The 71,555-nt window shown below is 40.5% G+C and overlaps 3 protein-coding genes and 1 long non-coding RNA gene across 8 annotated transcripts in view; 3 read left to right on the forward strand and 1 right to left on the reverse strand.

Annotated features, from left to right (window-relative positions):
• The first annotated feature begins 1,679 nt into the window (after positions 1–1,679).
• On the forward strand, positions 1,680–54,925 carry LOC106097652 (scavenger receptor cysteine-rich type 1 protein M130). 3 transcript variants are annotated; one of them, XM_025908763.1, is made up of 18 exons: positions 1,924–2,066; positions 2,147–2,425; positions 12,571–12,608; positions 12,723–12,823; positions 14,097–14,123; positions 14,221–14,520; positions 24,156–24,461; positions 24,541–24,831; positions 26,857–27,162; positions 27,241–27,531; positions 31,639–31,944; positions 35,734–36,021; positions 37,344–37,649; positions 37,728–38,018; positions 46,482–46,787; positions 46,866–47,150; positions 53,825–54,151; positions 54,635–54,925. In XM_025908763.1, the coding sequence occupies exons 4-18, from the start codon at positions 12,772–12,774 to the stop codon at positions 54,637–54,639; spliced, it is 3,687 nt and encodes a 1,228-aa protein (XP_025764548.1). In that variant the 5' UTR covers positions 1,924–2,066; positions 2,147–2,425; positions 12,571–12,608; positions 12,723–12,771; the 3' UTR covers positions 54,640–54,925. The 3 variants fall into 3 exon arrangements, with proteins under 3 accessions (XP_025764550.1, XP_025764548.1, XP_025764549.1); XM_025908764.1 differs by lacking the exons at positions 1,924–2,066; positions 2,147–2,425; positions 12,571–12,608 and having other exon boundaries at positions 12,637–12,823; XM_025908765.1 differs by lacking the exons at positions 2,147–2,425; positions 12,571–12,608; positions 12,723–12,823; ... (3 more) ...; positions 53,825–54,151; positions 54,635–54,925 and adding an exon at positions 40,108–40,455 and having other exon boundaries at positions 1,680–2,066.
• On the forward strand, positions 40,538–45,122 carry LOC109202885 (CD5 antigen-like). Its single transcript, XM_025908769.1, has 4 exons — positions 40,538–40,756; positions 40,925–40,957; positions 41,042–41,222; positions 45,090–45,122. The coding sequence occupies exons 1-4, from the start codon at positions 40,717–40,719 to the stop codon at positions 45,100–45,102; spliced, it is 267 nt and encodes an 88-aa protein (XP_025764554.1). The 5' UTR covers positions 40,538–40,716; the 3' UTR covers positions 45,103–45,122.
• LOC112847334 (uncharacterized) lies at positions 45,319–46,474 on the reverse strand. Its single transcript, XR_003220826.1, has 2 exons — positions 46,278–46,474; positions 45,319–45,496 (listed from the first exon to the last, which is right to left on the reverse strand). It is a non-coding gene; the product is annotated as an uncharacterized LOC112847334 (long non-coding RNA).
• Positions 54,926–66,553: 11,628 nt separating the features above from the next.
• Positions 66,554–71,555, forward strand: part of LOC100699521 (uncharacterized) — an 8,325-nt gene continuing 3,323 nt past the window's right edge. Inside the window, exons 1-3 of one of the 3 annotated variants that reach the window (XM_019361426.2) lie at positions 66,554–66,630; positions 67,021–67,088; positions 69,708–71,195. In XM_019361426.2, the coding sequence (XP_019216971.1) occupies positions 67,078–67,088; positions 69,708–71,195 (1,499 nt within the window). In that variant the 5' untranslated portion in view covers positions 66,554–66,630; positions 67,021–67,077. The remainder of the gene's footprint in view (positions 66,631–67,020; positions 67,089–69,707; positions 71,196–71,555) is intronic. The other 2 variants (XM_019361427.2, XM_005470592.4) reach the window with 2 other exon arrangements.

A 71,555-nucleotide genomic window follows, 5' to 3' on the forward strand; every position in this document is an offset into this window, starting at 1 on the left:
GGGGCCCCACAGGGAACGGTTCTGGCTCCGTTCCTCTTCACCATCTACACTGCAGACTTCTCCCACAACTCCACCCAGTGCTTCCTGCAGAAGTTCTCTGATGACTCTGCAATAGTCGGCCTCATCACTGATGGGGACGACATGGAGTACAGAGGACTGACTCGGGACTTTGTGGACTGGTGCCAGCTGAACTACCTCCAGATCAATGCCAGTAAAACCAAGGAGCTGGTGGTAGACTTCCGCAGGCACAAACATCCTCCACTGCAACCACTGAACATCCAAGGTATGGACATTGAGGCTGTGGACAGCTACAGGTACCTTGGTGTTCATCTGAACAACAAACCTGGACTGGACTCATAATTCAGACGCCCTCTACAGGAAAGGGCAGAGCAGGCTGTACCTGCTGCGGAGACTCAGGTCGTTTGGAGTGGAGGGCCCACTCCTGAAGACCTTCTATGACTCTGTGGTGGCCTCAGCCATCTTTTACGGTGTGGTCTGCTGGGGTGGCAGCATCTCTGCTGGGGACAGGAAGAGACTGAACAGGCTGATCTGCAGGGCCAGCTCTGTTCTAGGATGCCCTCTGGACCCAGTGGAGGTGGTGAGTGACAGGAGAATGGCGGCTAAGCTGTCATCCCTGTTAGACAACATCTCCCACCCCATGCATGAGACTCTGACAGCACTGAGCAGCTCCTTCAGTGGGAGACTGCGGCACCCACGGTGCGGGACGGAGAGATTTCGCAGGTCTTTCCTCCCCACTGCTGTCAGACTCCACAACAAAGACTTTAACTGATCAAACACACACATCCACACATGTGCAATAACACTAAGTGCAATAATCTTCCTGGCATCATTGTATTTTTTACTCAGTTGTATATAGCATTTGTATTCTATTTTTATCTTATTGTATATTTTATTCTATTTTATTCTACTGTATATAGTATTTTATTTTATTCTATTCTGTACAGTTGTGTACTGTATTTATTCTTATTTTAGTTTATTCTAATTTTTGCTTCATAACTTTTGCACTGTCCACTTCCTGCTGTGACAAAACAAATTTCCCACATGTGGGACTAATAAAGGTTATCTTATCTTATCTTATATTCCAGATTCCTCTTGACAGTATATATCTGTTCTGTTTGCTATTTATTCCTGATTTCTTTACTATTCATATTCATTCATATATTTTTTTTTAATCCTGCACAGTTGGCATGGAGCACTCATAATTTAGTTGTACATTAACAATAAAGGGCTATTCTTCTGTTCTATTCTTCTACACAGACAGCCTAAAATGTTTGTTGACTGATTCAGATCACAATGAATGGCATTTTCGATGCTGCTTAGTCCAGCATCAGCTTCCCAGATTTTATATGACATTTGTAAGAGAGCTGGAATGAGCCTATCTATCCACAGTCATTCAGTCATTACCTCATCATAATTTCATAATTTACACACACACCCAAACTACAATTTGTTTTTTTACTAGTCAGAGTATGTTTGGCCTACACATGGTATTTAAAAAATAAGATGTTTTCGTCAGCCGCCTTGATTTTGTCTTTCTTGATGCTGTTATCTACCTGACTAAACCCAGCCTGGTCCAAGTCTGTGCAGCACAACAAAACAGTTTCCAGTTTGTTTTAGACAGGCAGTGTGTCAGACCCCTCCTCCCGAGTTTGAATCAGTGAATAGTTGTTTGCTGCCATCTTTTTCTTGTGTGTCTGCTGTCTCTGATCTCTCTGTTTGATCTTCTCTGATGTCTCCAGACTCTGTCAGGCTGCTGAATGGTTCCAGTCTGTGTTCAGGCAGACTGGAGGTGAAGTCTAACCAGAGCTGGTCCTCAGTGTGTGAAGCTGACTTTGACCAGCAGGATGCAGAGGTGGTCTGTAGGGAGCTCGGCTGTGGGCCTCCTTCGGTCCTCCAGGGGGCGCTCTATGGAGAAGTGGAGGCTCCAGTGTGGAGCAAAGAGTTCCAGTGTGGAGGCCATGAGTCTGCTCTCCTGGACTGTAGAAGCTCAGGCTCAGCTCGAAACAGCTGCTCACCTGGCAAAGCTGTTGGACTCACCTGCTCAGGTAGAAGAGGAGCTGCAGCTTTGATGTGGCTCAAACTCACTTTATTTTTTTTTACTGATGACTCTCTGCTTTCTGTTCAGAGCCTGATTATTTCAGGTTAGTGGGAGGAGCCAATCGCTGTTCAGGTATTCTGGAGTTTAAGCTGGGAGTCTGGAGACCGCTCATTGTTAAAAGCTTGGCACCAAATGAAGCCAGACTTTTCTGTCAATATCTGGACTGTGGGTCTGTTGTTTCTTTAAAAAACAAACATCAACTTGGATATGTGTGGGAGATGAGTTTTGACTGTATTAATTCTGGATCCCCGAGGGACTGTGCAGTATCACATATATATTCACATGCACTGGATCTAAAATGCTCAGGTAAGAGAGCTAAGAGGAAGTTCTCAGCTACAGAACAGTTACTTTAAATAAAACATGAGAAGATGTTTACTACATAATTTAAAAAAAGTTAGAACAATGTGAAAACAGAATGCAATAATTTGCAAAATGTATTAATTAATATTTTAATCATCAGAGAATATAGAAAACGATCCAAATGTTCAAACTAAGAAAATGTAGCATTTTAAGATTTTTAGCCATGTCCCTTTAGCCGAATTAGCAATAAAAACTCTATGACATATAAAAGACATATGACATAAAGACAATTCTACAAAAAGTATCAAAAATAAAATTACTCTCCAGCAAAATTTTAATATGGGTCAATATTACTACCACAAATGTTTAATTTTGAGCTTGTTTCAGATGATTTATATCTCTCATCAAAGAGCAGAGCTTTGTCCATAGAGTACATGTGCAAAGAACCAGCGGCAAGTAGCAAGCCTCTAAGCTCGGCCTGCCATATACAGATTTCATTGGCTCTTTTGTCAAGGTCTGCAGAGACAATAGTGAATTGTGGCTACAAAATGGCAGCAATGTAGAGGATGGATGCAAGCAGGAATGAGAGAGACTTGTAATAAAATGCTGTCTGAAATGAAAAGAGAGATCGCTTTACTTTTTACATACATTTTAAATGATGATTTTAAATTTCATTAAACAAGCACTGCTTGCCTTACTTGCCGTGATTCAATATGGCTGTTCCACCAGCTGTTTCGTTTTAATACCTCTTATATTTCCAACCTTGTGTTAACCCTGTTCCAGCTTTTTTAAATTCAATTCAATTTTACTGAATTTTATTTTATTTTATTGAATCACAAAAATAGTTGCCTCAAGGCAAAGAAAACAGAGAAAACCCCAAGAATCATATGGACCCCTATGAGCAAGTGCTTTGTCAACAGTAGGAAGGAAAACTCCCTTTTAACAGGAAGAAACCTCCAACAGAACCAGGCTCAGGGAGGGACAGCTATCAAGACAGACATTTTTTTTAAATTTAACCTTTGTTTACACAGGTAGTCCCATTGAGGCTCAGTGTCTCATTTAGATGAGAGACCTCTTCCAGACAAATATTAAAATTACAACAATAAAAGAAACAATAAAATTGCTACATTTGTCTAATGTACACAGTCATATCAAAGACAAGAACAAGTTCCCAGTGATGATTTCAAAAAACATTTGAACGTTTTTGAAGTCTGCAAGTGAAATCAATTCAGAGAGCTTTAAATCCTTCTATCTATCAATGTATTCCATGAAGACAGGGCCGAAAAGGAGAATGCCTTCGCCCCAAGTTCTGTACAAACTGATGGAATGATGAATGAAATGACGTCCTAAGACTGCAGTCTATGACTAAACTGGTTGCATAACATGTACTCTGATAAATAAGAGGGCAGTAAACCACAAATGGATTTACAGATAAAGTGATACCAATGAACCATCCTGCATAAGACCAATGAGGACCAGTCAACCAGAGAATATAGAGTACAGTGGTGTGTTAAAGGTTTACAGCCAGTTATAAACCTTAATGCCACATGACAGAGAGAATCCAACAGATGAAGAGAGTGAGCAGCGGCATTCATGTAAATTATGTCACCGTAGTCCAGGAGGGGTAACAAAAAGTGGCAGCAACAAGCCTTTTCCTTGTGGTGAAAGAGAAACATGATCTGTTTCTGAAAAAGATCCCAACTAGGTTTCTTTAATTGGTGGTCAGAAAGTAAAGATTGTCATCAATCACAATACCTAGGTATTTGTATGAGGCCATAGTTTCAATAGAAAGGCTGCATCTAGATTTTGTCCCACACTGATGACATGAATAGTAAATAATGTAAGCTCCAGGACGAAACCCTGCGGGACTCCATTAGTGATATTTAAAAAACTGGAAGAGAGACCACTGAACTGCATGGATTGCTTACGGTCTGTTGGAACTATACTAAATAATGTTATAATAAATACAGTTTAAAGAGGTAAGGGTGTTGGTTGCATTGAAGTATAAACAGAAATACGATTTATAAATAAGGTGTAATGTCCATGAGTGTTGGCAGTGCAGTTATCCTCCAATCAGGGTGGAGGTAGGGCATGTTTGACAGCCTGTGGGTAAAAACTTCTGTTGAGTCTGTTTGTCTTCGACCTGATGGACCTGTAGCGTTTACCAGAGGGAAGGGGGGAAAAAAGTGAGTGTCCAGGGTGCGAGGGGTCTTTAATGATGATGCTGGCTTTCTGCTGAAGTCTGCCAGTATCGATGTCTCTGAGGGGAGTTAGTGAAGTGCCGATTGCCCGCTCTGCTGCCCTCACCACCCGCTGCAGTTTTCTCTTGTCCTCCGCAGTGCAGCAGTTGAACCAGAGTGTGCAGCAGTAAGTCAGAAGGCTCTCAATGGTGGAGCGGTAGAAGTTTACTAGCAGTCTTTGGGGTAATTGGGCCTGACGTAGTTTCCTGAGGAAGTACAGCCTTTGTTGTGCGTTCCCTAACTGGTGGGAGATGTTTGTGGACCAGGTAAGGTCGGCCGAGATGTGGACTCCGAGGAACTTAAAGCTTTCTACCCTTTCTACCTCCTCCCCATCAATGTAGAGGGTAGAGTGCTCAGATCGCTTTGTTCTTCTGAAGTCGATTACCATCTCCTTGGTCTTGGCTGTGTTCAGATGCAGGTTGTTGTCATCACACCATTGCTTCAGATGCTGAACCTCCTCTCTGTAGGCTGAATCATCGTTGTTGTCGATCAGTCCTATGACAGTGGTGTCATCAGCAAATTTTATAATGGTGTTACTGGTGTGGATTGGTGAACAGTCATGGGTGAAAAGTGAGTATAAGAGGGGACTGAGGACACACCCCTGTGGGACACCCACATTCAGAATGAGGGTGGAGGAGGTGTGCTCTCCCATTCTTACGTTCTGGGGTCTGTTGCTCAGGAAGTCCAGTATCCAGCTGCACAGTGAGCTGCTGAGTCCTAAGTTGCTTAGTTTATTAACCAGTTTGTGGGGTTGAACTGTATTGAAGGCAGAGCTGAAGTCCACAAATAGCATTCTCACATAGGTGTTACTACAGTCCAGGTAGACTTGTAGTCAAGACCGCCTAATCCGAGACCAAGACAAGACCAAGACCAGAGGGTATCAAGACCAAGACAAAGACCAAGACCAGAGGGTATCGAGACCAAGACAAGACCAAGACCAAGACCAAGTTGAGACGAGACCAAGACCGATACCGAGTCGAGACGAGACCAAGACCAAAACCAAGACCGAGACAAAAAAAGTCTTTAAACTGCAGCCAGATGCTGCTTCGTTTACAGGTGTCAGGCATATTTATGTGTTTTTGCTTTCGCACAGCCCTCCTCACCGCTGTCTACTGTCTCACTCACTTGCTGAGAGGACAGACGCACGCTCCACTTGACTGTCGCGTCTCTCACCCTCTCTGTTTTTCACATAATGATATTATCCTATATCCTCGCATGTGATTGGCAACAATATGGAGGGATTGGAGCATAACTGAGCCACTGTGTGAGAGCTGAGCAGCGAAAGGAAATTAAGTGAGGGTAGAAATGACTGAAAGATTATTAGGCTCTGTTTTGAGTTTTGTTCAAAAAAGAATGACTTCATATAGGAAAAAAAATAAATATCACATATGCAGGACACCTTAAACTAGTTTTTAATTAAGCAGCAAGGCAGAACAAAGTCGGGCTGTATCAAGACACAGGGACTAAACCCCAATTCAACCAGACCCAGAACTGATCTGGAATTAAAACAGGACTACAACAGTTCAAAATCAGGACTACTTAGGACTTAACCAAGACGGAACCAGAATCAGAACTAGATGATAGTAGCACTGAAAATCATCATAGACCTGCACTACACTTATTTTTTTAATTCTACCAAAGTACACTATTTAGATTCTGAAAAGTTTATATAATTATTTAGCCTTGTTGTGCAAACAAGCCTGCATAACTTAATAAATATAGAATTTGAAAAGTAACAAATGGTATCTAAAAAGAAACAGGTACTAGATACATGTTCTGATGAGTTTTGGTAAACAACCATTTGACTAACATGTGTGTCTCACCTGCTCTTGTTCCATCTCTGTTCTGTCCTCATTCTCCATCTCCCTCTCTGTTCCTCTCTCTCCCTCTCTGTTCCTCTCTCTCCCTCTTTGTGCTGACAATCAAGCCAAACACCAACATCATCAAATATACAGTTGAAACCAGATATTTACATACTCTTCAGATAAAAACACAAACACTTTTTTAATTGTAACATCAAATCAGACTAAATGTTTATTTTTTTAGATTGATAAATATAAAAAACATATTTGTTAACTTTAAGAGTAAAGAGAAAAACTATATGTATTTCTTAATTGCAAATGGCACCAAATTGTATTCAAAATTGAGCCACACTTATGTAGCTCCACAATTCTGTTCCTGGTGTTTTGGTTGACATCTCTTGATTTTCACATGTCACAGAAACAGGCTCTGTGTTTTGCCTTATATGCTTCCACAGCTGTGCCACCAATTTACTCACATGGACTCTACTAACCTATCAGAAGCTTCTTAAGCTCAGAATGGAATCGTCTGGAGTTTTTCTTATTAATTAACAATAAACTTAGTGTATATGTAGGCTACTCCTAAATTTGATGAAAGGGATAAAAATAGACAGCTCTGTCTCTCTTTATTCTGTCATTAAACTAATTCAAAAGATTAGTTTATTTATCTAAAACAAAAGTTTACTCTAAATTAATGTTTAACAGTAAAAAATAGTTTTTATGTTTTCTACCTAAAGTGTATGTAAATATCTTGTTTCATCTGTGAATATACTGCTGTGTATTGAAATTCCTCTTGTTTTGCATAGATATACTGAACAACATACAAAGCATAATATATAAAATAACATCTACCTGAGTTTTTTCTTTGAAAGAAGCTCCTTATGTCCATTGTTGTGTTCATCAGTACACAATTGAAACCGATTTAGAGAGTTTGTTTAGCCGTGGAGGGTAACAACTGAAAATATGAAATGTAAGCTAAGACTCTCTAAAAAATCAGCATTGTTGTTCGGCTTTTTATTTATCCATTTGTTGATTCACTCGAAGAGCAAGTAACGCAACCAACTGATCAGTTTGATATCAATCTTTTGTGATACACCGTCATATTTACATTATTAGTTCAGTACGAATGATTTGCTTTGGTACCTGGTCAAACTTAAGCTCTCCTCTATCTGCAGCAAACTCGCAGGCAGCAGCTTCTCCCCCCTCGCTCACATGCGTGCTGTGCTCAGTCGCCAGTGCCTGAGCTCGGATCATACCAAAATTAGGGGGAATTTACGACGGTGCCCCATGCTTCTGAAAAAATGACCCGGGCTTAAGCCCAGTAAGCCACCCCCCCGCTCCGCTAATGGTTGACTCCAAATCTCCCGAACACTATGTCGATTTGAGAACGGAAGACCGAAACAGCGAGACCAAGACCGAGACAAGACAAAAGTCCGTCGAGACCAAGACCACGTAAAAGTGGTCTCGAGACCGGTCTCGAGACCAAGACCGGTCTCGAGACATCCAACTCTAAGTCCAGGTGTGTGAGGGCTGTGTGAAGAGCTGTTATTATGGCATCCTCTGTCGACCTGTTTGCCCTGTATGCAAACTGGTGTGGATCGAGGTTTGCAGGGATGGCAGCTTTAATGTGTGACATGATGAGCTGTTCGAAACATTTGGCAATTATGGGTGTTAAAGCAACTGGACGATAGTCATTCAAGCAGCTCACTGTGTTCTTCTTGGGCACTGGAACGATGGTGGCTGACTTAAGGCAGGATGGTACTACAGACTGTAGCAGTGAGAGGTTGAAGATGGTGGTGAAAACCTCTGCTAGTTGGTCTGCACATGCTTTAAGCACTCTACCGGCTACACCGTCAGGACCAGCTGCTTTCCTCGCGTTGACTCTGCGCAGTGTGGCTCTGACCTGGTGCTGCTCCAGCTGTATGGGAGCGTCGTCCCTCTCTGTAATGGCAGGATGGGTGATGGTGTCCCTGTTTTCTTGGTCAAAGCGGGCGAAGAAATGGTTTAGGGTGTCAGGTAAGGTGATGTCTGGGGAGTTGGTTTGTGTGCAACTGTCTTTGTAGCCAGTGAGTGTCTTGATCCCCTGCCACATGTTTCTGGAGTTCTTTGTGTTAAAGTGTTCCTCGATGCGCTGTTTGTATTTGCGCTTGGCTTCTTTTATGCCTTTAACCAGAGATTGGCGTGCCTCTTTGTAGACTTGTTGGTCTCCTGATTTGAAGGCGCTGTCACGTGCTCTTAGTAGGGCTCTCACCTCACTGTTGAGCCATGGCTTCTGGTTCGGGAACACTTTAACAGTCTTTGTTGTTGTTACGCTCTCAGTACAGAAGCTGATGTATGAGAGTACGGCAGATGTGTGGCCCTCCAAGTCTGATCCTTCTGCAAATACACTCCAATTCTTGTTATCAAAACAGTCTTGTAGGGCCGTGGTGGCTTCCGCGGTCCACACTCTTACTGATTTTTCAGATGGTTTTTGTCATTGAATTAGAGGTTTATAAGCAGGGATCAGGGACAGAGAGAGATGATCAGAGAGTCCGAGATGAGGCAGGGGATTGTAAGCATCTGGGATGTTGGTGTAGACCTGGTCTAGTGTGTTGTTTTCCCTCGTCGGAAAGCTCACGTTTTTAAAGAATCCAGGCAGGACAGATTTCAGGTTTGCGTGGTTAAAATCTCCTGCCACGATCACAGCGCAGTCCGGGTGCGTTGTTAGCTGTTTATTAATGGAGCGCTGGAGTAGCTCCATGGCTGACTTAGCATTAGCTTGCGGCGGCACATAAACTGCTATTATTGTGATCGCTGTGAGCTCTCTTGGCAAGTAGAAGGGTCTGCACTGAACCATCATGTATTCTATGTCTGGGCAGCAGTGAACGACTTTAACTGTGTTGTTGGTGCACCAGTTATTGTTTACAAACACTAGCAGACCTCCCCCGCGTTTCTTACCGGACTCTTTGTTCCTGTCCGCTCTGAACGTAGCGTGGCCCGCTAGCTCAATCGCAGTGTCTGGGATAAAAGAGTCCAGCCAAGTCTCTGTGATGATCATAACACAGTAATCCAGACAGCGTGAGGTGATCCGCAGTCGTAGCTCATCCATCTTGTTATTTAGTGACCGTGAGTTAGTGAGGAAGAGGCTCGGAATAGCCGGTCCGTGTGGGTTAGCACGTAGCCTAGCCTTCAGCCCTGCTCTCTTCCCTCTCTTCTGTTTCCTGTGCCTCCGTCGCATTATGTCTGTGAAGGTTCTCACTCATCCAGGTCATCGTAGTCAAAGGAGTTTGCAAAGAAAAGCGTCTGGACTTCTTTAAGTTGCTTGAAGACGTTTCACCTCTCATCCGAGAAGCTTCTTCAGTTCTAAGGTCAAATGGCCGAGAGTCACAGATTTAAACCCAGTGGGAGTATCCCCCCAAGGAGGGACAAAGGACCCCCTGGTGATCCTCTAATCACATGCGCCAAGGTGTGAAAACCGGGTGTGGGACCTAATCAGCCAGGGTTTCGGGTGAGCTCATTGTGAAACCTGGCCCCACCTTGTCATGTGAATTCCTGAGGTCAGATGGCCCAGGATGTGAGTGGGCGTTAAGTCGTCTGGGGAGGGAACTCAAAACTGGATTATAGATGGCAGAAAGTTGGTGTCGTAAACCACCGCCTCTGTTCAAAGATGGTCGCTCACAGTGGACATAGATGGCTTCTTTCACTCCTCTTTCAAACCATCTGTCCTCTCTGTCCAGAATGTGAACATTGGCATCCTCGAAAGAGTGACCTTTATCCTTAAGATGCAGATGGACTGCTGAGTCTTGTCCTGTGGAGGTGACTCTTCTATGTTGTGCCATGCGCTTGTCAAGTGGCTGTTTGGTCTCTCCAATGTAGAGGTCTGGGCATTCCTCGCTGCACTGTACCGCATACACCACGTTGTTCAGTCTGTGTTTTGGAGTTTTGTCTTTCGGGTGAACCAGTTTCTGTCTGAGTGTGTTGCTGGGTCTGAAGTACACTGGGATGTCATGCTTGGAGAAAACTCTTCTGAGTTTCTCTGATACACCGGCTACATAGGGGATGACAATGTTGTTGCGTCTGTCTTTCTTATCCTCCCTCGCTGGTGTCTGATCTTCTTTTCTGTGCCTCTTTGCTGACTTTATGAACGCCCAGTTAGGATAACCACATGTTTTCAGTGCTTCCTTTACGTGTGTGTGTTCCTTCTTTTTCCCTTCAGACTTAGAGGGAACATGTTCTGCCCGGTGGTGTAGGGTCCTAATTACTCCAAGTTTGTGTTCCAGAGGGTGATGGGAGTCAAAGAGGAGGTACTGGTCCGTGGGCTTCCGGTAAACTTCAATGTTGAGGTTGCCATTCTCTTCAATGTGCACGTCGCCTACGCCACTTCAGCGGTGGTATGGTGAAATTAGAGTCGGTGACCCTCCGGATCTCAGGGGGAATTGAGTCCCAGTCATTGTCAGCAAAGGTGTGTAGGTTTTTGTGGTTTAGAACCGCAAGCAGTTCAGTTTTACTGTACTGCATATGTGCTCCTGCATATCGGAGTAAAAGTGAAACAAGAATACACAAAATAAAAAGAAAACCGCTAAGTTGAGGAGAGCGCCGGGCCGCTGCGACTGCTCGCGCCGCCATCTTTGTAGAAACAAAGAGGACAAAACTCAGGAAACAGAGGATGACCTCCAAAGAGCATCATCTCATATCCAAATGAATTTCTGCACTAATGCTCAGCCAATGATTACACACTTTTCCTGTTCTGTATCAAGTTTTCTTTGATGTGCATGAAAATAATTTGCTCTGCTTTTTGTAATGAGCCAATTAAATGGAACAACTTATCATTATCATCTAATAAAGTTCATACAGACAGATCATTTGTTTGGAGGAATGTTTGTGCCTGCAAGTGATTGTATCAAAAACACGGCTGCAATTCGCCTTGAGATATTTATCAATGAATATGATTGGATGAAATATTTACTAAAAATTTACTAACACCAGCTTTTAACAAAATTGTTTTAAATTTTAAACTCTATTTTTTCAAATATTGTATTGATTAATTTATCATAATTTCAATGAAACAATACTAATTTTATTTAAGATCAAAGATTTCTAACAGGACGTATCCCCTTAATGACGTCCATTTCCAAATGATAACTACAACATATCTTACTGCAGATGTCTGAGCGTAGCAGTAACAGAAAAATGACTGGGTGTTTCAGCTGGTTGTGTTTGTCAACAATGTGAACTTAAATTGTAAAAAATGACCTAAAGAGCTCTGTGGAGTTTTGTTGATGTCTCTAATATATAATATAATGTAATGTGATGTAATTTAATATAATATTTACATAAAGGTAACTTACTGTGAACAAAAGGAAAAAACTGATCACGATATTCCTTCAATTAAAAGAGTGATTAATTCAATCCCCCCCCCCCCATCCTCTTTTTTATTCTCTTGCCTGGCTTGCCTTAGACATGATAGTAGTGTACCAGATATAGGGTAATAATGGAAGTAGCACAAATAGAAATGAATAAATAACCAGCTATAAGGGGAGGAACCTATAGAGATTCTATGTAGCTGTTCTTGTTTGGCAGCACCACACGTTCAGATCACAATTCTGATTGCAAAAGCTGCCTGACAGGACAGGATCTAGGATCTTCATACACACCACTTGAAAGCCACCAGGTTCCGTATTTCAAGTCTCAGGTGTTTAGTTTCTTTTTACTTGTTTTTAGTTTCCTCCCTGCTTAGGTTTTGTTAGTTTAGTAATTGTATTCCTGCATCTGAGTCCACACTCTTTTCACTCCATACATCTGCCATAGATGACGTGACAATCCAATGCTTTTTGAATAACCAGGACAAAAAATGAGCTGGATGACAAGATCCATGTAAAAAAAAATAAAAAAATAAAAATGGATTATCTCAAATTGATTATTTTTGTCTTTACATCACACTTTTTAAGCAAACGGGCCAGGGGGCATGATGGGAGTCTGAGTGTGGATAACCATGCTGAAAGGTCAAAGGATCACTTTACACAGAAAGAAAAAAACACATTGAAGTTCAGTTCATTTATCTTAAGAACAAAGTGCAGGTTAATATTTACTGTAGGAAAACAGTCAGTATTTAACCTCGTTCTTCTTGTACTAGGTTACATGACCATAAATGGGAATGTCAGAGGACTTGCGGTAAGTCTGCTGAACACAGCCGGGAATATGAATGGGTTCAAATGAGGTGAACAGATCTGAGGATGAAATGACAAAATTAGACACAGTGGACTCAAGTCCTGCCTCTCCCTACAGATAAATACTGAGTACAGCACAGAAGAACATCAGAGACGTCTGTGTAGACATGGATCATCATCATCATCATCTGCTGTTGCTGCTGCTGCTGTGGAGCTCAGGTATAACTCTACTTTAAAAATTCCCTGTTAGTACTCACTGAGTTGACTGGACCATTAAACAACCTGATCACACACACACACACACACACACACACACACACACACGACATGACATGACATGACATGACACACATAACATGCTGGGGTATCAGCTGGAGTATCCAGAGGACCCTGCAGGCTCACAGAGCTGGTGGCAGACAGCAGCTATGAGCACACTGCCCTCTTGCTTTGTGGTCACCATCTAAAGCACGTTGATGAAGAAGACTGAGTTGAGTTGGTGATACCAGGCGGCAGAAAAAAGAAAAGTGTGCTGACCTAATGAAAGTGGTGCAGAGCTGAAGGAGCCTTTGTCTCTGCTTGTTTGAACTGAGCAGTCAAAGGATAAAAGTCACTACTTGTCACCTTGCTGATACGTATGTGGGTCTTCTGATTCTGCACTGAATGATTAAACATAAACTCGACTACGTCGATGCTGGGAATGAGGATTTTCTCGGATTAATGGTTGATTCTAACATGTACATGAAGTTTTGCTCTGAGAGAATAACGACTGACTCCAGTGACTGACATTATGTGTTGCCTGGATTTTAAATACAACATGATATTAACTGCTTCTGATACTACACATTGACCTTGACTATAACTCTGTCGAGATAACTCTCTCGTGTGCTTTGTAGTTGATGATTGATTCTGCAGGGTTACCACAGATTTATTGAAAAGTTTTGACTTTGTACTCTCTTCATGAAGACTGCTCTCTGCTTCCAAAGACTTCACTAAAAACTGTGTAACTGTTAAGCAGTCTTACACACTCACATGTTGTACAAGGTAAAAATGTATGACACTTTTAAGCATGTAACTTTTTTTATTGAAGGATTTGGACACAACTTGCTGAATAATTGGTGCGTAAAATTAACGTCAGATATAATTAAAAGTAAGAATATCAGGATTATATAACAACAGAAGGAGAAGTTGTCTCTGTCGGCCTCTGTGCTGAAGGCAGACATACTGGACATGCTTCTTGCTTTCTTTGTTTTTGTTGAACCTGCATGTTTGTGGATGTTCAATAAATGTGGCAAAGAACATTTTTTCTTCTGTTTTTTTCAAAAATCATTAATTGTGGTGTCTTCATTTGTACAATGAGCTGTGTTTTCAGATTCTCAATTCACATGCACACTGACAAAACATAAAGTTTACTGGCATGTTGGTTCTGTCCTCGACTGATCTCCACTCAGAATTGCTCTTTGTGCTCATGAGTTTTCGCTCATGTCCTTCTCAGGAGCCCAGGCTGAAGAGAAGTCAACAGGTAAGAAGAGGAAAAAAAGAGATTTAAAGAATTGCTGGAGCAGAATCTACCAAGTTTGATTTGAATATTTTCAGAAATAAATTCCTTTTCTATTCAGAGTCTGATGATGTCAGGCTCGTGGGAGGAGCCAGTCGCTGTGCAGGAATACTGGAGCTGAAACATCTGGGAGAGTGGAGACCAGTGAAGAGCAATTCATGGACCCGGAAGGAAGCAGCTGTTGTCTGCGAACATCTGGACTGTGGCTTTCCTGTTTCTGTAGGAAGAAGAGAGGATGCCTCGAGTAGCCCAACAACGTGGTGGATCAGTCGGGACTGTCTTCTTTCTCGATCTCTTCTGGGGCAATGTGCAGTGTCTTGGGAACTGTCTTCTACCAGCGTCTTTGACATAACCTGTTCAGGTAAACCCAGGTTTGCTATCATCTTTTCATAATATGTGACAACTAGTCTGTGTATTTATGGAGAAAATCAGGGACATTTCCATTGTCGCAGTAAGGCTGTCCCTCTGTAGTAGGAATCCTTTTGTTTTCTTTCTGAGATTATGAGGAGAAAAACAAGATTTTTGAAAAGTGTGTTGAAGTGTAAATATGCAATATAGACAAACTGTGATGTTGAAAAAAAACTTCATGCTGCATTTAAACTCACAACCTTCACCACACAAGACTGAGGGGAGTGAGTGGTAACTCTGCCACTAATCCACAGCTGAGAGAGAGGCATTGCTCCCCATTCAAAATTATTGGGTTTCTACTATTAGAAAAAGTGTACTATTTCACCAAAGATACAAAATTAACAGTCTGTCTACATCAAACAGTGTGAGACTAGTTAGTCGGTGAAAAGAAGTAAAACGGTCAATGACAATAACATATTCTGGGATTGCTGCTTTCAAAAATTCCCCTATCTTCCACCATCTTGAAGTGATATTATGTGTTTATATCCATCATGAGATAAAATTAGGCTTTGGATCTAATGAATTTGAAAGACCACTAAACACCATTAACCTTCTACAATGACATCATGAGTTCCCATAGCTGTGGTAAGGATTTCAGAGGTTTAGGAAGAGTGTATGTAGATCCCCTCTGTAAAAGATTTCTTAACTCCACAGTGCCATCATTGCACCTGTTGAGTCCCAGATACCACAATGAACTTTACTCACACTTTCCAGACATGAGAAGTTTAATAACTAGTTTAATAACATTGTAATCTACTATGGGATTGTACAGCACACGGATAGTGGATAGCAGATAGTGTCTCAACAAATCAGAGAATGTCCCCCTCCTTTGACCCCCACCAGTTTGCTTACAGAGCATGGAGGATGCCATCACCATCATCCTTCACAGAGCACTGAGCCAAGAAGAGCTATGTGAGGATGGACTACAGCTAAGTGTTCACCACCATAAACCCAGACATCCTCACCACCAAACTGGACCCCCTTCAGATCCCCCTGCCACCTGATCCTTGATCCTTCTTAATCCCACCGGCCCCCACCTCTCCCCCCAATTGGATCCCCACACTGGATCCCCACAGGGCTGCGTTCTCAGTCCCTTACTGTAAGCCCTCTACACCTATGACTGTACACCAACCCACCCACCCAACATTATACACAGGGGTGCACATAAGTGGTCTGCAGGTGCGCATTTGCTGTCAAAATAAAAGAGACGCACCAGATAAGAAGTTGCAACGTGCGTTTGCATACATAAGATTTTCTGGAGGAGGACAGACATTTGTTTTGAACTCTTAAAGATGTTGAAGAAGCAAGCTCCTTTAAGCAATTACTTTGGTGTTCTTCCACCTCCAAAGAAATGTCAGAAGGAGTCCGAACGGGAAAAGAAGCGCGTATTCTCGGAAAAGTGGTTGCAGGAGGTGAGCTGGCTTCAAACAAATGATGAACGCACAGAGATGTGGTGCAGAATATGCCATGAAAATTCCACTCTAGCGGACAAAAACAGTGCCTTTTATATGTACGCAAACGCGCGTTGCAACTTCTTATCTGGTGCGCATCTTTTATTTTGACAGCGAATGCGGACCTGCGGACCACTTATGTGCACGCCTGTTTATAGACCAGTATGCCGATGACACCACTGTGGTCGGGCTAATTTCTGATGGGGATGTGACAGTGTACAGGGTGGAGGTAGAGAACTTGTCCCACTGGTGCTCAGAAAATAACCTGAACATCCTTAAAAACAAAAGAACTCATAATGAGTCATAGACAGTGTCACGGCCGAGGCCGACAGACAGAAGGACTCAGAAGCAGGACTCACACGAGAAAGTGTGATGAACAAGATTTTATTTAGAAGACATGAAATTGCAAAAACAACTAGACAGTGGACCAAGGTCTACTAGATCTGTGAGGCTAAAAACTAGTGAAACTATGACTAGGGAAAAACACAACGTCACTGAATATGTGAGAAACTAAATCTTCATCAGGAGTGCTTTAACTCAGGGGCATGGAAAAAAGGCATGGGCTTCAGGGAATGCACCCAGGAGTCTCAGTACATGTTTGCAGGCGGAGAACTGGCAGGGAGGAGGTAGGTGGTCCGAGTAAGGCTGCTGGGTTTCAGGAGCAAGGAATCTGTGAAGAGCAATGACTGTAGCAGGAGGGCAGGCAGCTGAGTAAAGCTGACAGGTGCAGAAATGAACAGAGCTGCCAAATATGAACCCGCGAAAGTATGAAGGTGAGTTTTGCTGGAGATGAAGCGTGGAAGTCAACCGATAGGCTGTAGAAAAGAGCACAGGGCAAGTTTCTTTCTATGCAGGGGCGGATCTAGAGAAATTTTCTTAGGGTGGCATGAGGGTGGCAAAGAAATCAAATGGGGTGGCAAAATCAAAGCCTTTTTTCCCCCCAAACACATATGCAGGTGGTTACATGTGGTTTAAACAATTTAAATGCAGTCAGTATACACGTTTTTCATATAAATATAGTCTATAACTTAATTATTGTCTGTAGCCCACATAATTACACACTTTAGTTACATAAAACATGTGAGTTTTGATCTTATGTACTGTATAGCCTGTATAATAAATAAATATGTAGCACAATAAGTCTAAAATCCAGAAAGCTACACAACATGGGGCAGTTCATTTACAAACACAAGTCTAACTTAAGTTTCACACTGTTTTTTATTAGAAAACAATCACATTGTTACAGCTTAAATTACACAAAATGTCAGAAATCTGCACTGTCATGAACAAAAATTTAAACCTAATTTTTCATGATTTGTTGGATTAACCCACTGAGGTCTGAAATACAACCGGCCATTTTTGACTCCTTTTGAGTTTATGTTTGTATTTCACCCTCAAATTGTTTCATTTTATTTTTTCCCCCTTGCCTTGTTTGGTATCATTATTTTCAGCTCAACTGAATTTAGTTTTTTTCACTGACATACTGCATTAGTATTACTGATCTGAAATCACACAAAGAACTTAAAATCTTAGTAGTATTTTTTACTGTAAAAAACCCACAGACATGTTGAGCAAATATAAATTGCACATTTTGTAAACATATACAACTATTTATCTAAAAATGCAGCCAATATACCTGCCGTTCTTTCATTTTGTACAACCATTTAAAAATATTACTAAAACTAAAATGAGAGAACAATCAGGTGTCGCAATAAGATGCCCCACAAATGATGTGTGCCAGTAAAAAAAAAAAAAAAAGTTTGTTCACCAAAAGACAGAGGAGAACAGCACAGGGACAAACCTGCAGGCCTGACAACAGGAGGTGTATCACTCCGCTGGCTTTCTACTTAGTGACAGTGTTTACGTTGCAAATGTGCCTTTGTGACATTCATTAGTGCCCTCACTGACACACAAAACAAAACAACGACTACACAACAGAACAACTACACAAGACAACACAACACTAACTATACACTCCACACTAAACGTCACAAATCTCCCACAACTAAACTTTCTCTCCCTCTCTCTCACTCGCTCGCTCTGTCTCGCTGCCGTTACCGTCACTCCCAAAACTCTCCCCTCTTCCTAAACAACCAAATCCCACGTGTTGACTTTTTTAAAAATTGGTCGACATGGTGCATTTTTCCACCGATAGGAAAGAGGTGGCTTTTTTCTCTTTCTTTACTGTTTTCGCGCTGTCCTTAGAAAACGCTTAAAACCCACACACACAAAAACATGACGACAGTATTTAGAAAAAAGCGTGGCTTATATATATTATCATAACTCTGGATTTACTGGCCTGTAATTAAAATGTAAAAACTTTGAAGTCCGAAATTTCAATGTGGGCTGAAACAGAGACTCAGCGTGGCTGCAGCTTGTTGCTATGTCAGCTTAAAATAGTCATGTGATTCGGAGGTGCAGCGTGTCCGTGGACCACAGAGGGTTAACAACACTCACCTTCCTTCCATTTCCAGAGTGTAACATCCAACCACCTGTGTAAAAAGCAAAATTCCCATAGTGCTGTTCAAAATGTGCTCTGACACAATCATAAGCATCGCTTGCTACTGAAAACAAGAAAAAAGCCGGTCCTGCTATGGGCTGAACCATTTGTTAACGGTTGAGGGGGGGAACACTCTGAAATATATTCAGTTTTAGCATTTATATTCACTGTTGACTGTAACTACGCTCAAACTGTTAATGCTATCTTATTTTAATAAACAACACTGTCATATGCAAGACTGGGGTGGCAAGGGATCATTTTAGGGTGGCACTTGCCACCCCATGCCACCCTTCTAGATCCGCCCCTGTTTCTATGAGATTTTCACTTTGAACAAAAGCTATGACGGCCGGCACTAACTGTGGCGAAGAGTAACACTTGGCAAACAGTAATGATGCGCACCGGTTCTTAAACACTGGCAGCTCAATTGGCAGCAGGTGTGAAGGCAGGTAGGGTACACCCTGGAAAGATTCCCAGTTCAATTCAACTTTATTTATACAGCGCCAAATCACAACAACAATCGTCTCAAGGTGCTTTATATTTTAAGGAAGACCCTACAATAATATTAATAATAATAATTAATAATGACTAACAGGGCCGTGCAGAGACGTTTTTAGGGGCGGGTGCTCAAAGTTAAAAAGGGGCACATTGAACCAGGCTGAATAACAACAACACACATTCATCAAGAATCTAATATGGGATCGCATCATACTATATCACTGTTGTCAGGCAAAGCAAACGTAGCCTATGTTTTACCTGATACGTACAATGTTGCTGTTGAGGGGTTGCTGCTGCTCCTGCTGCTGATGGTGCTGGAGGGCAGGGCTGTGTTGATCTGAGACTGTAGACATTAAAAAGTCCACAGGAGAGATGGTAGCTGATTAAACAAGTGTCATGAGATAATAACAAAATGCAAAGATTGGTGACAGTGCTTGGAACCATAAGGCAACAAAAAACTGAGAAATAAACTAGACCCTGCCTGTGAATCACTCTTTGCCTCTCTTCCTCCTTCCATCCCCTCATCTCATCTATCACTCTCCACTTGCTGTCCATCTGAGAACAAGGCACAACTTGCTATTGCAATAAACTATTATTTAATTATCCACACTTAACAACTCTTACACTTAATCTATAATAAAATGATGACAGAAAAATGTTATAGAAGCAAAACATTTCAATTGTGCTTATTATTATTTTTATACTGGAATACCTCTCCAACAACTGGTACATGTGTTAATGTTACCTGTGCTCTTTGTAATCCAGCTGCTGAGGGATCCACTGCCTTTAGTAGCCTCACACAGCTCCTACTGTTTCCTCCTCATGTCCTTACCAGCCATGTCTGGACAATGTTATATTATGAGTAATAATTCAAAAATCCATATACATAAAACACACACATGCACACACACAGTGACATTGTAGACCTGTGTATATACTGTGGGCACAAGTTTCCATCATGGTGCTGATCCAGAATCCTTCCCTTATTATTTATTACTAGAGCTACAATAATAAAGCAATGAGGGGAAAAAAGTAATAAATATGAAATAATGTATTTATGATGATTCCATTTGTTTCACTATCCACTCTGTGCAGGGAGAAAACTTATTACATTTTTAAACTGTAGGGATACAATAATTTTGCTGCTGTAAAATCAGCATTTTGTCTTATTTAAAATATAAATCTAATATAATCTGTTTCTTAATGTATGTTCTTTAAAATACAGCGTGTTTTATAAATATTATAATTATAATAATCCATTATTATGTGGATATGCATATTAGATCGTTTTTAGTGAAATATAAGCCCTCCAGAAAGGCAGGAAAAGCCCTGTAACTTACTTTAAAACTAAATATGTTCCCTAAAACGGTGACAGAGCTACAGACCCATGACAGCCTTACCCAGTCAGCCAGCAGCTATGACCAGCACTACTTGTGCAGTTAATAAAAGGACAGGTAATGTTTGTCGCGCTGTTGCACACACAGCACGCTCATTTGTTTCAGTTCGTCAGTTGCCACAAGACAGCTTACCAACGTGTACGTGATAAGCTAATACTGCTGTGTGCTGTAGACTACAGTGTGCGCTGTACACCTACTTACTGGTTGTGTCGCATCAGTCTGTCTCTGAGTTAATTTGTGTTTCTCCTACAGCTCCGGACTGCAAAAAATGCGCGTGCTCTTTGTGAGCTCGTTCCCGGCTCGTAACCAGCGCGTTCTGCCGTCAAGGGCGATCACTGGTTAATGGTGATCATGTGACTGATGCAAGCCAGATTCTTTTATTTAGCAAAAATGTGATTAATAGTTAAATATTATTGTTGAGGGGCACAGACAGGACTCCACACGCACACACACATTTAAAAAAAAAAGATAATTAAAAATTAAAAAAAAAATTGCCTCAACAAAAGGGCACTTTGGGCACCCATCAGGAAAGGGGCGGGTGCTCAAGCCCCTTCCGCCCCCCCCTCTGCACGTGCCTGATGACTAATGATTCAAAGCAGAGAGCTCCACAGTAAAATAGTGAGTGAGAAAGGTGACTGAAGAAGAAACACTCATGCATCATGGGAATTGCCAGCAGCCTAGACCTATTGCAGCATAAGTAAGGGAGGATTCAGGGTCACCTGATCCAGCACTAACTATATGCTTTAGCAAAAAGGAAAGTTTGAAGCCTAATCTTAAAAATAGAGATAGTGTCTGTCTCCCGAATCCAAACTGGAAGCTGGTTCCACAGAAGAGGGGCCTGAAAACTGAAGGCTCTGCCTCCCATTCTACTTTTAAATACTCTAGGAACAACAAGTAAGCCTGCGGTGCGAGAGCGAAGTGCTCTATTAGGGTGATATGGTACTACAAGGTCCTTAAGATAAGATGGGGCCTGATTATTTAAGACCTTGTATGTGAGGAGCAGGATTTTAAATTCTGGATTTAACAGGGAGCCAATCAGAATCAGAATCAGAATCAGAAAGGGTTTTATTGCCAAATGTTGAGCAGGTTTACAACATTAGGAAATTGCTGCGGTACTTAGTGCAAAACATGCTGTCAGACAACGCTTAAATAAACATAAAAATTAAAATTAAAAGTGCTAAGTAGATAGATATATACATGAGTGCAGGTGGTGATCAGTGCAAACATGGAATGATGCAGTGAACACAGTGTAGGGTCATGTGTTAGTGGTGGGAACAGTCATATGGTTATTGTTCATGAGTCCAATAGCAGAGGGGAAGAAACTGTTCTTATGGCGAGAGGTTCTGGTGCGAATGGACCGGAGCCTCCTGCCTGAGGGGAGCAGGTCAATGAAGGGAAGCCAGTACAGGAGAAATATGCTCTCACCTTCTAGTCCCTGTCAGTACTCTCACTGCAGGATTTTGGATTCATTAAAGACTTTTCAGGGAGTTTTTAGGGCATCTTGATAATAAAAAATTACAGTAGTTCAGCATAGAAGTAATAAATGCATGAACTAGTTTTTCAGCGTCACTCTGAGATGGAATATTTCTAATTTTAGAGATGTTGTTCAAATGGAAGAAAGCAGTCCTGCAAATTGTTTAATATGTGCACTGACAGGACATATCCTGGTCACAAACATCACATTGGGGAGACAGGTCAGAACAGGTAGCGTAAAGAAAAACAATGAAATGTACAACACAATAGGGCAGTGGAGGAGAAAAAAAGAGAACTCTACTCAGACTGAGCTCCTGATAGGGGATCAGTATGAGAACAGAAAACTCAGCACAAAAGCACACAAATCTTCACACCGTAACACAATGAAAACATGTGACAAGCAACAGGGGTGGGTGAGCAGGTTAGAGTAAGCCAATGTAGACAGCAGCATCAGATGGCGGCATCTCTGCGCGTTCCAGCTGACCTGCCGTCTGCATCGGACGGGGGAAAGCATCCGAGGGGAGGCGAGTGAGTGTGCATCTGTGTCAGTGGACATGTGTATGTGTGTGTGTGTGTGCGTGTATCCTGTGTTCAACTTGAGAGAGAGTGTCCTTTCACCCGATTAAGCAAAAGTCAACAGTCTTCAGCTAATGCAGGTGTGTTTGAAGAGAGACTAAACATAGTCCCGTTATCAGGGACAAGAATTTGTTGTTCCAGAGCTGCATGAGTGAGGGGAGATGATTGTTTGAGTTAGTGCTGACAACTGCACCAATTTTGCAGTTGTTCTTAATGTCCATCACTGGTCACCAGGTCTATCTATTTCCCATTGCAAAGTCGTGAGCTTCTCTAAGATCTTCCCATATGGTGTTAAATAAACACAGTCTGAGTACTCACGGCTTGCCCATCGTCAGTCATTTCAGCCAGCCTACTGGGGGTTTTGAACAGCTGTAACCGCTTTCTTTGTTCTTCGATTAGTCAGGTCTGAGCCAGCTCCGATCAACCAGAACTCTGTTATCATGGTTCCGAATGGTAGATGTCGTTCAGTGTCCTCCATTGAGAGTGTCACACGACGCAACCGATCATCGAGTATCCGGCAGCAAATGTCTCTGGAGGACAATCAGGGCTCTCCCGAGCCCAAGCTTCTCGTCAAGAGTAGAGTGGCAATTTCGTTAAGGGACCAGTAGTATAATGTAAACAGAATCAGTCCAAGCACTGAACCCTGTAGAACTCCATAATTAACCTTAGTGTGTGAAGAGGACTCTCCATTTACATGAACAAACTGGAGTCTATTACATAGATATGATACAAACCACTGCAGTGCAGTACCTGTAATACGTACAGCCTTCTCTAATCATTCTACTAAGATATTATGGTCAACAGTATTGAACGATGCACTGAGGTCTAGCAGGACAAGCACAGAGTCGACTGTCAGAGGCCATAAGAAGATCATTTGTAACCTTCACTAAAGCTGTTTCTGTGCTGTGATGAGCTCTGAAACCTGACTGAAACTCTTCAAATAAGCCATTCCTCTGCAGATGATCTGTTAGCCGTTTGACAACTACTCTTTCAAGGATTTTTGATATGAAAGGAAGGTTGGAGTTTGGCCTATAATTACCTAAGTCCGCTGGGTCAAGAGATGGATTTTTAAGTAATTGTTTAACTACTGCCAGCTTAGAGACCTGTGGGACATAACCGATTATTAGAGCTAGGTCGATCATATTTAAGATTGAAGCATCAATTGATGATAGGACTTCTTTGAGCAGTCTTGTAGGAATGGGGTTTAAAAGACCTGAAGTTAACTCAGAAAGATCAATTGGAGAAAAAGACTCAGTGTCAGTGGTATCAGTGATACTGTAAGTAGCTGTACATATCTGAGATGATTATGAGTAATTTTTTTCTCTAATGTTTAAAATTTTATTTCCAAACAAATTCATGAAGACATTACTAGTTATCGTTTCTAACATCTCTGCGGATCTCACCTGGACCCACAACACCATCGGCCTGGTAAAGAAGGCCCAGCAGTGGCTTCATTCACATTTTCATAGGGCCACTTTTTTTTTTGTCTTTCTTGATGCTGTTGTCTACCTGACTAAACCCAGCCTGGTCCAAGTCTGTGCAGCACAAACAAAACAGTTTCCAGCTTCTTGTAGACAGGCAGTGTGTCAGACCCCCCCTCCTAAATTTGAATCAGTGAATAGTTGTTTGCTGCCATCTTTTTCTTGTGTGTCTGCTGTGTCTGATCTCTCTGTTTGATCTTCTCTGATGTCTCCAGACTCTGTCAGGCTGCTGAATGGTTCCAGTCTGTGTTCAGGCAGACTGGAGGTGAAGTCTAACCAGAGCTGGTCCTCAGTGTGTGAAGCTGACTTTGACCAGCAGGATGCAGAGGTGGTCTGTAGGGAGCTCGGCTGTGGGCCTCCTTCGGTCCTCCAGGGGGCGCTCTATGGAGAAGTGGAGGCTCCAGTGTGGAGCAAAGAGTTCCAGTGTGGAGGCCATGAGTCTGCTCTCCTGGACTGTAGAAGCTCAGGCTCAGCTCGAAACAGCTGCTCACCTGGCAAAGCTGTTGGACTCACCTGCTCAGGTAGAAGAGGAGCTGCAGCTTTGATGTGGCTCAAACTCACTTTATTCTTTTACTGATGACTCTCTGATTTTTTTTCCAGAGGGTGAGGATGTCAGGTTGGTGGGAGGAGCTACCCACTGTACAGGAACGGTGGAGCTGAAATATCTGGGAGAATGGAGACCAGTGGAAGCCATTGAGTGGACCCGGAAAACAGCTACTGTTGTCTGTGAACAGCTGGACTGTGGTTATGTTGTTTCTTTAGGAAAAAGGACGGGTGCATCAAGCAGATCTGTGTGGAGCATCAGTGATATGTGTATTCAGCTTGGATCTACTCTGCAATACTGTGCATCAGCTTCGTTTTCGAAGTCCATTTTTGATGTAACCTGCTCAGGTAAAATTATTTGTGACATTATACATGATATAATACGTGATAGTTGGAAGAGAAGCAAACTATCCACCAATCGTGACTGGCTCTGTTCCACAGCATATCTTTGTTTTTTCTTCCTCCCCTCACCCCCAACAGAATGACTCCTGGCCTGTTGTTGTGATAGATGTAGATCTAGATACAACTGAATTGAACTGAATCATGGCAGAACAGAGGTTCAGTGTTCTCGGGAGTCAAACTAAAGAGTCCCTTCTTCAGTGCTATAACTTTCTGGGGGCTTCCTATTTCTTAGCTTGAGTTTCAGTTCAGTCCCTCCTCACTTATGTATTGCTACACCCTGGGACGCATTCTTAACAGTTTGCACAAAGAAATCTGGGCAACTTTTGAAACAGTTTTCTAATTTTCAATTTTCCTTTTCTAAACAGATATAATATTCAAAAGCATGAAAAAATAATTGGGCCTTAATTAAGAAACAATTGAAAGTTGGAAATATATACAAAGCAAGTTGGCAATCCTACAGTCTGTACTTCTCCCAGTTCACAAGATACTGGAGGGTCTTACCCTGATAGTCTCCTGACTGAATATACAGAGCACAGGACACCAGTGTAGACTTGCTTAAGCTGGGATACATGGGATACATTTATTGTGTATCTTCAATGTCTTGGGGAGTATGAGATCACAGACAGAGTTAACTCTAGATTCTCAATTTCAAAAGGTCCAGTGATCCTGAGACAGCGCTTCTTTGAATTATATTGTAATGGAATGTCCTTGAACATAACCAAATTTTCTGACCTAAGGTCTGAATTTCAAAGCTGAAATCTGGTGTTAGTCTCCCAAACATTTAGTTTTCTCTACGGCCCTGACGAGTACTGTCTCGGGGCATCTCTGGATTTCTTGTCGTAGGTCGTGTTGCATGGAGTGAACCACTGGCTCACTGTCCAGCTTTGGGAACATTAGAGTTTAGTAGCACATAGAGGACTTAAATAGACACAACCCAGTGGGAGATGAGGTCATGGTGTTGTGTACCTACCTACTCGTCTGCTTCAAATGGTAGGGTTGATAGAGCAACACAGTAGAGGGCAGCTTATGTAGAACAAAGTCTCTTCACACTTGTGAGGTGAAAAGAGTCCCTCAATCAGAGATTTGTTTCAAAATCATATCCTTTAATCTGAAAATACTGAACCATCACTCTACATTAGTTGTTTGAGTGGAAAATGTATAGAAGTTCCTAATTCATAACAGAGAACAGAAAAAAGACATTTCATACACCAATGATCATAGATATTTACAAAAAATGTTTACATGCATCATTGTCATATACTATCACTTAAAGACTAATTTTTTACCATTTCACTCACCAATTTTCACTATTTGTAGTGAGTTTCTCATGTTAAGCTGAATCTGTGGTACTTGGTACTGGTCTTTCACCCACTTCGTTCTTTTTCTTCAGGTCTATGTTCAAACATTTTGTTCTACTGAGCTAATTTATTTACTTTTTAACCTCAGCCATAGTCTCAGAGGAAGCAACATACACGAACTTGTTTAGTGAAGCCAGAGCCCAGTTTTATTTTACAAACTGTCAACCTTCCAAAGTGACTTCACCCTCAGACGCTTTTCTTTACATTTCATGAGGTGGAAATTATCAAGCTTTTTTATGTAGCAGTGCATATTTGTCTCTCAGAACAACACATTGAGGTAAACATGTTTCGTGGGGTCACTATAGTTTGCAGATTGCAGGTAGTGAGTGTTGATTTACAGTGATTCTAGTTCACTGATTTAGAGAATGTGTACATAAGAACAAAACAGACTAGTGCCAGGAACAACTGGCATCTAGGGTCTTATAACCCTCATTTCTCTGCTACTGCTCCACCAGCCAATCCTGATATAACAGTATAATACTGTCCCACCAATAAATAGATAAATAAATAAATAGTCTCATATTTGAATCAGTGAATAGTTGTTTGCTGCCATCTTTTTCTTGTGTGTCTGCTGTTTCTGATCTCTCTGTTTGATCTTCTCTGATGTCTCCAGACTCTGTCAGGCTGCTGAATGGTTCCAGTCTGTGTTCAGGCAGACTGGAGGTGAAGTCTAACCAGAGCTGGTCCTCAGTGTGTGAAGCTGACTTTGACCAGCAGGATGCAGAGGTGGTCTGTAGGGAGCTCGGCTGTGGGCCTCCTTCGGTCCTCCAGGGGGCGCTCTATGGAGAAGTGGAGGCTCCAGTGTGGAGCAAAGAGTTCCAGTGTGGAGGCCATGAGTCTGCTCTCCTGGACTGTAGAAGCTCAGGCTCAGCTCGAAACAGCTGCTCACCTGGCAAAGCTGTTGGACTCACCTGCTCAGGTAGAAGAGGAGCTGCAGCTTTGATGTGGTTCAAACTCACTTTATTCTTTTACTGATGACTCTCTGCTTTCTGCTCAGATAATGATGTTTTCAGGTTGGAGGGAGGATCCAATCACTGTGCTGGTACACTGGAGCTGAAACATCTGGGAGAGTGGAGACCAGTGGAAATCTATGATAGGATGCCACAGACTGCTGCAATTGTCTGTGCACATCTGGATTGTGGCTCTATTATTTCCATAGAACAAAACCATGAGTCTTCACATAGATTAACGTGGGGAATCTCAGCTGACTGTGTTCAGGATGGATCTTCTCTGAGGCAGTGTGCAAAATCAGATCACTCATCTCTCATAACAACACTTCACTGTTCAGGTAAGTTGATCACCAGCAGAGGTGGCAAAAACTAATTATTTGGTGGCTATTTCTAGTAATAATAAGTTACATTAGCAGATGTAAATACATACTGTATTTCAGTGTACATTTTAATTATAAGTAATGAACTCAACTTGAGTCACTTAAGCAGAACATGGGCAGAGAACAAGATGAAAAAATAAAAAAATAGCTCTATGTTCTGTTGACTACATTGTAGAGGGTGACTTTGTCTCTAAACAGGGAAATGAGTTTGGAAACGTTTAAAAACTGATTCAGCAGGTGGGGGAACCCTAAAATCAGTTGTAGTTGGCTCAGTGTGGGAAAAAGAATCACAGCTCACAATAATTTCTATTGAGAGCTCCAGTAGGTTTTCTTAATATACAGGCTGTGATCAGCTGATCTGAGCTGCTTTTGCTCTATGGTATACTGCTGAATTCAACCAGATGTCAGCAGATGTTTCATGAGTTGTCCTTGCTGATTTCGATCTTCTACACTGACAGTACACTGTTTATGCTGTCTTTATATTAGACTTTATAAAGTGGTATAAAGGTGGAATTCAGTGAATGAATCTCAGCATCATCAGCTTAACTTCAAATTCATCTCTGTTACACTTGATGTAACCTACCTCTGACCATGAAACCACAGCCACTGTGCACCAGTCACACACTGTTGTTTACTTTAAATCCATCACAGTACAGCAAAATAACCTGTTTATCATGCACTAACCTGCAGTGGATTTTAATGCAGCCTTTAAATGACATAGTTAGTTTGTCTCAGTTTGATTTGCATATTTGACAATATAAAAAAACATAATGTCACATGCACAGACCCCATATCTGATTTGAAAACATGAGGACTTCATGTAAGCTTTAAATGAGTAGTCATTCCCTTTAAATCTAACCTCTCTTCTTCCTTTCCTACCCTGTCTTTCTTGTCTTTTTCTCCATCTCCGAGTGAAGTTAGCTGTCTTTCTTTTCTCTCCCTGTGAAATACAGCAGCTGGACCTTCAGCTAGCAACACACTGCGAGACAAACTGCACACAAACAGTTTGTGTGTTTGCTAATGTTTGTTGAGCTGATAGAAACGTTGAATTTGAAATTACCTGACACACAAAAAATGTCACTCCTTTAATGCTCGCTCCTCTTTTGTAGTGCTAGCTAGATGCTGAGGTACCGCAACAGCAAATTTACGAACAACTGCACTACTTCAGAAGGAGTGCAGGTGTCCTTTGATGTTTGAAGGCTCGCGCTGAGGTGAAATAATAAATACCTTCAAATATGTTCAACCAAAAATAACAAGCCTGTTTTGAAAATACAGGGAGTAGAAGTAAAAAGTAATCAGATTAAGCACAGATACCTGAAAATTCAACTTAAGTACAGTAATAAAGTACAAATACTTAGTTACTTCTCACCTTAGATCATCACTCACATCATAGAGTATATGTCATTGACAGAAGTGTGCCAAGCTGAAAAAATTGCTACAGTAAAAGAGTAAGTACAATTAAAAGTAGTCTTAAATTGTATTAATGTCAAACAAATAGTGTCTAAAAGAACAAATGTAATAAATTTGAACAGAATAATAACACCAAGGCAGTTCTCCCAATTTGCATTTTCCTGTGAGATCACAAGTTATTAACATTAAATCAATAATATGTCTTATGTATTATCATAAGCAGGCAAACTAAATGTGTGAGGAAACTTTTAGTTAGATGAGACATTCACTGAGGGTTTGGTCTATAGGATGCCTTTAATTTCTGTGCAGAACAGACCAGAGCACTACTGGTTTCCCTTTCTCCACCCTTGAAACGTTGGTTTATATAGACCACCACTGTGATAAAGCTGCAACAAAATCCCCAAACACTTTATGTTTCATATTATGTTGACTGCCAAGTAGTCAGCCAAATATAAAGCAGGCATGATCACCATGAGGTGGACTAGATCAGCTTTCATTTGCAGATTTTGTGGCAGCTGTGTTGCTGAGGCGTGACAGCCTCTTGGCCTTTCAGGTTGTGTACCTTATGCTAGTACAATGAGCAGCTTGTTGTATGGATTGTATGGAAAACCATAGCAGAAAACTTTGGTCTGCTATGGTTTTGGTTCATGAATATGTTTGACAGCTTTCCTTTTTAGGCTCAAATCAGTTTGATGTTTGAAGGATCGCACTGAGGTGAAATAATAACTACCTTCAAATATGTTCAACCAAAAGTAACGAGCCTGTTTTGGCTGAAAAAGGTTAATCTGTAAGCATCTTCAAGCTCACAGCTTTGCCTGCATTCTGTTTTTGCAAAAGAAAGAATCATCTATTGGAGATGAACTTTTACTACCATGGGCCTCTTTGGTCAAAGCAAAGTTGAGTATCAGTGTTTGTGTACATCTCAGGACGGAACAAAAGAAAGGAGTCTCCATCTTGGTGGGGTTACTCGGCAGCTTTACTGTAATTCCTAAGGAGTGAGTCCCTGAACTTAGCAAACCTTTCACCTTCATGTTTAATGCATTAATCAGCTATCATTGGGGAAAAACAATGTTTTGTTCATATAAACATGTTTTGGCTATGTAAACGAAACACAGGTATTTTAATCCGTTGGATACCAATAGGTAATGCATCTGGGAGCTTAAGTGTCAGAATAATCAGATGGATAGCACTCTAGTCCTTCTTTGCTCTGTTAATTCTAGTCCTTAGGTTTTGTTCTGGTGCCCCCATGTTTAGTGTAGGTTTAGTTCTGTGTCTGTCGTGTTTCTTGTTCCCCAGTCAGTCATGTCTCATCTTGCTCCTGTCCCTGTACTCAGTGTTCCCTCTGTTCAGTATCTAGTGTGGGTCTCTGTGTCTGTTGTGTACTTCCTTTTTTTTATTTTGACAGTTCTGCTCTATGTTCAGCCTCTGTTTCCTGTCTCTTCTGTGTAATTAGTACCAGCTGTGTTTCCCTTCTGTCTCCCGTTTCTTCATTACTCAGTCTTGTATTTTAGTCCTCTGTCATTCCCTGCTTGTTGTCTTGTTGCCCCTCATGCTGTGTGTTTTCCCCTGTGCTCCCGTGTAAGTGTAATTTGTTAGTTTCTTAGTGTTTAGTCTCTTAGGTTTCCGTCTCAAAGTTCATTTACCAGTTCCCAGCTTATATGTTCTGTTTCCCTGCGTTTTGACATCTGAGTTTGTACAGCACAATAAAGCTGCCTCTTTCAGTTCATTCCTCCGTGTTCCGAGTCCTGCTTCTGGGTCCTTTATCCTGCCTGCCACACAGCGAATCATGACACTATCTCCTGTCTTTGTGATCTCTGTTTAGTTCTGTCATGTTAGTGTATCTTAGTCCTGGTCCTGGTGTTAGTCATTTACTGTTTCATGTATGTTGTGTTGTGTTTTACTTCCCCTTCCTCTATTAGATTCAGCTCAGCTGTCTTCCAGTTTGCCTTCATCACCTTGTATATTTATTCTGTCAGTTTTTTCTTGGTTCTTTCTGATGTCCTAACTGATTCCTCATATTGCGTGCTCGTCCATCTGTGCGCTTTCCTCTAGTCCTACTTTTTCTGTCAGTTTGATCCTGCCTTGCCCTGGTATTATTTTTGCCATTTTGTCAGTTGCCAGCTAAGACTGTGTTTTAAGTTTATTTCCAGTCTCGGGTCTCCTGCTTTGGGGTTCTGATTCTGCTTGGAATACAATGGTTCCATGACATTAATCTTCGGGCACACCCAGTGAAGCATTACTTTCATGAAAGCAGGTATGGTCGGAGAATATTGTGGTCAGTTGAGAATTTTGCAAAGAAGGCTGACTCACTGAGTATGATCATTTTGCTCAATATTTAATGGGGTCACTATGCTTTGCAGATTGCAGGTAGTGAGTGTTGATTTACAGTGATTCTAGTTCACTGTTATAGAGAATGTGTACATAAGACCATATGGGCTGATACTCTGTTTCGCTAATCTCTGGTTCTAATAATAACCCACATTTCTCTGCTGCTGTTTCTACCAGCTCATTCTGATATAACAGTATAATACTGTCCCACCAATAAACAGACAAACAGTCTCATCTTTGAATCAGTGAATAGTTGTTTGCTGCCATCTTTTTCTTGTGTGTCTGCTGTCTCTGATCTCTCTGTTTGATCTTCTCTGATGTCTCCAGACTCTGTCAGGCTGCTGAATGGTTCCAGTCTGTGTTCAGGCAGACTGGAGGTGAAGTCTAACCAGAGCTGGTCCTCAGTGTGTGAAGCTGACTTCGACCAGCAGGATGCAGAGGTGGTCTGTAGGGAGCTCGGCTGTGGGCCTCCTTTGGCCCTCCAGGGGGCGCTCTATGGAGAAGTGGAGGCTCCAGTGTGGAGCAAAGAGTTCCAGTGTGGAGGCCATGAGTCTGCTCTCCTGGACTGTAGAAGCTCAGGCTCAGCTCGAAACAGCTGCTCACCTGGCAAAGCTGTTGGACTCACCTGCTCAGGTAGAAGAGGAGCTGCAGCTTTGATGTGGTTCAAAGTCATTCTCAATGTGACTGTTTTCTGATTCCTGTTTAGATGTTGATCATGTGAGGTTGGTGAGAGGAACCAGTCATTGTGCAGGCACACTTGAGCTGAAACATCTGGGAGAATGGAGACCAGTGAAGGGCTTTGACTGGACACTGAAGACAGCAGCAGTCTTCTGTGGATATCTGGATTGTGGCTCTGCTGTTTCCATAGAACAAAACTTGAGCTCTTCATTTAGATCTGCTTGGGAAATCACTGCTGACTGCGTTCAAAATGGATCTTCTCTGAGGCAGTGTGCCACATCAGATGACTCAATGTATTTCATAAAACTTAACTGTTTAGGTAAGTCCATCATTAGTGACAACATATATGCCATCATCAGATCTTTACTCCGAACTCTACTTAAAAAAAAGAAAAAGAAAAGTGCAGTTAAAGTAGGAAACAAAAAAGTGACTAAAAGAAACAGTTAAATAAATTAGCTAAGCTAAATAAATAAGTTGTTAACACTGAATCAAAAATATGAAATATCCCTGTGAATTATAATAAGACAAACTTACAGTGTGAGGGGGTGTGCCCATTGGTATGTGTGGGGCCAGACCCATGGTGGGTAAAATGAAAAGAATATATGATTTTGAGAAAACATCTGGCAAAGAGGTTAGAGTCATAACATCTCCAGTCTACACAGCTTCATGGTAGAGGATAGGAAGTCATTGAACTCATTTAAAAACAAGCCATTTGGGACAGGTAATAATGTCCAACCTTCGGCTTACCGTGGTGTTTCTGCCATTTAGCGAAAACTGGACCCAAAACACTCCTGTGAGACCTCCACAACTACACACCTGAGGCTGGCTGATGAAGCAATAACCATCCAGGCAAAGTTCAGCTGGGACGAATAGTCTGAGTCACACTGCCAGGTTTCAGTAAGAAATTAAAAAAAAATAATAACATTTTGGAAAGCACAAAATTGTTCATCAAGAATGATTTATTAGTCATAGATCAGGGATTAAATAGCACCACGCTCAGTGAGGTAGAATCCTGATTATTAGATACTCGAGTTATGGGACATAAGTATTCGGGTTTGGATCCATCACCTTCATAGATTCTATTCTCTGAGGGAATAAAAGGTCAAACATTGGGAGAGTCTGCACAAACCCTCCTGAGGTAGCACATTCTCAGAGAACCAGGTTCTGCATATCTGAACAAGATTGTGGAAGAAATAGTCTCCTCCATGAAAACTGACTGAGCACAGGAAACCAGAAGTTTCTGTGCTGACGTTGCTTGCGAGACACCTGTTCTTCTCCCTCTCCTCCTCCGTGATCTGCATGCGTGCATGCAGGAGGGCACCGCTGAGGACACAAGACGAGGACCCAGCCAGCAGTAGTAGACCAAGGAAAATGCAGACACAGGAGGATGATCAGACTAAAGCAACCAACATGCCATTCCCACAGCCGAATACAGGCAGCATAATATAGAAGTATGGTCAAAGATTTCTGAATGTCAGAGTCTGAAATCAACAAGGTTTATGGAACAAGAACATGCTTCGTAGCTGTCCTGTACCTTTACCTGAAAAACTTTGATTGATATTTCCTAATAACATCTAAATTTAGATTAATGTATTATACAGCAGTGGGGAATATATTTGATTACAGTAGCTGGCTTTTTGAAAGTGCTGTAACTAAGACTAAGTGTATAATTCCTCCACTGTTATCTTCTTTTAATATCATAAGCTAACACAGTACAGAGCAGCTACCTAAACTCTACTGCCAAAGAGGTCGATTATCTTGTTAATAGTGTTACATCCTCATTGTATATGACTCCTGATATTGTGTTTTCTCTGTAAAAGAAAGCCTCATATCAGAAGTGCTTGACTTCTTGGTTTAACTCTCAAATATGCCCTTTAAAGGAGCGAACTCATAAGCTGGAGAGAGTTTTACTGTAAGGCCCTTACCTTACAATAAAAGTGCTTTGATGTAACTTTTGCTATGATTTGGTGCTATAAATACAACTGAAATGAATTAAATTGAAATTCAGTTTCATGAATTTAGAAGATCTTCCTTTTTAAAAAGCCCTCCATAAAGCTAGAGCATCTAGCTGAGATGTATCATTATATACAACTACTTTAAAGAATACTGATATTCATTCACTCTTTCACTCAAGTGGATCTTACTGACTTAACTTCAGTAATTACTTTCTCTAATCAATAGTGTGTCTTTTAGACCACATTCCTACAAGGCTGCTCAAAGAAGTCCTACCAATAGATAATATTTTAATCTTAAATGTGATCAACTTATTTTTTATTAATAGGCTACATACAACAGGCCTTTAAGGTAGCAGTAATGATCTTCTTGACCTCAGTGCTGCATTCACTAATGATGACCATAATATTTTATTACAGTGATACGTTGTTAAAGCAGGCCATAGAAAAGGCATCATACATTTTGCTTCAAACCTCTCTGTTGCAGTATTTGAATCATATCTAACTGATAGATTTCAATTTGTTCATGTAAATGGAGAGTCGTTTTCAAACACTAGGGTTAATTATGGAGTTCCACAGGGCTCAGTGCTAATACCAATTCTGCTTACTTTATACATGCTTCCCTTAGGCAGTATCATCAGAAGGCATAGCGTACATTTTCACTGCTATGCAGATGACACTAAACTTGATCTATCCATGAAGCCAGATAACACACACCAATGACCTCTAACTTACTGCCTCTAGATTCAGATAAAACTGATGTTATTGTACTCGGCCCTGAAAATTCTTAGAAATATGGTATCTAACCAGTGACTTGCTGTTGATGGCATTACCTTGGTCTCCATTAAACTGTGAGGAACCTTGGAGTCATTTTTGACCAGTATATGTCCTTCACTGCACATATTAAACACATATGTAGGACTGCTTTCTTCCATTGGCACAATATTAGAAAAATCCTGAGCATTTTTTTCAGTAGTGCTCCTTGGAGCATTGATGTAGCTGTTGTTCTTTATTAATACATTTGAATTGAATTGAGTTATTACTTTTAGACTGGACTACTGTAATTCATTTTTATCAGGATGTCCTATAAACATCCTGAAAAGCCTTCAGTTGATCCAAAATGCTGATTCAAGAGTACTGACAGGGACACACAGAGAGGGAGCATAATTCTCCTATACTGACTTCCCTGCATTGGCTTCCTGTTAAATCCAGAATCTAATTTAAAATCCTGTTCCTCACATACAAGGTTTTTTGAACCTCACTATTACCATTTTCTTAGTATTATTGTACAATCTTTACTTTACAACATATCACAGTTTTTTGCCTCTAAATAAATTTATTTGAATCTAATCGTTTTCTTTTTCTGCTGTCTCTGATCTCTCTGTTTGATCTTCTCTGATGTCTCCAGACTCTGTCAGGCTGCTGAATGGTTCCAGTCTGTGTTCAGGCAGACTGGAGGTGAAGTCTAACCAGAGCTGGTCCTCAGTGTGTGAAGCTGACTTTGACCAGCAGGATGCAGAGGTGGTCTGTAGGGAGCTCGGCTGTGGGCCTCCTTCGGTCCTCCAGGGGGCGCTCTATGGAGAAGTGGAGGCTCCAGTGTAGAGCAAAGAGTTCCAGTGTGGAGGCCATGAGTCTGCTCTCCTGGACTGTAGAAGCTCAGGCTCAGCTCGAAACAGCTGCTCACCTGGCAAAGCTGTTGGACTCACCTGCTCAGGTAGAAGAGGAGCTGCAGCTTTGATGTGGTTCAAACTCACGTTATTCTTTTACTGATGACTCTCTGCTTTCTGCTCAGAGCCTTATGATGTCAGGTTGGTGGGAGGAGAAAGTCCCTGTGCTGGTACACTGGAGGTGAAAATGGGCGAATGGAGACCAGTGTATGCCCTTCAATGGACCCTGAATGAAGCAGCTGTTTTCTGTGAACGTTTGAACTGTGGCTCTGTGCTTTTGAAGCAAGAGAGAAATCAAACCAATTCCAGAGGCACCTGGTGGCTCAAAAATGATTGTATAGAGTCTAGTCCTGATTTAAGGGTGTGCGTAACATCAGGAATCACTGACCTCATCCTGCATCTTACCTGCTCAGGTAAGCACATTAGTGATTTATTTATGAGGTGAGCAGAGGCTTCTCGAGTTGAATACAGTTTATCAAACATACAAAAATGAGGTACTAGTTGAAGTGAGCTGAACAGCCTTTTGTAGTCTGGACAGACCACAAAAACCTGTCCTACCTGGAGAATCCTAGAAGGTTGAAGTGCAGGCAGGCTAAGTGTGCTTTGTCTTTTAGTTGGTTTAAATTTACCTTTACATATCGCCCAAGGTTTAGAAATCAAAACCCAGATAGTGCTTCCTTTGGTCAGTGCTGCTTTCCCGAGGTGTTGGGTTTTTGATGATTCTGGGGTGCATGGCCAGATGTTTTGACATGATTGCTCCCTTGCGGTTGTGGTCTGGTTTCCCATATGGAAAAGATATATATATATATATATATATATATATATATATATATATATATATATATATATATATATATATCTTATAAAGTTTGTATCTGTCTTGTGTGAAACTTGTATGAAAAGCATACAAGAGTGAAAACAGATATAAGATCCCTTGAAAAATTATATAAATGAAACTTGTATGTTTTGGATACTTACTAAAACAATATATGAAAGTAATGAGAAAGTGGCCACTTTCATGAGTAAATTATGTAAGTTTTTACTATTTCTTTTCCATATGGGTTAGCTCAGGCCTCCTCAATGTGGGGTGCAGAAGGGTCTGACAGTTCCTGGGTGCCTGTGACCTTGTCCTCAGCACGTGCTAGGATGGATGGCTCCTGAAGAGATTGGTTGACTGGGGTTCTGTCTAGGGCCTCCCTCTTCCTTCCATCAGTTTTTCTTGGTTCTTTGTCATGTCCTCCCTAATCTCTCATATTGCATGCTCGTCCATCTGTGTGCTTTCTTCTAGTCATATTTTTTTCTGTCAGTTTCATCCTGCCTTGCCCTGGTATTGTTTTTGCTATTTTGTCAGTTGCCAGCTGAGACTGTATTTAGAGTTTTTTAGTTTTTATTTTTTGCTTTGGGGCTTTGAGGTTCAGATTCTATGACGTCTATCTTCAGACACATCTAGTGAAGCATTACCTTCATGAAAGCAGGGATTGTCTCAGAATATTGTGGTCAGTTGAGAATTTTGCTTTTGGATGTTTTTACAAACTACAGTCAGCCTGTGTTTTAAAAACCACTGACCCTTTATTTCACAGATGGTTTCATTAGTTTTTTTACACAGCTAAACAAAAATGGTAAATATTCAGTGAACCATCACCAATCTGAAATAAACATGAAAGGACTTATGATGTACTGAGTGGAGGCTGACTCTGAGTATCTCTCTCTGTTTGATCTTCTCTGATGTCTCCAGACTCTGTCAGGCTGCTGAATGGTTCCAGTCTGTGTTCAGGCAGACTGGAGGTGAAGTCTAACCAGAGCTGGTCCTCAGTGTGTGAAGCTGACTTTGACCAGCAGGATGCAGAGGTGGTCTGTAGGGAGCTCGGCTGTGGGCCTTCTTCGGTCCTCCAGGGGGCGCTCTATGGAGAAGTGGAGGCTCCAGTGTGGAGCAAAGAGTTCCAGTGTGGAGGCCATGAGTCTGCTCTCCTGGACTGTAGAAGCTCAGGCTCAGCTAGAAACAGCTGCTCACCTGGCAAAGCTGTTGGACTCACCTGCTCAGGTAGAAGAGGAGCTGCAGCTTTGATGTGGTTCAAACTCACTTTATTCGTTTACTGATGACTCTCTGCTTTCTGTTCAGAGCCTGATGATATCAGGTTGGAGGGAGGAGCCAGTCGCTGTGACGGAAGACTGGAGATAAAACATCTGGGAGAGTGGAGACCTGTGGATGGCTCTGACTGGATCCTGAATGAAGCAGCTGTTCTCTGCAAACACTTAAACTGCAGCTCTGTGATTTCTGTAGAAGCGAGAGATAACTCCTTTTACAACCAGACATGGTTTCTCAATCAAGGCTGTGTTCGGTCTCGATCTGATTTAAGGGCGTGTGCAGCATCAGGATTCACTTACAGCATCCTGCATCTTACCTGCTCAGGTAAGCACATTAGTGACATCTATTAGGTGATCAGAAGTTTGCTGAGTGGTAAACAGCTTATGAAACACACTTCAGTAAATGTGCTGTTACAGATGTGTTTCTACTGACACATTGGCAGATTTCCCACTCTGCTGCATTTTTCATTATTTCTCTGTAAAGTTTCACTACAGAGTCCGTTTGTTGGAAAAGAAAAGGTCTTTTGGTAAAAAAAAGCAAGTCCTTACCTGGACCGTTTTGATCAGGATGACAGCATGTCAGTGCATTCTTTCTTTTTGCTCTCTGCACTGTTTACTGTCGGTCTTTATAACGGCAGGATAATTGGAGCTGTCCTTTCAACACGGTAACAGCTTCAGGCAGTGATGGCCAGATGAAGCCTTGTGAGAACTGAACATTTTTCATCCAATTGGTTCAGAAAAAGGTTCTTTTCTCGATGCTTCATATGCACACAACCCCCCCCTGCTGGTCAACACCTTAATTGTCATTGGCGTGGATGATGCAAACAGAGCTCTATTAATGTCAAAACCCTTGTCAGTGTATCAGTCAGTGTTTGAATAAATCCAACAGTACATGACGTGTTTATGTTGAAGCTGTTGCAGTGCTTTTAAATGATGGGACATTGATTGTGCTCTTGAATACAGAGTGATGGTTTTTAAGAAATAATATTTTTCCACTGTGCTTAGACTCAGTTTCTCTTTTTGGTAATAACTTCTCTGGCTTTGGAGAAATCATGAAGGTGAAAACTGACACGTACAATTTTCAGGGGTCCATTGCTCTTTATTATATTGTTCATAGATCACGACCGCTGTAGTAACGGCACTCCGTCTCTATTTCACTCTTCTGTACCACCTTTAGGAGTCAGTCCGGCAACATGCATTTGAAATGCGAGCAAGTCCAGGTACTTTTCTTTCAAAAAAGATGTTTATTGAAACTGAAATTACATGGCAAGACTCGGTCAAAAAACTGTGTTGCTTCTAGCTTATCCGACTCCCCAACTACGTAATTACAGTGTGCCGGAAGCCCAAAATACCAAAAGCGTATTAGAATGTTGCACTTCTATATTCTATACTTTTAACAAAACAGTATTTGGAAATTAACTAGAAATTATATACTTAACAACAAAGATGTATATTTCTCCTCTACTCATTTTACCAGTACCAATAAAATTAACCTTTAATTGGCTCTTACAACCGCACTTGAACCAATTTGAACCAATGAGGCTTCTAACCTCATAACTGACGTCAGTCACGTGTAAAGAAGCAAGCCTCAATGAGCGCTTCATTAAGCACTTCCTGGATTTCTCAGCACATGCTCTGAAGCTTCGTCCCATCACTAGTATTATGATAACCTTTGAAGGTTTTTTAATGTGTTTTTGTACATAAATGGACACTTTTATATATCACAGTATGAAATACTACATTTTGTATATAGATAAACTGTTATGCGTGGTTCTTGCTCCATACTAAAAAAGTTAGTGTGATTTAAATGTCTGTTAAGGGTGTTAAAGTGGCTGTTTACAGCATATTACTGTCTGATGAAGTGCAGCAGAGCTGAAAATGTTTTTTCAGAGTGTATGAACTGTTTAGCCTTTTTTCCATGGTATCATTTGTTTATGGTAAATTGCAATATATTTAGTTAAAAGGAAAAATGCAATTAATGTCCCAAACTGAGGAGGACAGGACACAAGCACAGAATCCAGAGGATAAAGTGAAGTATTATCAAGAGTAGGAGAATGTATTCACATAAATAAAGAAATAATTTAAAGTAATTATGCTTTAATTTGAGTCAAGTTTATTAAAATGGGTTTTAACAGATAAATAAGGAAAGCCTGCTCTTTACGCTTTTACTGTACAACCAAATGAATATATAGAAAATATAACATCACTCCCAAAAAAGTAAATACTACGCAGAGAGTGAGCTGGCTTGATGGAGTGCTTCCTGTCAGTGTGTTTGATCACATGACACAGGTCTTTCTGTCCTGCCACTCACACTGTTGTGTATTTATACTCGAGGCACTGAACACATGAGTGATGATTGAGTGATGCAGTCGGTCTGAGTGTCGGTCTGACAGTGTGCTGTCATGTCTCTGCAGCCAAGCAGCACACAGGAGGACCCTGAGCTGACTGTGACCTCCATGTTTGTGCTGCTGAAGATGTAGAAGCTCGGGAAGCAAAGGAAAACCTCATCTCACGTCTCAATGAATTTCTTAGCTGACAAAAACCCCATTACCTTTATGTCTGATGTAATTAGCATTTCTGGACTTTAATTATTCACATGATTCTACAGTTTTCCTGTTATGTAATAAGATGCTTTTGCTGTCTAAGAAAATAAATGCTCTGTTGTTGCAGTGAAAAATGTATTTTAATAAGCAAAATAAAAACGTAAACAAACAATATTTCACTTTCCTTCAAGTGAAATTTTGCAGCAAATTTGAACAAAACTACTTTAGTTTGGTTTGTTTATTTTAAAGGGAACAAAGTGCAGGTTGATATTTACTGTTGGAAAACAACCAGTATGTAACTTTCAACCTGTGCAAGGTTAAAGGACCATGAATGTAGGGGTCAGTGGGACTGTGAGAGGACTTACGAGAAGCCTGTTGGACAGGAACCAGGAAAGGCGAACAAAGTAAAAATGACAGAATCAGACACTGTGGAGTCAAACCTCGTCTCGTCCTCGCCTCGTCTCTCCTGAGCTGAGCATCATGGATCCCCGTCTGCTGCTGCTGCTGCTGTGGAGCTCAGGTAGGATTAGAAATCAACTGTCAGCATTCTGTGATTTGATCACCAAACAGCCTGCACACACAGCAAGATTGTCATAACACACACATATGAAAGGATCAGAGGATGAACTGCACTCTCCAAGTAAAATCCGTTTTTATATTCATGGTTTTTTTCTTATGTCCTTCTCAGGAGCCCAAGCTTGCAATGAGCTCATATCAAAAGGTAAACTGAAAAATAAAGAATCAAAGAAACATAATTAACAGTTTCACTTTAGTCTTTTCAGAAGTAAATTCCTTTTCTGTTCAGAGTCCGTCAGGTTGGTGGGAGGCGCCAGCCGCTGTGCAGGAACACTGGAGCTAAAACATCTGGGAGAGTGGAGGCCAGCGGTGGTGTTTGTGTCGACTCCGAAGGCAGTCGCTGTAATTTGTGAACATCTGGCCTGTGGCTCTGCTGTTTCTGTAGGAAGGAGAGAGAAGGCTCCACACAGGTCAGTGTGGTGGATCAATGGTCTCTGTGTGGAGAAAGCATCTGCTCTGTGGAGTTTCTGTGTGTTTCCTGAACCCTTTCCCTTCGCCTCAGAGTTAACCTGCTCAGGTAAACCCATTTGTGACATCAATGATGATGTAATATAATAAAATAATATGTGACAACAACATGACAGGCTGATGCATTCAACACCTAGAAGTGCAGCAGTCACGAAAGAGTTTCAGGGGTTTCTGGAACCAAAGGGCTTCTCAGCTCCACAGCTCATTAATAACTTACGTACTTTTTATTGCAGAGTCTTTACTTTATGTTATAAAACACCTTAAAGGCAGCTGTTTTTGTAATTTGCTGCAATACAAGTTAAACTTAATTGAACTTAATTGAACTTTCTTGGCTTCAAGTTTCAATTGATGAAATTGAAACTTGAAGCCAAAAAAGTTCAGAGACTCCATGCTGAACAGCTCCTCAACAGTACGCAGTTCAGCACTGATCACTTTTTTTTTTTTTTTTAATTTGGGTTACAGATCTTCTCAGAAAAGTCAGAAAGGATGAAACGTGTTGTTTGAGTGGAGAAGATGATCAGCAGGAACAGAAGAGAGAACTCTGCAGATGATGATGATGATGATGATGCTGTTCTAGAAAATAATCAGGGGCCTCATTCTCAAACCTAAGTGGAACAAATTCACACAAATGATTGTTTCACCAATATTTTCTTACATAAACCCTCTGCAATCTTTAAACTGAATGGTGCTATGATAATAATAATAATGATAATAATAATAATAATAATAATAATAATAATAATAATGATAATAATAATGATAATAATAATGATACGATCAAGGGGAGAAACCTGGGAGGCTACTAGCTTGGCGTCTTAAACAACTGCAAACAGAAAGGGCAATTAATTCAATTAGGAATATTCAAGGTGAATTAGTAGTACAACCACAGGAAATTAATACAGTCTGTTGGGAACTTTATGTAAATTTATACAGGTCTGAATGCCCCAATGTAGATACTTTACAGACTACCTTTCTAAATGATCTTGAGTTTCCTTCTATTCCAGATGACCTTTGGCCTACTCTTGACGCTAATTTAACAATTAAAGAAATTCAGGAGGCAGCTGACATTTTGAAATCGGGGAAAGCTGCTCGGCCTGATGAGGTGCTGATGGATTTTTATAAAAAATTTCAATATGAACTCTTAAAACCGTTGCTAGATATGTATTCTGAATCCTTTGAAAATGGTTGCTTCTGCCCTCTCTAAGAGCTGCATTGATTACAGTAATCCCTAAACCTGAAAAATCCAGAGATGTTTGTCAGTCCTATCGGACAATTTCTTTATTGAATGCGGACATGAAAATTCTTAGCAAGATATTGGCCCTGCGATTAGAGAAATGTCTCCCATTAGTGATTAATACAGATCAGAATGGTTTTGTTAAAGGAAGACAAGGGTCTCACAATGTGAGGAGATTAATAAATGTCCAAAAACCGAGATGCTTGTGATACTGCAGTTCTGTCGCTAGATACCGAAAAGGCCTTTGACAGAGTTGAATGGCCTTACTTATTTGATGTACTGGCTCGATTTGGATGTGGTAATAATTTTTGTAAATGGGTAAAACTTCTTTACTCCCAGGCAACTGCTGAAATTCTCACTAATAATAATATCTCTCTCGCCTTTAATATCTCTCGTGGAACCCGTCAAGGGTGCCCTCTATCGCCACTTTTCTTCACGATGGCCATACAACCATTTGCCATGGCTGTTAGGAAGCACGTAGATATTACTGGTATTAAACTGGGCAACCAAGACTACCGGATAGCACTTCATGCGGACGATGTTGTGTTTTTTTGAAACAACTAGATAGATCAATTCCAACTTTATTAAACATAATTAGCTACTTTGGATGCTTTTCTGGATACAAAGTAAACAACTCGAAACCCTCTTTAATGTTGCTGAATGAAACAGAGGGAGTTAATTATCTCAGCTCGCCTTAGACATTCAAACCATCGGAATACCTGACTTACTTGGGAATTCGTATAGTACCAGATGTTAGCAAGATAGCTGACGTTAACTACGACCCTACTGTTCAATCTGTTAGGGAATCGATAGATAGTTGGGCAAATCTACCCATATCGACTATTGAGCGGATTAATATTGTGAAGATGAGCGTACTCCTTAAACTTAAACTCTACTTATTTCAGAATATCCCTCTACCAGTACCTGTAGGTCTGTTTCTTAAATTAAAGAAAATTATTACCAATTTTATTTGGCAAAATCGTCGCCATCGGCTTCGGTTAACTCTACTATATCTACCATTTGACAGGGGTGAACTTACGGCTCCTAACTTTCAGTGGTTGTGCAATTTTGGGCTGTACAATTGCGCATGTTGATATACTATTTCTCATCTGATCCACCTCCGGCGTGGGTTTAAATAGAATCATTCTTACTTAATTCAGAACTGCCCTTGAGTGCATATTTGTACTCAGCACCAGTTAAAACTCTTAAAAGAAGCATAGCAAATCCTATTATTTTGAACTTGATCTTGTATGGCACAAAGTACATGATGTTTTGGGAGTAGGGAAACCCCTATCTCATTTTATTCCGATTCAGGGAAATGAAGATTTTAAACGTGGTATGATCGATACAGGATTTCGAACTTGGACTAGGTCTGGGCTGAATAAGATTGAAGACCTTTTTTGTGATGGTGTAATGATGTCATTCGAACAGCTGAGAGTTAAGTTTAACTTACCTAAAACACTTTTTTTTTTTAGATATTTACAAGTAAGGAGCTTTGTGGCAACCTCACAAACTAACAATTTGACCCTACCTGACCTATCCCTAATAGAAAAAGCAGTTTCTGACTATCCTTACACCAAGCGGCAGATCTCATATTTGTACGATATGTTTATTTCCAATTCTACTGAATCCTCTGCTGGCCGGCTGAACGCGTGGAAGAACGATATAGGAACAGATATATCTTTAGAAGAGTGGAAATCAGTGTGCTTAAAAGCTCATACTCAAACTGTTAACGCAAGATTGCAGCTTTTACAGGTTAACTGGTCCATGCAAACTTATCTAACCCCTGTTAAGTTACACTCATTTGATAATAATATCCCGGATACATGGGTGAACTGTGGTATAGAAAAGGGAACCCTTTTCCACTGCTTATGGGAATGTGAGGAGATACAGAAGTTTTGAAGGGAGGTAACTTTAGCAATAAATAGTATGGCAAATATAACTCTGAATCCAGACCCCAAATTATTTTTATTGGGACTTTATCCACCATCTCCTACAATTCAAAAAGAGACCAGGACCCTTATAAATATGTGCCTCTTGCATGCTAAACATCTAATTGCATTGTATTGGAGAAAAATTGACAGACCAAAACTGGGGCATTGGTTACGGGACATGTCCTCATCTCTGGCTATGGAAAAGATAACCTATATTTTGAAAGGGAAGAAGCAGCTGTTTGAAATTGTCTGGACACCTTTTATATTATACCTGGAAGGAGCGGACCTTTCACAAGTGTTGGTGGAATCCGCAGAACCTGGAGTCACATAATTTGGAGAGACATAACGTGATATAACCGTGACGGATATGGTGGAATGACACTTTGTATACTCCATCCGTTTGTTTTTTGTTTGTTTTTGTTTTGTTCTTTTTCTTAAGGGTTTTTTTTCCTTGATGACTATTCTTTCATATTTCTGCATACGATTTATTTGACTTGTATTTTGTGTGTTCTAAAAACTCAATAAACATATTGTTGCAATAATAATAATAATAATGATGATGGGAAGAAGAAGAAGAAGAAGAATTGTTTGTTCTCCAGATAAAAGACTTCCTTATAATTTTTCTCTTGTGTCCTCCTCAGGCGTCCGAGCTGAAGAAAAGCACAAACCAACAGGTAAACAGAGAGAAACAAAGGATCACAGAAACAGAATCTGCTGTTGAGTTTCACTTTGATATTTTAAATGTCTTCTCTGTTCAGAGATTGTCAGATTGGTGGGAGGAGCCAGCCGCTGTGCTGGAACACTGGAGCTGAAACATCTGGGAGAGTGGAGGCCAGCGGTGGTCTTTCCGTGGTCCTACAAGGCACTTACTCTTGCTTGTGAACATCTGGACTGTGGTGCAGCTGTTTCTTTAAGAACAAGAGAGGAGGCCTCACACAGGTCTGTGGTGCAGGTCAGCGGTCCCTGTGTTCAGGCTGCTTCTGCTTTTTGGGGTGTCTGTCTGGGACCTCATTACGAATCCTTTCCCGTCCAGATCCAGATCCTGGATCTGACATGCACAGGTAAAACTTTTTGTGATATGATATATGACATAACATGTGAGAAGAATGTAACAACACACAACCACAATAATAACAATAACTTGAAAAAAAAAAAAGCATGCACATTTTTTACCACCATGTGTATGTCAGCAAATCAGGCTCACTGTAAACCAGCAAGAGCTTCATGCATTTCTCTGTATCAGGAAACATGTTTGCCTGTGGGAGAATTCTAAAGCTAACAGAGCAGGAAATCTCAGATCTCCTCTCAGGAGGAAGCAAGAAAGCTTCTCAGACTGTGTCTGCAGATCCATGAGCCCAAGATGAGAAAAAAAATTATACTAATAAAATGTCAGAAAGTGACCAGCAAGAATAGAAGCCATTTTTAATGAAAGATACAATCAGATAATATTAGAGTATCTTTATGAAAACATGAAAGCCTACACCTTTTCATTTCATATTTTCGTTTTTTTTACATGTAATGCAGCAATAGTACTCATAGCAGTAGTAGCAGTAGTAACAGCAGTACTAAGGACTGTTTGTGAATGAGTCCTGGTGTCTCTGTCCCTTTCACCTTGAGGTAAGCGAGTTCCCTTTTTCAGAAAAAGTCGGTTAAGGCTGCACAAGTCTGTTATTTACAGTGATCCTGATTCACTAATGTTCACACTGCGGTGAAAACAAAATTGGCAGGTGCCGAAATTTAATGACTCTTTTATGAATTTTTCATGCACATTTATTTATTTATTTATTGCACAGGGTAGGGTCATTCAGATGCACATATTAATGACTTACCGAGAGCTGGTCCGGTGTTTGAATGTAAATGTGGTGTTAACATGTCTCCAGTGTGTGATGTTATAAAGATGTGTTCTGTTGTTAATGTTGAAGTCATGTTGAGTTGTGCTGAGTTTGAATCAGTGAATAGTTGTTTGCTGCCATCTTTTTCTTGTGTGTCTGCTGTCTCTGATCTCTCTGTTTGATCTTCTCTGATGTCTCCAGACTCTGTCAGGCTGCTGAATGGTTCCAGTCTGTGTTCAGGCAGACTGGAGGTGAAGTCTAACCAGAGCTGGTCCTCAGTGTGTGAAGCTGACTTTGACAAGCAGGATGCAGAGGTGGTCTGTAGGGAGCTCGGCTGTGGGCCTCCTTCGGCCCTCCAGGGGGCGCTCTATGGAGAAGTGGAGGCTCCAGTGTGGAGCAAAGAGTTCCAGTGTGGAGGCCATGAGTCTGCTCTCCTGGACTGTAGAAGCTCAGGCTCAGCTAGAAACAGCTGCTCACCTGGCAAAGCTGTTGGACTCACCTGCTCAGGTAGAAGAGGAGCTGCAGCTTTGATGTGGTTCAAACTCACTTTATTCTTTTACTGATGACTCTCTGCTTTCTGTTCAGAGCCTGTCAGGTTGGTGGGAGGAGCCAGTCGCTGTGACGGAGTCCTGGAACTGAAACATTTGGGACAGTGGAGACCGGCAGAGTCCTTAGTTTGGAGCATGGAGACAGTTGCTGTCTTCTGTGAACATCTGGGTTGTGGCTCTGCTGTTTCTTTCAGACAGCGAAAGATACCTCAAATAAGAGCTGTATGGTCTATTTTTGGTCAGTGCCTTCTGACCACATCTACTCTACAAGATTGTGTATTCCAATATGACTCTGACAACTCCCTCTATCTCACCTGCTCAGGTAATTAAGAGGCCAGGAGTCTCTTAGAACCATTCACTCCACGTCAAAGAAAGAGACTTAATAATTTTGAAGTCACCCACTGGTATTTGCACATCGCCTCCAGTTGTTTTTCATCGCAACTGATGATTTTCAGGAGTTGAAAATAACAATGTTTACATTAGAAGATGTAGTTTTATCAGCTAAGTTATCAGCTAATGAGTTTGGTTAATAAGCTGTATCCAGCTTATTAGTGCCTATCAGTGCCTCTTGGGAAAGTCCCCCAGCAGCTAAACTAAAAGGTGTGTTATACTTAGTGAGCATGGTCAGGTTTTCTTGGGTCTGAGTGATGTCATTTTTGTTATCAGACAGTGAGATCAAGGCTATGAGCATAAGTTCACAGCTTGCAATTATTTTTGAGCTAGACTCTAAACTACAATGTAAACCTCAAATAGAACAAAGAATTGTAACAGTGATGATTCCTTGTACATTTTGTCTGCAATGAAGTCTAATTCTCAAACAAGCACTGGTTCAAAGTCACCTGATCTAGGCAGGTTTATCAGAAATAGAAGTTGGAAGCCTTAAGTGTCTCCGTGGTTCTTCACTGCAGGACAAGGTACTGTATTCAGGCCAGACGTCCAAAGCGGTTTATAAGGAAGTGAATCATTGGCGGGATTTGTGTTGTGTTTTGGTAATTTCTGTGAATGATAATGAACCAGTGTGCAACATGAAAAGACACATAGAGCCATATTTTTTTTATAGATATATATATATATATATATCTATGTACATATATATATCTATGTACATATATATATGTGTGTATATCTATGTACATATATATATATATATATATATATATATATATATATATAGAAGCCACTGACATAAAGACAAGAAAGCTCCTTACCATGCATGGAGGGTTTCACCCCAAGTCCAGCACCCTGAGGCTGTACGCTAAGCGGAAGGAAGGGGGCCGGGGACTGGTGAGTGTCAGCACCACAGTCCAGGATGAGACAAGAAACATCCATGAATACATCACGAAGATGGCCCCAACTGACCGAGTGCTCAGTGAATACCTCAGGCAGCAGAAACCCAAGAAAGAGGAGGAAGGCGAGGAACCATCATGGAAGGACAGGCCCCTGCACGGTATGTACCACCGGCAGATAGAGGAGGTGGCTGATATCCAGAAATCCTACCAGTGGCTGGACAAAGCTGGACTGAAAGACAGCACAGAGGCACTAATCATGGCAGCACAAGAACAAGCTCTGAGTACAAGATCCATAGAGGCTGGGGTCTATCACACCAGGCAAGACCCCAGGTGCAGGCTGTGTAAAGATGCCCCAGAGACAATCCAGCACATAACAGCAGGGTGCAAGATGCTAGCAGGCAAGGCATACATGGAGCGTCATAACCAAGTGGCCGGCATAGTGTACAGGAACATCTGTGCCGAGTATAACCTGGAAGTCCCGAGGTCAAAATGGGAGATGCCCCCAAGGGTGGTGGAGAATGACCGAGCTAAGATCCTGTGGGACTTCCAGATGCAGACGGACAAAATGGTGGTGGCTAACCAACCGGACATAGTGGTGGTAGACAAACAGGAGAAGACGGCCGTAGTGATCGATGTAGCGGTTCCGAATGACAGCAATATCAGGAAGAAGGAACATGAGAAGCTGGAGAAATACCAAGGGCTCAGAGAAGAGCTCGAGAGGATGTGGAGGGTGAAGGTAACGCTGGTCCCCGTGGTAATCGGAGCACTAGGTGCGGTGACTCCCAAGCTAGGCGAGTGGCTCCAGCAGATCCCGGGAACAACATCGGAGATCTCTGTCCAGAAGAGCGCAGTCCTGGGAACAGCTAAGATACTGCGCAGGACCCTCAAGCTCCCAGGCCTCTGGTAGAGGACCCGAGCTTGAAGGATAAACCGCCCGTAGGGGCGTGCTGGGTGTTTTTTTTTTATATACATATATATATATATATACATAACCGTAGCACGTCGGAGCAGTGTGCGTCACGTGTATTTGTATAGAGCGGCTGTGTGTATTTGTAGCCTCGCTACCAAACCAGCATTTCATCTCCGAGGAAGTTATCCCAGAGAGAAGTAAAGCAAGTGTGTAAGTTCATCTCTGAATGTTTGTAAAGCGTTCCCATGTTAAGCTTAACAACCGATATATGGAGCGACTGCCTCTCTCTTCCTCACCTTCCTGCGGCTACTTCAATCGTGAAACTGATCAATGATCAGCTGATCGGCTTTTCTGTCGCGAGTCCGTCTCTCTTCTTTGTTTTTGACCCACTTTGCACCAGAAAGAGGAAACCAGCGGCTGAACAACAGCAGCACGTTTAAGCTTGATAAGATGTTGTTAGAATTTATTTAATATTACTTTCTACACCAGGATCCTTTTCTACGTAGCTGACGGCTGGTAACTGTGCAGGGGCGGATCTAGCAAAATTTAGCCAGGGGGGCCGATAGGGCATTAACAGGGAAAAGGGGGCACAAAGACATACTTTTCTTTCTTATTCTCATTTAAAATGTCTAGCTTTTAATAAATAATTATCTGAATCTTACACCCAAAGTTTTAATCTGATGTAAAATGTATAGAAGTCCATTACTGTGTATAGTAACTGTTAAGTCTAATATACCCTAGTAAGCTATAGTACTTTTTCCTTTGGGAAGGTACCGTCTGTGAATTCTGCAATTCTGTTGAAGAAAGATGTTGAATCTATTTAATTATTCTTGAAAAATAATTTATTTCTGTGCATTTTTTTTCACCCTGCATCAAATTAAAGTTGATTACGTCGATTAAGCATCATGAGGTGGAGGGGGTGGTTCCCTATTTTTTTTTGCTGGGAGTTTCCAACCCTATTAGTTAGGTTGCTTAATATTTCTGCTAAGTACTCTTTAAAATCCCAGAATAGGGAGGATGGAGTAGGTTTAAGTTTATTAGATTGATCAGTGTTGCTGAACTATGAAATATTTTGGGTGCAGTGTATTTTTTACATACAGGTACACTGTAAAATGTAATATTGTGTTTAATTAAAAATATTAAATAGGCTGAACTCAATTTTTATCAATTTGTTATTAGAACTCAATTTAAATAAGTTACCAGTACTTTTTATGCAAAAACGCTGATAAACTCCATTTATTTGAGTTGTCTTAACTTAGAAAAACTAAGTAAGCTGGAAGTTTTGCTTCTCAGTGCGGAAGGATGAAAGATGTGTTTTGAAAATGCCACGTGACTACCGTCCTCCTCCCTCTGGATCAGTCCGCATGTTCACGGTGCATTTTTTATGGAATATGTTGAGCAAACCTGGAGAAGCGTCAGCTCAAGATATTATTGTTGTCATTGCTGTGGATCTTTACCTGATACACTGACTTGGTGAGTAAATGTTTACTCTTATTCAAACTGATTTTGTGGCTTCTCTTAGTTTAGCACTAGGTTTAAAATCTTACTAGCTAGTTAGTGTTAGCCTAGCGTTGCTGCTGCCGCTGGGCTCATGTTACTTAAAAATTAACACCACAGCCTTAAAAACCTTACATAAAACTATGTGGTGAAATTTTCTGTTGATCGTTTGAAATAAATAAGTGAGGTAAGAGCCCAGACAAAATTCTTCGGGAGGTGCAGCCGTTAGGGGTAGGGTGGGGTGTGGGGGGTGGATAACAGAGCTCTCCGAAAACATGGAAGCACTTTTGCAAATATGTGATATTTTGATAAATTAAGTAGATATTTGAGCATTACATAGCTACATTGTTGCCTGAAAATATCTTAAAAGGTTATTTTGTGACCCAGAAAGGTTAGTCTGGGGAAAAGGAGGATCGCATTTGTCGGCACGGTTGTCGGAGCCTGTGCGTACTTGTAAGCGCGGCAATGGCGGAGGAGCGCCGCTGAAAAACTTATTACTTTTTCTGGGTCACAAAATAAACTTTTAAGATATTTTCAGGTGACAATGTAGCTGTGTAAATTTCAAATGTCTGCTCGATTTATCAAGACATCACATATTGGCAAAAATGCCCCGACGTTTTCGGAGACTTCTATTATTTTTTTTTCATGCTTTGTGGCAGCTTTAGAACATCTGTGGCATCTATTAATGTCAAATCTAGCCTTTATTTAACAACATAAGCAAACTCTATGTTACAATGATTGCACAGCCATTAAGGATCAAATCAGTTTCTGAAAAATGTTCTGTTTTTTCTCCCTCTGCTGGCTTCTTACTGTCTTTGAGGCTCGGGACCAGCACTCCTGTTGTTGGACAGAAAGACATCAGTAAGTATTTTGGTTTTCCAATATATTAGCAACTGTCAGTGACATTTATATTAATCAGGCTGAACTTTAATCATACTTTAGATCAGCCTGTTTTACTTATTGTTTTATTTGTGCTTTGGTTTGGGGAAGTTGTTTCTTTACTGATCTTTTCCTGTTTTCTGTTATTAGACTTGAGATATGACTCCACTATGCTGTTGCTGGTGACCACAGTTAATTCTACAAGACATGCTGTGTAAGTAAACAAACAACAACAGTTTGGTCTGCATTTCTTGAAAGATCACATCCCCCAAACTTAGTTTAGGGGGTCTACACTGTATATAGTGAAGTCTGCAAGTTTTCTAACAGCAAAATCTGTTTTGTGCCCAAAATCATTTTGCACATCATTAGAATGAAAGTTATTGGCCATGTTTGCATAGCCTTTTTAAAATGATGCTTTCATGACATTATTGTATGTTGGGTGGTGGTCAGGGCTATGCAGACTGACAATTGGGACATTGAATGTCACCTCTGCGGTGGGGAGGGAGCCTGAGATCGTCTAAATTGGAGTCTGTTCTATACCAAAAGCAGAAAAAAATGTTTTAAGAAAGCAATTAAGTTCATGTTCCAAAAAATATGATTGTTTGCTTGCAGGACACCAGGAGAGATGAGTCCTCCGTCACAGATGGTGTGGTCAGTGAAGATGGTCGCCTGCAGGTTCAAGCTCATTGCATCTCCAACCCACATCCACTGCCACTGTACTTAAGGGAAGTTAAAGACTTTCTTCTGCACCTACATTTGGATCACCTCGATCCATGACAGTCATTCAGGCAGTAATGCCTGGACTGGAAACAAGCCATCCTTAAAATATTACAACATACCAAGCTCATGTGTTGGAATGGAAAACAAATGTGTTGTTTAAATTAGAGACTGCACTTGTGACAGAACAATAAATATTTTATTTTGATTATATAAGTAATGTAAGTACAAAACAAACTGTGGTAGACCTAAACTTATTTTCAGAATAATTACATCTGAGACTTTGTTTCATTGTAAGATTATAACAGTGATGGCAATATAATTGTTTCTTGTTCAGTAGAACAGTGTCCAGTATGTTGGCTGTTATACTTTGTTGTGTTTGAAAATAAAAGTTGGGCTCATTTTAACATCATTACAAAAATTGTTGTTAATTATTTTTAATCATATTCAGGTTACCACAAATTGTTTTTTCATTTAGTTGAACTTAACATGTTTGTCAGTAGGTAAACAATTAGTATTGTACAGTCAGAAATATCAAGTTATTGTTAATACTGCAGACTTGCAATGTATAAGTTGTCCTAACAGTCATCTTAAGTAAGCTTTACTTAGTTTTTTTGAGGCAACGAGTTTCCATAATTTTTTTGAGTTCTGGGAACTAACAAGGCTGTACAGTGTACTCAAAATGAGTAAGTTGCCCTAACTTGGTCATCTTATGTAAACTTGATCCAATTTTTTTGAGTTCTGGGAACAAATGAGCTTGTACAGAGTACTCAAAGTAAATAAGTTGTCCTAACTTAGTCATGTTTAGCTAAGCTTTACTCAATTTTTTTGAGGCAACGAGTTTCCATAATTTTTTTGAGTTCTGGGAACTAATTAGATTTTACAGTGTATAACAGAATAGCTTTAGTGTTGTTGTTTATTTAAACTTGAGTATGAACTTATACAAAATGCAGCAAGATATTAAAAAAACAGTTTTATTGATTAAAAAACACACTATATCGGATTCATATCGGTATCGGCAGATATCCAAATTTATGATATCGGTATCGGACATAAAAAAGTGGTATCGTGCCATCTCTAACACATATATATATCTATATCTATATATATATATATATATATATATTATATATATATATATATATATATATATATATATATATATATATATATATATATATATATATATATATATATACGATACCTAAAATGATTTATTAATCAAATAGATCTAATTTTCACCCCAAATAATTAATGTTCAAAGCACCACAGCGTTGGCCCGATATCTTACAGAATCATCACAAGATGTTAAACAGAAGCCCTCACCTCAGCTCTGTAGAGTGAGCAATCATTATGATGCAGTTCATTTTAATTTGTAGATTCAAGCTGCTCTTCATATTTTTGGCCGACCGGATGACACCAAAGAGGACTGTGTTGAATAATGATAACGCTTAATAATAAAGCTTCAATACAAGCTTCAGAAAGCTTCATTTAGTCATCACTACTAAAAGATAACCACGAGCCTCTGTCAAGGGGAAATGCGGAATCCTTCAAAGTAAAAGCCCAGCTGTTTACGGTTGAATTGTGCAATATGACGAACTGGGCAGAGCAGTACGCCAGCTGGTTTTTGTGGAGTCAAGATGGATAAGTGGTGTCTTGTGTTGGAAAGCTTTTGAGTTATTTCATCATCTCTGTGTGTTACAGACCTGCTGGTTCAGCCAATCATCTCTCTGTCCTCCATGAACGGGGTTTCTGGGGATCTGCAGCAGGGGCTTCAGGTGTCCAGTGGCTCCAGCTTCACTATCAGCTGCTCCATCCAGTCACAGTACCCAGGAGGCTCCTTCCAGCTCAACTTCACCTCCTCCAACACGGCAACCAGCTACACCCAGCCAGCTGTCAATCATGCTGCCAACTTCCTGTTTCCTGCTGCAGAGCCCGCCCACCAAGGAAACTACAGCTGTGTTTATCACGTCTACATTTTGTCTCGTAACGTCTCCTCTGAGAGCCACCAGCTGACCGTCACTGTTTCAGGTAAGCTGAAGCAGAGATGACGAGCTCCACTACCATCCTGTTTGTGCTCAGACACTCTGAGGACAAAGAAAATCCCATTAGCCTAAATTAAAAGTGTCATGAACGTCACATAATTTTAACCTCTACAAACCACAGTTACAGAATCATTACAGTTTTATAATGTGTGCACAAAGGACACACTCTCTTTAAGCCTCCATTCAAAGAAACTCCAACAGAGGAGAGGATTCCCATATTTCATTCAGTTTTACAGAGAAGACAGATAAATATGCAACATAAAAATAAAACATCAAGTCAGTACTGTATTTAAGAGAAAGCTGAATCAAACTTGTTATTTTGGAGTGATTTTTCAGATCGCTTACAGTGAGTGGTCAGTCAGAGTAGGAGAGGACTGTTTGATGCGAGTATTATAATGCTTTTACTGTTTTTGCCTTCAGAGAGGAGTGACACAGTTAGTCTGATCTGTGTGCTGTCCTGTCTCTCCAGGCTAGCAGCAGTCACAACTAGAGCTGCCAGGAGGACGCTAAGCGGGTTTACTGGGACCTTTGTGTTTGAGCAGTTTAAGAGGACAAAGCTCAGGAAGCAGAGGAGGACCTCCAAGGGGCATCATCTCATATCCAAATGAATTCCTCCACTAGCACTCAAGAAATGATTACACACTTTTCCTGTTCAGTTTTCTTTGATGTGCATGAAAATAATTTGCTCTGCTTTTTGTAATGAGCCAATTAAATGGAACAACTTGTATTTTCATCTAATAAAGTTCATACAGATGGATAATTTGTTTGGAGTGACAAAGTTTTATTCTTGTAGTCCTTTTATTACATTAAAAAGCAGTTATTGTTAATTTAACACATTTATGAGCACTGAAAGATAGCGGGATAATAAATATTCCTTTTTATTTGCCTCTTTAATTTGATGCTAGGGGCTGGACTCTAGCCCAGCTGGGTATAGGGTAAACCCTATATACAGGTGACCAATCTGCGACAGAGAGAGCCTCTTTCATTATTTCTCTGTAAAGTTTCACTACAGAGTCCGTTTGTTGGAAAAGAAAAGGTCTTTCGGTAAAAAAAAGCAAGTCCTTACCTGGACCGTTTTGATCAGGATGACAGCATGTCAGTGCATTCTTTCTTTTTGCTCTCTGCACTGTTTACTGTCGGTCTTTATAACGGCAGGATAATTGGAGCTGTCCTTTCAACACGGTAACAGCTTCAGGCAGTGATGGCCAGATGAAGCCTTGTGAGAACTGAACATTTTTCATCCAATTGGTTCAGAAAAAGGTTCTTTTCTCGATGCTTCATATGCACACAACCCCCCCCTGCTGGTCAACACCTTAATTGTCATTGGCGTGGATGATGCAAACAGAGCTCTATTAATGTCAAAACCCTTGTCAGTGTATCAGTCAGTGTTTGAATAAATCCAACAGTACATGACGTGTTTATGTTAAAGCTGTTGCAGTGCTTTGAAATGATGGGACATTCATTGTGCTCATGAATACAGAGTGATGGTTTTTTTAAGAAATAATATTTTTCCACTGTGCTTGGACTCAGTTTCTCTTTTTGGTAATAACTTCTCTGGCTTTGGAGAAATCATGAAGGTGAAAACTGACACGTACATTTTTAGGGGTCCATTGCTCTTTATTATATTGTTCATAGATCACGACCGCACCCAAACCACTCTGAACCAACAAGACTTCAAACCTCATAACTGATGTCAGTCACACGTAAAGAACTGCAGTTCATAAAGCACTTCCTGGATTCATCAGCACATGCTCTGAAGCTTTGACACACTGCGTCCCACAATGTGCTTTTGTTTTATTGTTCTTCATTTTGACGTTTTCCCATTATGTGTTTTATCCTATAGTAAAGTGTCCTTAGGTGTCTTGAAAGACGCTTTATAAATAAAATTTATTATTATTATTTACTGATTTTAGGATTTTTTAAGTGTTTTTGTACATAAATGGACAATTTTATATACAGTGGCTTGCAAAAGTATTCGGCCCCCTTGAACTTTTCCACATTTTGTCACATTACAGCCACAAACATGAATCAATTTTATTGGAATTCCACGTGAAAGAGCAATACAAAGTGGTGTACACGAGAGAAGTGGAACGAAAATCATACATGATTCCAAACATTTTTTACAAATAAATAACTGAAAAGTGGGGTGTGCGTAATTATTCAGCCCCCTGAGTCAATACTTTGTAGAACCACCTTTTGCTGCAATTACAGCTGCCAGTCTTTTAGGGTATGTCTCTACCAGCTTTGCACATCTACAGACTGAAATTCTTGCCCATTGTTCTTTGCAAAACAGCTCCAGCTCAGTCAGATTAGATGGACAGCGTTTGTGAACAGCAGTTTTCAGATCTTGCTACAGATTCTCGATTGGATTTAGATCTGGACTTTGACTGGGCCATTCTAACACATGGATATGTTTTGTTCGAAACCATTCCATTGTTGACCAATATAGCCACCTTTCTTTGCAAGGACACTCAAAAGCCTGCCATCCATGGATTCTGTCAGTGTTTTGATCTGTTCACCATCAACATTGCGTGCAGCAGCAACCACAGCCTCCCAGACACTGTTCAGAGAGGTGTACTGTTTTCCCTCCTTGTAAATCTCACATTTGATGATGGACCACAGGTTCTCAATGGGGTTCAGATCAGGTGAACAAGGAGGCCATGTCATTAGTTTTTCTTCTTTTATACCCTTTCTTGCCAGCCACGCTGTGGAGTACTTGGACGCGTGTGATGGAGCATTGTCCTGCATGAAAATCATGTTTTTCTTGAAGGATGCAGACTTCTTCCTGTACCACTGCTTGAAGAAGGTGTCTTCCAGAAACTGGCAGTAGGACTGGGAGTTGAGCTTGACTCCATCCTCAACCCGAAAAGGCCCCACAAGCTCATCTTTGATGATACCAGCCCAAACCACCACCTCCCTCCCTCCACCTTGCTGGCGTCTGAGTCGGACTGGAGCTCTCTGCCCTTTACCAATCCAGCCACGGGCCCATCCATCTGGCCCATCAAGACTCACTCTCATTTCATCAGTCCATAAAACCTTAGGAAAATCAGTCTTGAGATATTTCTTGGCCCAGTCTTGACGTTTCAGCTTGTGTGTCTTGTTCAGTGGTGGTCGTCTTTCAGCCTTTCTTACCTTGGCCATGTCTCTGAGTATTGCACACCTTGTGCTTTTGGGCACTCCAGTGATGTTGCAGCTCTGAAATATGGCCAAACTGGTGGCAAGTGGCATCTTGGCAGCTGCACGCTTGACTTTTCTCAGTTCATGGGCAGTTATTTTGCGCCTTGGTTTTTCCACACGCCTCTTGCGACCCTGTTGACTATTTTGAATGAAACGCTTGATTGTTCGATGATCACGCTTCAGAAGCTTTGCAATTTTAAGACTGCTGCATCCCTCTGCAAGATATCTCACTATTTTTGACTTTTCTGAGCCTGTCAAGTCCTTCTTTTGACCCATTTTGCCAAAGGAAAGGAAGTTGCCTAATAATTATGCACACCTGATATAGAGTGTTGATGTCATTAGACCACACCCCTTCTCATTACAGAGATGCACATCACCTAATATGCTTAATTGGTAGTAGGCTTTCGAGCCTATACAGCTTGGAGTAAGACAACATGCATGAAGAGGATGATGTGGACAAAATACTCATTTGCCTAATAATTCTGCACTCCCCGTAGGAAGGCAACCATAATATCAGCTAGCTCTACATATTCCTTCTTTCTCATTGCCTCCCAACATTACTCCTCTCCCCTTCCTTTGTCTTCAGCAAAAGGTTGCACAGTACCCACTGTGACCCTGTTGGTTAACAGCATAGGAGTGCACTGGCTTGTGCGCCTTTATTTATGTATTGTTTGTTTGTTTTTGTTCCTTTCTCCTTCACAGTGATTTGTAATTTCAAACTCAACCATGTTAAATGTCAGTTGTACTTATAGAACAATAGTGAGTACCATGTTACTTGGTGAACAGAAGCATAACCAGTGAAACAGTGACTTACAAGACTTGTGAATACACTAGAAGCACATCAGCATTCAATTAGTGCTGTCAACATTAATCTTGTTAAAATGACGTTAACGCCATAACTGCGTTAACGCATCCGTTATCGAGTTAGGGATCCCCCTAGAATCTAAATCTAAGTTGGATGTACTACATGTGATGGAGACAATAAACAACTTAGCTCGTTTATCAGAACATCTGTCAGAGTGAATCACTTCTGCAATTCCAGGTCAAACAGAAACTCTATGAAGCTCATCTAAATCTAAAAATTATTTCCTTTCTTAAACTTCCTATGTCTGGTGGTTTGTTATTATACCATCTGTGAAATCATGTGACCAAACAGAAACAGACACTGAAAACATTTCATGTCAGCAGTTTTCAGAGGCTTTTTTCTTATTTTTGAAGAAGAGAAAGAAACAAAGTCTATGCTTAATCATCCAGGTAAGGAAATCCCCAAAAGTTGATTCTGTTCATCTGGACGTAGCGTTTTCAGTGGGAGAAAAGTTTCGTCAACTGACTTCTTCAGTCTCAGCTGACTGCAGGTTTCCCCAAACTTATAAACAGTACATTGCATAATTACTGAAACTAGCACCACTGACAAACAATCTGAGGTCAGTTTCATGATCATTAATATCAATACTAATATCACAAAATGTCATGACACCAATCAATGGCTATTGATCATTGATCAAAGACCACTGATCAATGGTCATGAGTAGCATTCACAGAGAGTTGGGGAATGGCTGCTATTAATTGTAAGATGGTGAAAGTACCCTTAGGCCCCCTCCTCGATTCAGAGATGGTCTTTCCCTTTTCACGCAAATGGCCTCCTTGACTTCGCGCTCAAACCAGCGTTCTTCCCTGTCCAGGATGTGTGCATCCTCATCACACTTAACAGTGTACACTATATTACTCTGTTTGTGTTGGGTGGACCAATTTTTGGCACAGTGTGTTTTGGGATTTAAAAGCCACAGAGACGCGGTGTTTAGAAAAAATGCATCTCAACCGTTCCGATACTTCTGACACATATGGGATCACTGAGGGTTTTTTCTTAGGCAGCAGTTGTCCTTCTCTCCTGGACCGTCTGGAGCTTTCTTTAGGTGCCTTCCCAGCTTTGACAAATGTCCAGCTGGGATAACCACATTTACTCAGGGCCTTCTTGATGTGATGTTCTTCTGCTTCCCTGGTGGCTGTGTCTGTGGGGATGGTGTTTACTCTGTGTTGTAGCGTCCTGATGACACCCAATTTGTGCTTAAATACTGATCCGTATGCGTAGGATTACGGTACACATCAACTTTTAAATGTCCCCCATCACTGATGGAAATCTCAGAGTCTAAGAAGGCTAACCTGCCACTTTTTCTATCCTCCCTGGTGAATTTGACGTGTTGGTACAAGTTAATGTGATCTGTGTATTTGGTACGTCCGAGATTTGATTTTCACCCAGGTGTCCACTTCTTTCATGTACAAGTTGGCCACGATAGGTGAAACTGGGGAACCCATGGCACACCCATGTTTCTGCCTGTAGTACTGACCCTCGTATGTAAAATAGGTGGAATGAACACACAGTTCCAAAAACAAACCAACTTGGTCAGTGCTGAGAGCGGTCCTGATGCTGAGGTTGGTGTGTTTACAGACTAAGATTCTATGAATCAGACACTACAGAAAACTTCAGAAATGTCTGATATCTGCACACAGAGGTCTGAGGGATCTTCCAGGAATGATGGTGCTATTTTCAGGAGGTGATGAGTTTTTGACTTTGTGATATCTGATCTAACCTTATAGAGCAGGTTGGGTTTACAGTATAACTTACCATGGCGATATATCCCAGAGTGCAATAAAATTCCTTAGTTAGAAAGATAGAACATGTTTGAACTTTAAAATAGTCTATATGCAGTATAAGAGCTCGATCTAAAGCTGCTTTCATGAAGAGCTGTTAAACTTACAGTTATTTGATGGAGGTTGTAAATTTCAGCTCTGATAACATGAAGCTGGACTGGAGGAGAAATGTGTTCAGCAGAAAAATTAATTACTCAGGAAGACATGCATCATGTGCTCTTTAGTGTCAGATTACATGATTTCACAGAGCCAAGGTGTGTCTGAAAGAGTGCAGCAATTCAGATAGGAAGATATGTTTGAGTCTTTCAGCTGATTTATTGTGATGAAACTGTCTGAAAATTCAGCCTGTGAAGGTTTACAGCTCTGATCTGTGAGGCACTGAACAGAGTTCAGAATTCAGGAAGAATTCTTTAGCTAAAGCTCAGTAAAACTCAGTAAATCTGTTAAACTCTGGATCTTTAAAAGGATTGCTGATTTCTTTTTCACTCACAGAATCACTGACGTCAGCGGAGACTTTCACAGATTCAGTTTTCAAGAGATTTTATGGAAACAGGATCATCCATACAACAAATAATGCAGAACTCAGGACATCACCATATGCTTCTCATTTACTCGAAGCTCTTTCTCAACAAGCTGCTTCATTCATCGACCTGTGTGACAGCAGAGAACCCAGCATGACAGCGATCATAGATGAGCTTCAGCAGATCTCTGCCAATGTAAAACGAGGTCGACAGGAATCAATGATTTTCATACTACTAGGACTTTCTGTTGCTGGAGTTGGAGCTGGAGCAATATTACATGCAGAAGAATTCTTTCCAGTTTTGAGTATAGTTATTGGTGTGTTATTACTTCTAACTGGAATTATTCTTGCTGTCACGTTCTTTAAAAATCAAATCACTGAAGAATTTGAAAATGCCCCTAAAATGAAAAGATCAGTGAAAGAGTTCGGGGTGATTGTTGCTGATCTGAGGAACTGTCTCAGGGCTGTAAATAGTGCGTGTGGACATCTTCGTGTAGCTTCAGTTGGAGCTGAGGCTTTAAAATGTATCAGACTGGAGATCAACATACTGGAGCTGTTCTCCATCGCTGCAATGCTCAGAACATTCACACCTGTACCCTGCAACACAGAGATCTCTGACGACTATAAAAAGGCTGCTGATGAGTTTGTAAAGATGAAATCAGACCTCAGAACAGTTTGCATTCAGGAAGGTGCAGAGAACTGCCTGATAACCATAAACCATTTTTCTGGTTCAGACTGGATCCTTGTGGCGGGTGCACATCAGTAAACATGATGAATGCAGGTAGCAATGAAAGTGTGATACCCTGTGGCAGAAAAATCCATACATTTTCCTGTTATTTCTGAACATTATATTAAAAAAATGCTTCTTTATGACACTGAACATTAAACTCCAATGAACAGTTTGGAGTCAATATACAGAAGATGAACATCCAGAAAAAAGTTGTATTATTTCTAATGACACACAGACGTCTGGACAACGCTGCTTGTATGAAATGCTGTATGCTTGCACAGCTGGACTCCAGATTAATAATTAATCTCAGATAACAAATGTAAAGTTATTTAATGAAGCCACCAGCCATGCTTATCATGATGTTCAATATTTAAACTAATATGTCAGTAATAATTCAGTGACATAAAAAATACAATAAATAAAGCTCAGAAAACTGATGATTTTGCTGTTTGTGTTCTTTTGTCTTTAACACACTATAACAAGTAAAAGTCCTGCACTGAAAATCTAAATGAAGTGCAAATAACGTCTTGATGCACCACTGATCAATGGTCATGAGTAGCATTCACAGAGAGTTGGGGAATGGCTGCAATCACAGCATTGTAAGATGGTGAAAGTACCCTTAGGCCCCCTCCTCGATTCAGAGATGGTCTTTCCCTTTTCACATAAATGGCCTCCTTGACTCCGCGCTCAGACCAGCGTTCCTCCCTGTCCAGGATGTGTACATCCTCATCACACTTAACAGTGTACACTATGTTACTTTGTTTGTGTCGGAACATTTTTTGGTGCAGTGTGTTTTGGGATTTAAAAGCCACAGAGACGCAGTGTTTAGAAAAAAATGTGAGTTTTGCTTCTTTTCTGTCTCATGTGTCAGATTAATCCCAGCTGTGTTTCCCTCCTGTTTCCCATTCCCTCGTTACTCCCTGGTGTATTTAAGCCCTGTGTTTTCCTGTCTGTTGTTGTGTTGTTAACTACCCTCTCTGTGGTGTGTGTGTTACCCTGTGTTCCTAGTTAAATCCTAGTTCTCTTTTTCTGGCCTAATTTCTAGTTTTTTCTAGTTTTCCAGTGTGAATTTCATGGTTCTAGTTTCCTGCTTAGTTTCTAGTATTCCTTAATTTGAGTCATGAAAAGCACAATCAAGCTGCCTCTTTAAGTTAAATCTTTTGTTTCATGAGTCATGCATTTGGGTCCTTCATCCTACCTGCCACATGACACAAACAAGCCACTCCATACAGAATCTCAGTGAGAGGTCCAATATTAGAATCACTTAATTACTCAGGTTATCTGTTTATAGTAATTGTCTTGGTTATTGGTAACTTATCCTTGATCACAATCTTTTTAGCATTAAGCATGACTAAAATGAGTTCTCTTATTCAAAATCATGCATGGTGAAGGGCCGGACTCACATTTCACATCTTCCATCTATCTTCCTGGAGCCGCTCTCACACACTGACACTGATCCCCTAACATCAAAGCGGAATCATGCCAAAGCATACAAAATCCAGATGTGACAGACATCTGATATTTATATTATTAGAATTAAAGGTGATTTTAATTCTTATTAGCAAAAGCACATGTGAATAAACTTCATTTTAACCCTGTATTATTTTACTCATGAAAGTTCTTTAATTTCACTTTTGGATAAAGTGTAAGTTAAAAGTGATCTCAATCTCTTTGGCACAAGTCAAAATTAAATAGAAAAACAGAATTCATACGTAAGCAAATCTGATATAAAGTTCAAGTACAAATATGTTCCCTGTTTTAGGATCACACACTAATGTTAACAGATCAATAAAACTTATTAAATAGTTTGTGTAATCAACAGGGAAAAAATAAAGGAATAAAACTGTGTCTAAGACTAAGACTGATGCTTGTCTGATATAGTCTTTGAATTTATCTGATAACATGTGCAATATGTGAAAGAGACCTTGATGTCTGAGGGATCTTTTAGGAATCGTCACGCTATTTTTCTGAAAAATGATTGGTCAGTAGTCAGCGACTTCTTACCTGTTAATCTCTCGTCTGGCAGATTAGGATTCAGACAAATATTCCACTTTCACTTGACTCCACTTTCATTGGCCTTTAATGAAGTTTTAACATTTCAATGTGTAGAATCCTTTAAATTTAAACGACTTTATTTAAAATCCAAGCTAGACACAGAACAAAAATTTTTATTTATCAAACTCGGTTAATGTGCATTAACTATTCTCTGCATATTTATGCCAAGTTCAAAAAGTCACGTGTGAAATGTGGCAGGATTTTTTTCACCTTCATCAGCCTCAGTTTTATCAGACTGCTGACACTTCTCTGGGTCCCACTCTGCACGTCAGTTAAACCAGTCTGACCAGCAGTTCCACTTTGGTTCCATCGGCATTTGATTACAGCAGAAACATGCAAACATGCAAAAACAAATGGTGACCTAATTTAATAATTTCTCATTTCATGAGCTTTTGTTTAATATGAACATCCATAACTTGAATAGGAGATATATGACAGAAAATAAGGCAAATCAGAATATTAAACTGCTTCAGTGAAGACGTCACAGTTCAACTTGTGAACTTTTATAACTGAAACCTCCTGAGATTACACCTGAACACATTATTTCAGGTTAACAGTGGTGATGCTCAATTCAATGCAGTCAGCGCACTGAAATAGGGCTGGGTATCGTCACTGATTTCTATAATCGATTCGATTCAATTCAATTCAATTTGGACTCTGACAGTCAGAAATATTATAATTCTGATCATTTATCAGTACATATCCATATGTTATATCTATGTATAAAAAACTAATCTGACACTTGTGAGACTTCATCAGAGGTGTAAATGTCACAGCAGATGCCTTTGTGTCAAAGTAACTGAGGATAAAAACACAGAAACACATGATGGAGATTTTCCTGGCCTGGCTTTTTATAGCAGATAAAATATTCTGCAGTAGAACAAAAATGGAAGAAAACCATGAATCAACATATAAACACAACCTGCTGAATTTACACAGAGAAAAGTTACAGAGGTTTTATTAGATACATGCAAGTGTTTTGCAATTTGGCATAATTTTAAAAAGTTTAAATTTCCTCAGTACTGAACAGCCAAAGTAAGGATTTCTTGTCAGAGGTAATTTAAGGAGAAAACAAAAAAACGGAAAAAAAGACAGCGGCTGACAGCGCTGTACACAACGATAGACTGGTGCATAACAAGCAAGCAAATAATGCAGAAAACAGAGATTTTTGATGGGAAACTGTTCTTGAAGTACACTGAGAGAGAGGCAGCTGTGCAGGAAGTGTGATTTTTATCCGATATCTCACTTTATCTGAATTTCACAGATTGCGTTGAGATTGCATGGACATCAGCTGGATGTTTGCATCATTCTGTACTTCTTTGCATCCTCTGAAGCAATGAAGTGTGCTTCAGTCCTCAGAGCACTTTTGACCAACATGTGTATATTTAATAGAGGAAAAACTTAGTTCTTTAGGTCCCCCTGCTGGATATCTTTAGGATTTATTGTTTCCAAACTTTAACCCTGTGAAATCTAAATGGTCATAGTGAGGACAAAAACCCCAACCCTAGGTTTTTGCGAAAAAGTGAAATGGACCTTTTTGGAAGAAATGTGAACAGTTTTAATGCATGTGAGAATGTTTGTAATTATTATATTATATTATATTTGTAATTCCTGGTTTATATCTCTTGGACATATATCTTTTATATACTTATAAATGCACCATGGGGGGCTTGGGGTGAAACAGCATTTCGGTACGCTGTATACTGTGGATACTGTTGTATTGACAATAAAGCTCTTGAATCCTAAATCTTGAATCTTGAATGTTTGTTTTATTTTCTCTGTCTGGGTTGATGTTGAGTCATGTCTGTACAATAACTCTACTTCATTGAAACTTTAATGTCACTAAGTAAAACAGTCCTGGGACAAGTTCAGCATTGAAAACTAAACATTAAGTACACCCATCTTTGTGCTTCCGAGCTGACTGGGAGCTGTAATTGGTTCAGCGTGTCCCGAGGTAGGATTTGATGGTCTGGGACAGTCTAGGAGAAAGACTCTCAGACCTCGAGTGTCAGAAAGAGACTGCAGGAAGGAGTGAGCTTTTAAAACAGAACACATTGAGCCCGGTTGTTCAATCAGCAGATTACTTTTCAACAAGCTCCCAGAGCACAAAACTATGGAGGAGGAGTCTTCAGTGCTGCCTTTATTACCTCTTTTAGCAGAGGATATACTGGAACCATTTATTAAATTTCTGAAAGGACAGAAGAAAAAGCCGCCCCATAATTCACAGCAACGGATCATCCAACGCTTCACTAAAACAATCAGCAAAACTGACAAAGTGAAGCTTTTGTGTGATGTAATACCATAAGCTGCTAAAATGTTTAGCAGTTTCAAAAACATCAATAAGAGTTGAACACAAAACTGAACTGTGAACCTCGCACTGCTGGAAGAACATCTGGTCACCAGTTTATTTGACCACTGGACAGATTTACAAAGCAGGGGAAATTATTATGATGCCAGTCGCAGGGTGAGCTACAGGATTAGCATTTATATACAAAGACCCAGACAGTTCATTAATAACCAGCTTTCTGCAAAGAGAGGCTCAAAAACCATCAGAACAAGTGAAGGAGCGTGAGGGAGAGAGTGATGTAGGCCTGCCAACCCAAATAATAACCTCAGGTTTTACACTCATGTTTCTCTCTGAAAACAATAAAGCAGTGAGCAATATAGTTCTGATTTAAGAATATGACATCCAAATCGTGTGTCCTGTGTATCATTGGTAACTTTCACAAGATCACCTTAACCATGCAGAAATCTAAAAAATTAGTGGATTATTGGGCGAATTGTGTTACTTACTTACATTACTTACCTACATTGCTGCCTTAATAAAAAGAGATTTCTCTAGTATCAAAATAATCCAGCATCATAATATAAAGCAAAATGTTAATAAATGAAATTAAATACTGCAAATGTTAATTAATTTTGTCTAAAGAAAAAAAATCAAAATACTTTAAATTTGATTGAATGTTACTAAAACAGAGGTCAGAGAAAACCCACATTTTCTTATTTCTTTAGAGCTTGTGGAGCAAAATGAACATACAAGGACAAGACTCAGCTATTTAAGTGTTTGATCTTTGCAGGCATCGACCTTAATGTTCTCATAACTGGGATTGTAGTAAATAATTGAAAAGGTTGTGCCAAAGTTTCTAAACATACCACACTGCCACCTACGGGGACTTTTATAAAGACCTGTGATGGTCTTATTTTTGAAAAGTAGGGAGGGTCCTGCTGTGAGATCATGTGATCTCTTCCTGTCAGTACAAAAACTGCACACTCACTCCCCTCTGATCTCTCTGCCTCCTCAGCAACAGAGAGCTTCCTGAAACCAACACAACAGGTAAGAAACCAAGATTCAAACTCAGACTAAATGATTTCACAAAAAAATAAATCTAACAGTGTGGAAAGCAGGAGAAAAGTTATCATCAAAAAAATACATTTGAATGATTTACAGGAAACTTAAAACAGGAAAGCAAAACATTTGTGTGATTTATAGTTATATTTATAGATCTATAGCTGTATTCATGTGTGAGCATGGTTCATTTTTGTACAATAAACTGTAGAAACCTTTAACGAATGCAGAAAGAACAAACAGGTCTCAGTGTGACAGAATCTCTCTGTAATTCTGAGACTGAGTCAGATGATGGGAGAGCGTCACAGAGGAGAACAAACACAAGTTCTGTATTTAAGTGTCCTCCTCAATATCAAATAAACAGCATTTTTTTTCTAGAGACCAACGTCTGTTTAAGCATCGCTGTGTGAAGACTCCTTCAGCCACTTCATCATCATGGCAACAGAGTGAGTGACTACAACACTTCACTAGCTGATCCCTGGTAGTTAGGAGCACACTCGTCTGCTGTTGTTCGTCTTTAATTGTGGTCAAACAGCTTGTAGAAGCATTACTGCCACCTTTACGTATCAGTAGAACATTACATCCTCCAAGGTAGTAAAACAATGAGAAATACAGACAAAGAACAGATAAAAACAGTCACAAGAACAATTCATAGAAAAATAGAAACTCAAAACATAAAGACCAGGCTGCACAATCAGCACCTGACCACGTGCACATCTCAGCTGCCACCACAGCTTTTAGTTTCCTGGACCAGTCTGCATGAGTCACTATGTTAAAAGACAGATATTAAACAAAATTCAAATGTGTGGCACAGGAAAAGGCGGACATTTCACCATCTCCTGTTTTGAAATGTATTCAGCCAACAAAAACACACAAACTCTTGTGTAATTTATGCATGAAGACCTAGAAAAACAGTGCTGAGGTTGCTATTGTGAAACATTCAACATCAGCTCAGCTGCTCATTAGAGAGAGTCTGAGCAGCATTTCTGTGTTTATGCAGCTCAAAAACCTGAACCGAATCGGCCTGTACTTGGACAAAGATGTGTGTCCACTAAATACAGTGAGTGTTCAGGAAAATGGTCAACACCCTGGAGGAAAGATTATCATTAGCCTGCACTGTAAGCAACATCACCAGGCAAACTGTTCCAGATGACCTGAGGGATGACTCTGAGGCTGATGTTGGAGACCGTGCAGTTTTTGTGATTGTCATCCAAGAGTAAAGGTTCAGTTTACAAAAGAATAATGAATGAATCCATCTGCAGCCTTCCTGGTGGGTAGTAGACACTCTGTACCAAGGAAAACAGTGTTGCCTTTACAGACTGCATACACATTAAGGTTGCATTATTCTGAAGCTGTCCTCTCAGTCGGAGGTTTTTGTACTTCAGAAAGCTATTCTGTTCACCCCCTCATATGATAAGGGTGTTCTAATATTTTGCCCACAGCATGACCTTTTTTTACCTTTACATGGCTGCAGATAATGTTCTAGACAGATGTCAGAATTTGAGATCCCCACCAGAATTCATTCATCATGTTACAGAGCATCGGTGTTGTTTTAATGCACACAGAAGCTTTAGTATGCACAGGTTCACCCAGCTAACAGTGAGAAACCAAATCCTTCCTGTTATGGTTCAGCGTGGGTGAAACTCAGAGCTGACTTTGCCAGGTGACTTTTGCTTTTTTTTAATTACATCTGAAGAGATGTCACAATTTTCAAAATATTTCATGGCAAAGGGGACCATGAATCAAAAACATAAAAAAGTTTATAAATAAAAGTGCATGTGAAAAACCAGGCAGACTGTTTCCAGCCTTTGTAAGCACTCACCAAATCATAAACCTCATCTCTGCATCTCTGCATCTCTGCATATTAGCTATTGTAAAATATCTCCAAATAATTAACATTAACATTCATTCTACCAGCTGAGCTCTGTGCAGAACCCAATGCTGTAATTTTTTTTTTTATCTCAGAGGTTGTTTTTTTTTATTGTTTCATTTTATATTACTTTATCAAACACTTTGTTTGTAATGATTTGCCTTGTAGTGTCTGATTAGCTTTAGTTTGTTTGTTTTTTTGTTTTTTATTTTTTTTGCAAATGCTGTGCTTCTGTTGACTTTGTTGATCTATGATCCTCAGCTTGCAATGGAGCACTTTGCAGGTGAAGCACATGCAATGAGAATCAACACCTGTAAGTCTGTGGTCACAGTTCTTAGCCAGAACTGGGCAAAGTGCCTGCTCTGAGTCAGGGATAAGTTGCTGCCCTAAGGGGGGCACTTTAAGTATTTTTACTGAATTTAAGGATCTTGTTCTTGAGTGAGGGAATAACAGAGCAGGAGGTTAACAGATGCAGTGAAGGGAAACCCTGAAGCTGTCAATTTTACAGGTCAAGCTATTTGGATCAACTATTGCCACAAGCTCTGGGAAGTGGCTAAAAGGTTAAGATCAAGAATACAGGTGCCTGGGTTCTCCCTTAGAGATAGAGTGATGCACACGGTCATTCAGGAGGGACTCACAGTATGACCTGACTCTGTTCTAAGGATATGTTGTTGTTAATTGATTTATGTTGATTCTCTGTATTATTGTGAAGCAATTGGTGGGCCTTTGGGTTTTTAAATATGCTATATAAATAAAAGTTTACTGTATTGTATTGTGATATGGGTTCCTCCTGGGCAAGTTCCACCAGAAGAAAAGGGTGAACTCTGGGGGACACTAAGGACACGGAGGAGAGATTACATTTCTCGGCTGGCCTGGGAACACCTTAGTGTTCTCCAGTTAAGCCGGGGAAGGCGCCTGGGGACAAGGTAGTCTGGGCTTCTCTGGTTAGGCTACTGTTCCCATGACGCAGCTTTAGATAAGAGGTAGAAAATGCATTAATGGAAACTGTGTTTTATCATTTATTATATCACTTCTTTACTCCAAACATGCAGTGAGATCTACACAAAAAGATTAGTTTTATTAAACATATAAGTTTGTATAAATTAAATAAATTTAATGAAAATGAAAAATTATGTACAGACACAAACGATGCAGACATATAAAGTCATACTGAATAAATTGTTTGATTATTCAGCAGGATGAAGAAAAACTCATCGAACAGTGTCCAGATCAGTTCAGGACCTCCTGCCGTCTACAAACTGAAACCACAGAAAAAGAACTTTGGAAGATTCACAAGAGTAACTGTAGGTGAAAAAAATCCAGACAAGATAAATAAAACCATCTTACTTGTGGGTGAAACTGGAGCAGGAAAATCTGCTCTGATCAACGCTCTGGTCAACTACACCATGGGAGTGAAGTGGGAGGAAAAAGTCTGGTTTCAGATCGTAGAGAAGAGCAGTCAGACAGAAAGTCAGACATCAGATGTGATCGTGTACGAGATCTTTGGTTTTGAAGATAAAACTCTGCCCTACTCTCTGACCATCATTAATACTCCTGGATATGGAAAAAAGAAAGGGATTAAACACGATGAAATTGTCAGGCAAAAATTATTGGACTTGTTCCGATCAGAGGATGGAATTCATGAAGTTCATGCAGTGGGTCTGGTGGTGAAGGCGGGGGAGAATCGTCTCACTGACCGACTCACGTACATCTTCAACTCAGTGCTGTCTTTATTTGGAAAAGATGTGGGTAGAAACATTGTAGTTCTCATCACACACTCAGGGATTGGAACACCTACAACTACACTTAAAGCTTTTGATGATGCAAACATTAAATGTGTCAGAAATAAGGAAAATGTGCCTGTTCACTTCCTGTTTAATAACCAACAGAACATCCTGAGAAAAAATGAAAATGAGTTTTTTCTATTGCACGCATGGAAAGTAACAAATACAGAATTCCGTCGATTAAAAGAGTTTCTGGAGAAGACTTCACCTCAACAGCTGCAGACATTTATGTTGAATGAACGAATCAGACTAACAGCCTGCATCCAAAACCTGCATGAAAGAATTGAACTGACTGAACTGAAACAGTCAGAAATCCAACAGTTTCAACAAGCTCTGATGAATAAAAACCAGGAGAATAAGAAGTTCACTGTTGAAATTGATGAGGTCTACAAAGAGAAAAGACCTATAAATGGTGGGAGACGGTCGTTTTTTTATGAAGGAGCTGTCTGCTGTACGGTCTGTGAGGAGAACTGTCACTATCCTGGATGCACAATTGCCTCCAACCCTGAAACCTGTGAGGTTATGGAAGAGGGCCACTGTACTTCATGTACTGGTAGGTGTCCTGCATCAAATCATGTGAAAGACAAGTGGAGGTATGTGGCCAGTAGAAAGAGAGTTCAGGGGACCAAAGAAGAAATAAAAATGAAGTTTAAGAACAAAGGGAAACTTTTAAAACGTCTAAATGAGGTCATGAAAGTTCTAACCAGAGAGAAGTCAGACTACCTGGATGAGTCCTACCAACTTGTTGTCACACTGCAGCGGAACGTTAATTCAGTGTCAGCTTATGTACATGTGGACTTCCTGATTGAGAAGATGAAGGAGAGAGGAGACACAGAGAAGGTCCAGAAACTGGAGGAGATGAGAAGCAGAGTGGATGAAAGAACCAGAGCAGCATTAAGGTACATTCAATTAAAAGCACTTCAATAAGGAGAAATGATCTGAGAGATTTATTGAAGTACAGAGTTAAAGTAATAAATTAGAGTTGAATTTGATGGTGTAGGAAAGGAAGAGTGAAAGACCAGACAAGCAGCCTGAAGAGCAGGAATGTATGCAGCTGAGTGACTAAAAATCTTCTTTAATAAACTGCATATAAATGCATAAACTTATTAGGAAATTAACACAAGTAATGATGTTAGTTAACAGTAGTATACTGACCAGACAACTGTTTAAATTATGCCTTCAATGTTGACATTCAAATGTTACACAACATGTTTAACAGTTGTGTAGCACGGGGATACAGTGGTGTGTGCGAGCTTTAA

The sequence above is a fragment of the Oreochromis niloticus genome, linkage group LG7, assembly GCF_001858045.2.
Source record: "Oreochromis niloticus isolate F11D_XX linkage group LG7, O_niloticus_UMD_NMBU, whole genome shotgun sequence".
NCBI classification, from domain to species: domain Eukaryota; kingdom Metazoa; phylum Chordata; class Actinopteri; order Cichliformes; family Cichlidae; genus Oreochromis; species Oreochromis niloticus.

Bases quoted from the DNA above. Each gene is read 5' to 3' on its own strand.
- LOC106097652 (XM_025908763.1), top strand. From the start codon at position 12,772: ATGGATCATCATCATCATCATCTGCTGTTGCTGCTGCTGCTGTGGAGC. The intron at 31,945-35,733 runs GTAGAAGAGGAG...CTTTCTGCTCAG, and splicing joins TGTTGGACTCACCTGCTCAG to AGCCTTATGATGTCAGGTTG. The intron at 46,788-46,865 runs GTAGAAGAGGAG...CTTTCTGTTCAG, and splicing joins TGTTGGACTCACCTGCTCAG to AGCCTGTCAGGTTGGTGGGA.
- LOC109202885 (XM_025908769.1), top strand. From the start codon at position 40,717: ATGGATCCCCGTCTGCTGCTGCTGCTGCTGTGGAGCTCAG. The intron at 40,757-40,924 runs GTAGGATTAGAA...TGTCCTTCTCAG, and splicing joins GCTGCTGCTGTGGAGCTCAG to GAGCCCAAGCTTGCAATGAG. The intron at 40,958-41,041 runs GTAAACTGAAAA...TTTTCTGTTCAG, and splicing joins CAATGAGCTCATATCAAAAG to AGTCCGTCAGGTTGGTGGGA.